Source organism: Zingiber officinale, chromosome 3A (genome assembly GCF_018446385.1).
Source record: "Zingiber officinale cultivar Zhangliang chromosome 3A, Zo_v1.1, whole genome shotgun sequence".
Classification (NCBI taxonomy): Eukaryota; Viridiplantae; Streptophyta; class Magnoliopsida; order Zingiberales; family Zingiberaceae; genus Zingiber; species Zingiber officinale.
In genome coordinates, this window is record NC_055990.1 from 143033015 (window position 1) to 143105103 (window position 72089).

At 37.0% G+C, this 72089-nt stretch overlaps 3 protein-coding genes across 5 annotated transcripts; all 3 read left to right on the forward strand.

The window, feature by feature from the left end:
* Positions 1-14559: 14559 nt before the first annotated feature.
* Positions 14560-17586, forward strand: LOC122052615 (probable histone acetyltransferase HAC-like 1). Of its 2 annotated transcripts, none has more exons than XM_042614228.1 (4): positions 14560-14958; positions 15158-15222; positions 17013-17118; positions 17327-17586. In XM_042614228.1, exons 2-4 carry the CDS (start codon positions 15176-15178, stop codon positions 17462-17464), a joined length of 291 nt encoding a protein of 96 aa, XP_042470162.1. In that variant the 5' UTR covers positions 14560-14958; positions 15158-15175; the 3' UTR covers positions 17465-17586. The 2 variants fall into 2 exon arrangements, with proteins under 2 accessions (XP_042470162.1, XP_042470161.1); XM_042614227.1 differs by having other exon boundaries at positions 14561-14958; positions 17296-17586.
* Positions 17587-18480: 894 nt separating this feature from the next.
* LOC122052614 (probable histone acetyltransferase HAC-like 1) lies at positions 18481-33884 on the forward strand. 2 transcript variants are annotated; one of them, XM_042614225.1, is made up of 18 exons: positions 18481-18858; positions 19402-19473; positions 19552-19691; positions 21747-21852; positions 22040-22343; positions 22432-22920; positions 23487-25399; positions 26000-26296; positions 26424-26702; positions 28792-28920; positions 29046-29246; positions 29367-29509; positions 29601-29913; positions 30718-30857; positions 32256-32334; positions 32448-32837; positions 32966-33183; positions 33280-33884. In XM_042614225.1, the coding sequence occupies exons 3-18, from the start codon at positions 19576-19578 to the stop codon at positions 33392-33394; spliced, it is 5232 nt and encodes a 1743-aa protein (XP_042470159.1). In that variant the 5' UTR covers positions 18481-18858; positions 19402-19473; positions 19552-19575; the 3' UTR covers positions 33395-33884. The 2 variants fall into 2 exon arrangements, with proteins under 2 accessions (XP_042470159.1, XP_042470158.1); XM_042614224.1 differs by having other exon boundaries at positions 19402-19691.
* Positions 33885-38214: 4330 nt separating this feature from the next.
* On the forward strand, positions 38215-43551 carry LOC122050730 (vacuolar cation/proton exchanger 3-like). The gene is made up of 12 exons (XM_042611614.1): positions 38215-38469; positions 38569-38636; positions 38721-38749; positions 38870-39066; positions 39152-39364; positions 39559-39699; positions 39881-39997; positions 40082-40135; positions 40279-40395; positions 40667-40766; positions 43033-43076; positions 43345-43551. The coding sequence occupies exons 1-12, from the start codon at positions 38215-38217 to the stop codon at positions 43549-43551; spliced, it is 1542 nt and encodes a 513-aa protein (XP_042467548.1).
* Positions 43552-72089: the final 28538 nt, after the last annotated feature.

Genomic DNA, 72089 nt, shown 5'->3' on the forward strand with positions numbered 1-72089 from the left:
GAGGAGAGATCTTCCACATCCTCAAGAGGAAGAAGTGGAAGAGTCCACATCCTCAAGTCAAGAGGAAGAAATAGAAGATGATGTCATCTCTACATTGCAAGAAAAATCAAATGGAGGATCAAGCATCAACCCTACAAGCAAAAGTATAGAAATTTCAATTGTAAATAACAAAAACCATATCATTTTCTTTGAGTGTAGGGAGCATGAGCACTACAAGAGTAAGTGTCCCAAATTGGCCAAGAAGAAGGGCCAAGTAGTACCCAAGGCCAAGGAGAAGCCCAAGGAGATTGGTCCCACGAAACGTAAGAGCAAGGAGCACATTATGTGCTTCTCATGCAATCAAAATATGCATTACCGGAGTCAATGCCCTAAGGGGAAGAAGTCAATCAAAGTTAAAGGAGGAAGCACAAATCAAGGGGGAGCTTCTAAGAGCAAACCCAAGGTAACCTTTAATAGTGCAATTCCTTTTAGTCATGATAAAATACATGTTAGAAATAACACTTATCATTTTAATGCAAATTATCATGAAAGTAGGAAGCATGATAGTGTTAAGGGAAAATATATTCCTCCTCATGCTAGAACTACCACACCTAAGGTTAGGAAGGTAGATAACTACTTAGGCAATAACTCTAAGGACTTTAGATATATGCCTAAGAATATAAATGCTCAAGGATTCAATGAAAAACCAAAATCTAGGGATTTATGGAGTGAAAATCAAGTCTTGAGGACAAGACTTGATAGTTTAGAAAGGACCTTAGCAAGAATGGAAAACATGCTTAGGGGTCAAAATGAGCATAACCTAGGAAAAGCTAGACAAGAGTCATCCAATGGCTATAGAGGTTTGGGATACAAACCTAAAGCCAAGAAGGATGTGACTTCATTTCATAGAGTTCCATATAGCTATAGAATCAAACCTAGGACTAGTGGTCAAGCTAAAAGTACAAGGGAAGTTGTCCCTAAGAGTACTTTTACAAAGACCAATGTGACTAAGACTTCTAAGAAGTCTAACAAAGTCACAAAGAAGGTCACAAGGAAGACCATCCCTAAAGTTGATCTAGTAAAGGTGACTAAGGCTCCAAAAAAGCCTAATAAAGTCACAAAGAATGTTACAAGGGAAGCAAGCCTTATAAGTGACCTAGTGGAAGTGACCAAGGCTTCTGAGAAGCCTAAAAAGGTCCTTAGGAAGGTATCTAGGGAAGTCATCCCTAGTGAGTACCTAGAGCACCCAAGGAGCACCAATAGGTTTTGAGTTCCTAGGAGCATATTCTCTACACCCTAGATGAGTTTAGAGAGTGTCAACTCTAATTGGAAAGGTAGTTAACCCAACCTTGGTAAAGTTGACACTTGAGAGCATTTTCAAGGTTATTGTTAACCTTTGAAAATGAAAACGTTTATTGGGTTACTCTTTGAAAGAGTGATATATGTGCCAAAATTTGAAGAGTTGAACTCAATCTAAATTGACATACTTAAGAAAAGTATAAGAAAAATTGAGTTAGAATTTTGATACTTTCTTAAGAAATTAAGAGAAAACTCATGCTTTAATCAAATGTGATTAAGCCTTGAAGGGAAAAAAGGTGCCAAGTGTGAGGATTTGAAATTAGGTTAAATTGACATACTTGAGAAAGCAAAAGAGATGTCAAATTAGGACTTAAATAACTTCCTTAAGAATTAAGAGCAAATCTAAGTTTTAAATCTAAGAGGTTTACTCTTTGGAAGAGTAAAATGTGTCAAACTTTGAGGACTTGAACTTAATTCAAGTTGACACAGTTAGATTAGGATAAGAAATGTCAAGTTGGGGTTTTGACATTTTCTTAGAAGGTTAAAGGCGAATCTAAGCCTTAATTTGATTTCATTTACTCTTTGAAAGAGTAAAATGTGCCATACCTTGAGGAATTTGTTTAATTTAAAAAAGGCACAAATTTATAAAGGGAAAAGAAATGTCAAAATTGGGTTTGACACTTTCTTGATGAAATTGGACAATCTAGGATTTAATTTTAAGGTGTAGCTAAGAATTAAGGATACTTAGATAGATTATCTAGGTATATTTTGTTTATGCTAAAATGCCATGATTGTTTGCCCATCATATGTCATGACATCATATTTATTTTTACATTCATGATTATTATGAAAAATACAAAAATACCATGTCATGTCATACATACATCATGTAGCTATAGGAAATTTTCTTTTGAAAAATGCTTATTTTGATGTATGTCATGTAACATCATGCATTATGTTAATTTCCTTGTAATTAAGGACAAAAGACATTCATTAAGAATGATAAATATCCCAACAAGTGAGATTATACCAAATGACATCCTAGGTGGATGATCATAAGTCTCTTAATGCCTAGATAGATATGCATGATCCCTTAATTTAGGGCAAAATCAAATATACATCTCACAAGAACTATAAAGTGACTTGAATGTGTTTTAATACACGTTAGATACAAGTGAGATGTTAGGATGGTGAACAAAACTCAAGATGTTTATTTAGTGCATTTTGTTGAGTTTTAGGTTCATCAAAACACATAGTTATGTCTCTTCTAATCATTGGAAAAGCTAATGTACAAGTCATGTGCATTGAGCCCAAAGAACATGGTTGGATATTGGTTTTGAAAATGATTTTAAAATGCTTTTGGAAAACTTTGGTGAAGACTATCTTTTGATAGTGATCATCATTGAATAGTTAGACACAAACTTGAAGAAAACACTAAAGTGTTTACAAGTTTTCAAATTTGTGTCAATCTTTGAAAATAAGAAGAATTTTCATAGAAAACTATTTTTCCTTGATAAAGTATACCCTAAATAATGTCTACATGAGTTTTCATGATTTTTAGATTTTTGTAGAATTTTTTGGGGGGTTTCTGAATTTCGCTGAAATTGAATTTCAGGAAATCAGAAACCCAATCGATCAAATCGATCAGCCGATCGATTGGGAAGTCAATCCCCACGAACAGAAGGATAGTGAATCGATCAGCCGATCGATTGACCCAGTCTGGATCGATCAGTCGATCGATTCAGAAGACATTTCTGCCAGCAGTAGCTTACGGAATCGATCAATGGATCGATTGAAGTGATTTTAATCGATTGAGTCCCAATATCAATCCATTGGGAAGTCTGATTTTGGCCTGAAAAGCCTGATTTCAGCACCTTAAATCACTTCGAGTCCCAATAATCATTCCAAACCCCTTGGAATACATTTGTAGACATTTAGGGGGAGTTTTCTTGATGAAAACAAGTATGGATTGGTTAAGAGAAACCAAAGTGAAGTTTAGGATAAGGTTTAGTTTCAATTCTGAATTTTGGAACCTTAAAATTTCAAGTTTTGGTTTTAAAGGGTCATTAATCATTCCTAACCTTTTGGAATACATTTGCATACACTTAGGGAGAGTTTTCATGATGAAAACCAGCATGGATTGGTTAAGGCAGACTTAGGTGAAGTTTAGGTTGATGTTTAGTTTCATTATTGAATTATGAACCTCAAAACTTTGAGTTTTGGTTTTCTTAATTATTTAGGAACCCCAAGTTATTGTTGGTGCAATGATAGAAGTTTGACCATGTTTTTAGGGGGAGTTACTCTTTGAAAACATAAAAATCTTTTCAAAGACCTTGGAAGGTGGGTTAAACCTTCGTGATGAATTAATACTCAGGGTCGAGTATTGGGGAGCAATGGAAGATTGGTTATCTTCATTGTTAGGATGATAAATGCTCTCGGATGAGCATTGTGGAGTAGATTACTTCTCAAGGGGGAGCATTGAATACAATGAATGAGAGTTTCATTGGGAAGTTGATGCATGCTCTAGGATGAGCATTGTGAAGTAAAGTAGAGCTCAAGGGGGAGCTTTGGCGGCAATAAAGAGTATGAGATCTTCATTGTGGGGTTGTTAACAACATGTGAGGTTGTAAACAACGAAGAGTTAACTCTTATGGAGAAGAGTTTGTTTTCAGTTTTTAATGTGTGACAAAGGGGGAGAATGGAAGGTTAAGTTGGTCCTTCATCCCAAGTAGGGGGAGTTTGCCCTCTAGGAAAGGGAGAGAATGAAAGAAACCTTCACTCATGCTTTGTCATGAGAGGATTAAGGCTATGAGATTTAGCCTTAGTATAAAGAAGATGTTAAGACTATGGGATTTAGCCTTGGTATAAAGAAGAGATAAAGGCTATGAGATTTAGCCTTGGTATAAAGAAGAGGTTAAGGATATGAGATTTAGCCTTGGTATAAAGAAGAGGTTAAAGCTATGGGATTTAGCCTAACTTAGAGGAATTATCAAACATCAAAAAAGGGGAGATTGTTGGGGCAATTTCCCTAGGTCAAGTTTGACCAGTTTGACTAAGCTTCAGTTGAGTCAAGCTTGAGTCAGGATTTGAGTTTTGATGTTTGACAATATAAGACATTTGACAATATATGGAGATTGCTGAAGCAATCGTCCGATTGTGGAGATGATCAAGGGATTGACCAGGTTAATGAGAAGATAAGTCAAGTGGGTCAGTGTTGACCGGAGACTTGACCGGGTAAGTCATAACTGGAGTTTAGGCAATGAGAAAGTCCTAACTGGAGTTTAGGCATTTGGGAAAGTCCTAACTGGAGGTTAGGCAAGAGAGAATTCAAGTAGGTCAAGGTTGACAGGAGACTTGACTGGGAAAGTCCTAATTGGAGATTAGGCAAAGGTAAGTCCAACAGGAAGGTTGACAAGAGTGAAAATCCAAGTAGGTCAGTGTTGACCAGACTTGGTGGTGAAAGTCCTAATAAGTGAGATCAGGCAATTAGAAAGTCCTAGTATAGCTTGGCAAAAGGAAAGTCCTGATGAGGAGCCAGGCAATTGGAAAATCCAAGTGTGATCTTGGCAACGGGAAAGTCCTGGTGAGGAGCCAGGTAATTGGAAAGTCCAAGTGTGATCTTGGCAAAGCAAGTCCTAGGGTGCTTTGGCTAGGAGAACCCGACAACTAAGATGAGGCCAATGGAAGCTCTTGAAGGCAAGGCGTGAAGGATGAGGAGATATCCAAGGGACGCAAGGCTAATGGAGGAGGCTAGAAGGCTAGTTCGAGGTTGGTCGAGTGTGGTGGTATAATCCGACAACTAGGATGAGGCCGAAGGAAGCTCCTGAAGGCAAGGGGTGAAGGATGGGAGATATCCGAGAGACGCAAGGCTGATGGAGGAGGCTAGAAGGCTAGTTCGAGGTTGGTCGGGTGTGGCCAAGTGCTAGCCATAGAGACCCAATAGGTCATGGTTGACCGGGAGTTGGGTTTGGGAATTTAGACTTGATCAGTTTAAGTCAAGTTCAGGCTGGTCAATCGATCAGGCTATCGATTGAGACAGGGTCCAATCGATCAGTGGATCAATTGGAGTGTGCTGGGATTATGGGAATGCCCAATCGATCGGTCGATCGATTGGGATGTAAAATCATGAGCATAGAAGCTTTCCCAATCGATCGGGTGATCGATTGAGAGCTGCCCAATCGATTGGTAGATCGATTGGGCAGGGAGTTCTCGCGCGATTGCGAGAATACATAACGCTTCTGAATCGATCCACCGATCGTTTCAGATGTTTCCAATCGATCGGTCGATCGATTGAGATTCGACCGTTGAGCAGGATGCAGGTGATGGATGACTGCGATGAAGTGGTGCTGGCATGACAATCGATTGAGGATGATTTGGATCGATTGGGAGCACTGTTTAAAGCCTTGGCGGAGCGTTTTCTTCGCAGAACTTTGCGTTCTTTCCTGCGATTCTTCTACGACTTTTACAGCGACTTCTCCACAGCTCTCCCCGCCAGTCTTGAAGGTTCTTGGAGGCATATCCAAGTCAAGAGGCGAATTACAACAAGAAGAAGAAGCTAGGATTAGGGTTTATTGTACAAATCTTGTAAGATTTCCCTTGTATTTGCTTCTCTTTATATTCTTGTTGTATTGTGAGCTTGTAAGGCTTCTCCGCCTTCGGTAATTACCGTAAAGAAGTGATTTTATAGTGGAGGGTGCATGAGTGTGTGGATTCTTGGACTAGTCACCTCTGCTTGAGGTGGATACCAAGTAAATCCCTAGAGTTAGCGTTGTTGGTGTTTGGTTCTTATATTTTCCGCTGCACATCATCAAGAAGAAGCAAACCAATACAAGCGCGATGAAACGCTATTCACCCCCACCCCCCCTCTAGAGGGCACAAAGGTCCTAACAGAGAAGATGAGTATATCTTAAGAGTGAAGATCATGAAAGATTGATCAAAAAGGTTTTTGGATTTATCCCAAAAGGTTTACATCACTAAGATGTTACAACATTTCAATATGTTAGATTATAATATTGTATCCCAATACTCCTAAATAAATAGTTGAAATAAAGAAAAAAAATCATATATCAGTGCTATTAGTAGTTTGATATATACTATATTATGTACTCGTCCTGATATAAGCTATATTATTGGCTTAGTTAGGAGTTTCCAATTAAACCCAGGATCGAGACACTAAAAATGTGGTAAAGAACGATATTAAAATACTTCAAAAGGACAACCAATAATTATATGTTTCCAAGGATCTAAGATGAGCCTAAAGGACCATACAGATGCAAATTGGGAGGGAGACCTTGATGACAGAAAATCTACATATGACTTCTTATTAAATGGTGATGTCATCTCATGGAATAACAATGATCCAATCTAGAAATTGAGAAGAGTGAACCATCAGTGATGTGATGCTTGTGTTGACTATGAGGAGACTTCGAGCTAGAAACCAGGAGGAGGGGGTGAGCTGTCCCCGTCACTAGAAGAATCTACAAATAGACAGGGCTTGCCCCGACCTTGCACTCCGACGCTCGAGGCAGGTCCCCAAAAATGTAGTAAGAAGTGGGCTAAATAGGACATTAAGGAAACACATGAGAAATGGACAAGGGACACATGCCCTGACCTATGGGTGCACCCTCAGATAGATCGGTGAGTTGGTCATAATCGCTCAAGTTTGTTTCTGGTGATCTCTTGTATCAAGAAGATGAATAGTTGGTCATACATTGATGAGCATGTTGGCAGGTTGAGATTGATCCACTCACATGGATAATCATCTTTATTTATTAAGTATAAATAAAGGTAAGACCGTTACTTATAAGTTAGTTTATGTAAGTATGAATAGAGATATACCCATAAGTTAAGGATGCCTAGATAATTATGTCAAGATGAGATCAGTTATATAAGAGTAAATGAACCCACCATTTACTGAATCTATTTAATACCAGATTAGAATTCATATGTTAATTCAGGATTAGATATTAGGTATGTCTAAATCGAAATCTGTACGATGTTAAATTTTAATAAAAACATGCACTCTTTTTAGTAAAGAGAAAAACATCGTAGCATGTGATTCATACCACGTGTGCTATGACGATAATAAGTGTAGTAGGAGAATGAATTCCTGCTTCTCTACTATGTGAGACTCTTGAGATTATAAGTTAATTTCAATCTTACCCTAAGTGACTATTTAGCGGTCTACTTTAAGTTCTGATTAGTGTTTGTTACTTTAGCATGTTTCCTATTGACTATGGGTGATTCAGTCTATGGAGCATAATTAGAAAAATGACTGATTAGAATGAATAGATTCGAGCTAAAAAGAAATATTATGATAGATTTACATCTTTGGTATTATTCACTATCGAGTCATTTTTGTTATGTATAGAAATGATTGTGAATATTGAATGTGGAACATGCTCTCGACATAATTGTCGTTATGAGGGATTAGAGATGTTTGTATTGATATAAATAATTTAATCCAAGGTAAAGATAAGTTATTGATGTATCTGATTCGTTCTATAGAATAACTATATAAGGTATAACAATCTTCTTAGCAATAATTGCTCAGTGTGCTTGTTGTCGTACGAACCATTTTCTCTAAAGTATGAATTGGATGTTCTTATTTGGTCTTTATGACTACTTAGTGTTTTGCTCTGATTTTTGTGACTCGATTATAATATAGTCTATGTGACTTACATGATCTTTGTGATAAGATGACCTTTATGGATTGCCCAGGACAAGTGGGAGATGTTGGACGTGTGCATTGACGACACATACTGATGGAAGAATGAATATTGATTGATTGCTCATTCCTCTTCCTCTTCCTCTTCCATCCATTATGTGCAATTATAACTTACATTACAAAGGAAGGTGAAAAGTTTACCTTCTCCTCCTATATAAGTCCATCCAAGGAATTCATAGAGATAAGAGTTCATCATAGGAGTGAAGGAAGAACACAAGAGAATACTTGAGATTTGGTTCATGGAATCTTGAAGAACTTTTCGATTCGTTCATCATCGTTCTTTCGATGAAAAACGATCAAGATCTACTATAGAAAATCAATATGAATTTTACCGTTTTCGTATTTCTATATTTCATACATTTAGATTAACAAATAATTCATCTATTTTTTTTGGCAAACCAATTAATCAATGTCTATGTCATAAAGAAATTTAAATACTTGCTTCTTCGCCCTTCGCCCAACCGTCGATGTATATATTTTTTATTTTATTGGAGGAAAATATCTTATATCATAATTGTGATTCAAAACCATGTGTTTTTGGATAGTAATACCTTGCGGGCCGGCAGGTGAATCAATGGGTGATGCCTGGTCGATTCTTGATTTTTTTCGGATGAACGACCAAAATTTGATATCATTTCCTCTTAATAATGTTTTATCAAATAAATAAATCATCACATCCTTCTTAGTTTTGTGATGATTGGACAAGATTTTTTTTTTCGATTCTCTTTTTATTTTTTTGATTTTTTTATTCTAAAAGAAAACAGACGATTTAATAATTTTGACCATTTAATTATGTAATTATATTGAATTGGCTGGTGGCTTCTTGTGCTATGTGATTTTTTATTTTTTAGAAATTTGATTTTGTAATTTTTCATAGTAATATTGTTGGGACACAATGAAGTTAGGAGATAAATAGCTCATCTCACTTCGTCGAAAATAATTTACAGCAAATAACCTCAAAGTGAACTCCTCTAATACTAATACAAAGATTTACTTGGTATCCACTCTAAGATGAGGTGACTAATTCAAAGATCCATACTTGAATATACTCTCCATTATCAAAAACACTCATTCTCGGAATAATCCGGAGGTGAAGAAATCTCGTACAAGCTCACATACAACAAGAAGAAAAGGAGAAGCTAATACAAATGAAATTTTACAAAATTTACAATAATAAACCCTAGATTGCTCTCTTTTTGTTTGGAAGCGCCTCTTGATGTTTGGAAATGCAATAACAATATGCTCCAAGAACACTTCAAGAACCGGCGGTGAGTGTCAGAGAAGAATCATGTGAAGAGTTGTTGCCTTTGAACTCTCCATTGCCTTTATATATGTGCTTTTAGGACTCCCAATCGATTGCGACTGCTCCCAATCTATTTCCACATTAGATTCCAGCGATCACAACTGTCTAAAGCTCACAACCTGTGCAATGGTCATATCCCAATCGATTGACCAATCGATTGGGGAGGTTTCAATCGATCAACTGATTGATTCAGAGTACCTCTGTACTCTCGTAGAAAATCCGGAATCGATTAACTAATCAATTCTGGCTGCCTCGTAATATTACGAGAAAACCTGCTCCAATCGATCGATTCGAGTGTCTCAATCGATCGGCTGATCGATTGGGAAGCCTTCTGTGCTCACACGATTTCCTCTCAATCAATCACCTGATCTATTGGGCTTCTCGCGTCAAAAAGCACTGCCCAATCGATCTACTGATTAATTAGGCTATGGTTCGATCGATCACTTGATCAATTGACCAACCCAAACTTGCCCAAACTCAAGTTTAAAGTTCTTACGTCCAACATCTGATCAACTGTGACATGTTAGAACTCCTCATGCCTAGCATCCGGTCAACCTTGACCTACTGGGACTTCATCACTAAGTGTTCGGTCAATCCTTTGACCCACTTGGACTTTTCTCCCTGTGCTAAGTGTCCGGTCAACCTTGACCCACTTGGACTTATCGTCTCATGCCAAGTGTCCGGTTCTCCATGACCCATTTAGACTTCCAAACACTTGGTGTCCGGTCAACCTTGATTCACTTGGATTTCTACTACCTGACTTCACTCACTAGAGGTTTTCACCACCTGACTTCACTCGCTAAGATTTCCCTCTACCTAATTTCACTCACTAGGGGTTTTCTCCTGACTTCACTCACCAGGATATCTTTCTGCCTAGCTTTACTCATTAGGGCTTTTCACCTTAGCTTTACTCATTAGGGCTTTTCACCTTATTTCTCTCATCAGGACTTTTCTTACTGCCTAACTTCACTCACTAGGGCTTTCCAACTACCGAACTTCATTTACCAGGACTTTCTGATCTGCCTGACTTTACTCACTAGGATTTCCACTATCTGACTTCACTCACTAAAACTTTCCATACCAAGTATCCGGTCAACACTGATCCACTTAGATTTTCATTCTACCAACCTTCCTATTGGACTTGTCTTTATTTAACCTCCAGTTAGGATTTCTCAGTTAAGTATTCAGTCAACCTTGATCTACTTAACTTTTCTGACCAACCTTGAGCATCAATGTCTATAATTGTACCGATAATATCTAAATATTATTAAATATCAAAATTCAAATATTAAGACTACGACTTAAATTTAATCAATCAGGTTAATCTTGATCCGAAAAAAATGCACCAACAATAATTTGTCTTATTTGTGTGAAGACCAAACATGTCTAAGTTGAAAAAAACCTTGCTAAATACTGCAATAAAAGAATAAGCAAACTGTGCCACATTATTGTTAGAGTGTATACTAAAAGCCTAGCTTTTGGTATAAACATTAATCTAGAAATAAGAATCGTATTGGTCAAATGTCTACATTTATGATAAATGTAGTTGCTCAATTAATTTATATTGTAGATAACATGGTGTGTGGTGTCACATACAGAAGATCATGTTATCGGTTCCTTATAAATTATAAACAGTAGCTCACGACCAAGATGGAAAGGAACAAACCATTGGAAGGTCGTAGTGTAATTAGGTATTAGTTTATCTTAACTATATGATTACACTAGTACACTTAGAGTGTATTGAGTAGGACCATTTGAGGTCGTTCCTTTTATACTGACTTTATAAAAGAATAAAGACCTCAGTTATTATGGAAGTGTGTGCTCTTAATCCTAATATAATAACAAGCACATATATTTGATATTTATTTCTTTAATTTATCAATGGGTGAGATTTAGTTCGATAAATCAATAAACCCGATAAGTTGGGAAATGGTATCACTTATAGTGTGTATTGTTGATTATAAAAGGAAACTGTGTCCTAGAGATACTAGGTTGATAATGTCCTCAAGAGGAGCTCATAAGGATTGTCATGTTAAACCCTGCAGGTGGACTTAGTCCGACATGATAATAAGGTTGAGTGGTACTACTCTTGGACTTAGATATTAATTAAATGAGTTGTCAGTAACTCACTTAATTAGTGGACATTCGATATCTTAAACACAGGGAGACTAACGCGCTCATAATAAGAAGGAGCCCAAAATGTAATTTGGGATTGGTGCGGTAGTTCAATAATAGTTCTTTAGTGGAATGAATTATTATTGATGAAATTAAGTTATGTGTTCGGGGCGAACACGGGATGCTTAATTTCATCGGGAAACCAAAATCAATTCCTCCTCTCGGTCCCTATCGTAGCCTCTAGTATATAGAGATTTATACCCACCGCATACCCACCTTCTTACCCATCCAATGGGGCCGGCCAAGCTAGCTTGGAACCCAAGCTAGGGCCGGCCAAGATCAAGTGGATGAGTCATGTAGGTGGTCGGCCAAAGCTTGGGTCCCAAGCTTAGGTGGCCGGCCACTAGAATATTAAAAGGATTTTTATTAAAATTATTTCTTATGTGGATATCATGATTTTAAAAGAGAGTTTAAAAAATTAAAAATTTCCTTTTATAACTTTCTACAAAAGATTAAGAGAAGAGATTAATCTCTTTCCTTATTTGTAGATTAAAAGGATTGTTTTAATTTTTGGTAAAAACTTTCCTTATTTGTAAATCATCTACATGTTTAAAAGAGAGTTTAAAATTTGAAATCTTTCCTTATTTGTTGATTAAAGGAGGATTTTAAATTTTAAGAAAACTTTCCTTTTAACCATGTTTATGATTTAAAAGAAAGTTTAAAAATTAATAATTCTCTTTTATTAGTTTCTACAAAAGATTGAGAAAAGATTTGATATCTTTCCTTATTTGTAGATTAAAAGAGATTTTAATTTTTAGAGATAACTTTATTTTTATCCACATGTTTAAAAGAAAGATTTTAATTGATTAAATTTCCTTTTTATAAACCAATCATGAAGGGATTAAATTATTGGAGAAATTTTATAAATTTCTGGAGACAAATTAGGAAGTTTTAATTAATTAAAACTCTACTTGTTTGTAGCTTTGGTGTGGACCATGTAAATTGAGAAAAGGAAAATTATTTTTAATTAAATAAATTTTTCCTTTTCATGGCAAAAAATTAAGGAAGTTTTAATTAAATTTCCTTATTTGCCAAGACCAAGGATTATAAAAGAGGGGTAGAAGGCTTCATGGTGAACAACCTCTATTATTTCTCTCCTCTTTTCCTTTGTGTTGTGGCCAACCTCTCTTCCTCTCTTCCTCTTGGTGGTGGCGAACCTTCTCTTTGCTTGGAGCTCTTGTGGTTGCGGATACTACTTGGAGAAGAAGAAGAAGAAGAGAGAAAGTTTGTATCCCTTGAAGCTTGGTTGGTGGAAAAGATCTTCATCTTTTGGAAGCTTTGTGTCGAAACTTGAAGAAAGGAGAAGAAGGTGCTTTGGTGGATTCTCATCTCGGAAGATCGTTGCCCACACAACGTCCGAGGTTAGAAGAGGAATACGGTAGAAGCTCAAGAGGTCTTTCTAAAAGGTATAACTGGTATTTTTTCTTTCCGCATCATACTAGTTATTTTTGGAAATAATACCAAATACAAGAGGCTTACGATTCTAGTATTTCGAATATGTTTTTCGAAGTTGTGTTCTTTTGTTTTATTTTTCCTTGTGATTTGATTGTTCTTTTCGGTTAACCTAAAGTTATTTTAGGAAATTAAATATTAGATTTCTATAAAAGGTTTTGTCTAGTCGGTGGTGGTTGCTCCCATATCCAAGAAGGCCATGTGCCTCGCCACGTTAGTACTGGGAACCAATTATGGAAATTAATATTTAATGGAATTAATAACTTAAGGTGATTTGGGTCGAACATGTTAAGTTCCGCAGGAGATCCAAGTCAAAACCTAAAAGAACAAATAGATTAAGTTTTGGATCAAACGTGTTAAGTTCCGCAGGCGATCCAAAATTTAATTTAAAAGAACACATGATAGCTAGGAAAAGGTTCAGACATTTATACAGTGCCACATTATCACATTTGGCTTGAATGTTTCTACTTTGACTAGAAACATGAGGTTTTAATTTTTTTTTATAGATTAATAACTCGACCTCTTCGCTTAAAATAACATTGTTTATAATTAATTGTTTAATTGTACTTAATTTATTTATCAACTAGCATAATTATATATAATAAAGATAATATTGAAAAAGCTAAATGATTTATTACTCTTCGTAAACAAAAGCACAAATGTGTTATAAATTAAAATCTGAGTTAGACATTAATTAAAACAAAATAGGTGTCAATTCTAAATGACAATAACTTATTTGATTAATCCTCTCGAAACATCAATGACATAATTCATTCTGATTTTTTTTCTTTAATGGTCATTAGAAATTATAATTATGAACATATTAATTTCCTTTACATTGTATTAAACATAATTAATTTATATTAAGCTGTATAGTATGGTTAATGATTAATATTAAGAAAAGTAAATACTAATCTATTGTAACTTCAATGCACATCAAATAAACATGTCATTTGTTTATTATATTAGTAACGCGATGGCAAGTAGTTTTTCATAATAAGATATAGATAGATAAATTATAATGAATATTTTATCTGTCTAGAATGACGTTTTGCATGAGTAAGTTAAATATCTAATGAGCTATTTTTATACTTGTTAAAAATTAATTTAAAAATTTATTAGAGTAAATATCTATACAAGTATCAATTACGTTAACCCCTAGTTGATTGGAGGGTGATATACTTATTACAATGACATAAGGGATCGATTCACAATAGATGCATGTCATCGAGAAAAAAAAATTCTTCTCACCTTTAGTCATGTATTTATCGGTTGACTATAAGTTGACCTCATAATTTAATTCTTTTCACATAATCAAAGAACGAATTGTATGAAACGTTTAGGACGAATGTAATTATTTTTTACTATAATCAACTATGCCAATTCATGATGACTTTTAAATGATACATAATTTGAGTAAAAGATATCATTCACCTCATATAATCCCTTGTTGAATGTAGTCTATAGACACATGAAAAATATATATTTTTAATACAACGACTCTCTGCATGAAAAATTCTGACATCTAATGAAATATTTTATATATGCTAAAAGTTAATATTAAAATCGATTGAAGTAATTAAATAACCGGCTTGGACTCGACCAAATTGGGCGAACCAAGTATTTTAATCGATTCGGCCCGCTTCAGAAAATCCGTAGCGCGTTACGTGTGATGATTCCGAGAACACTGTCGATAAAATCTAAATCGAAGAATCTGCACCTTCGGCGGCTCCCAAATCCATCGCGAGCGGTGTTTTCGGAGCAGCGGCAAGAGGAATCGCGAGGGCGAACGTTGAAATCAAAGCGCTTTCTCCAAATTTGTTCGACGGCCGGCGCGTTGCGCCAGCAATCGGCGATAGCTGGCGGGCAAGCGAGATCAAGGTGGGCAAGAAGGCTGACGGCGGTAAGGAGTAACTAGGGGTGGGGTTCGGTTCGGCTTTTTGTCTCTCCGATTGGACGACGGGTTTGGAACGCTGATAGCTGAGCTGGGTTTCGGGTTTGATCAATCGGGGTGACCTTCTAGGTTAGTTTGCCTGTTTGATTCTTTTTGATCGATGTCTCTTTTTATCGTTTGTGGATTTTGGCCCGCCCTCTGCTAATTAGGTTTTTTTTCCCCTTCTATTTATGCGTCTACTATTGTGCGAATGATATGATCTTGATTACTTTGATCGTATTGTTGTATGAATGAAATTTGTAATTATGAGCCACTTGTTCAAATGCAGAATCTTGATTCTCGAAAGATGGATCCTGAGTTTATGCAATTGCGTAGACAAATGCAACAGAAGATGTAAGTTGTTCTACATCTTGAAATACTTTATTATCCTTCCAGCTCGCACTACTATGATTTTAATAATTGGTTGACTGACCTGGCAACTGAATTAATGAATGTACTTACACATGTTCACCTTCAAATTGCTAGTAATTATAACTGCGCTGCCTGTATCTTATATTCAACAATCAAAATTGATAAGATACGGACTACAATGAACTTGAAGGATTTAACTTCAAACCATGGAGCATAATTAAAGGGATGGTAATGCATAGATAGTCCATGTTCAGCTCTTCCAGATAGTTTTTTATTTAATTATTGGAAAATTCAGTTTTAATGTGGGGAGTGGGACAATTACCCGCTACATTATTTAGCTGATACGGAAGTGGCACAAGTGCACTAGGTGCGGATGCCATGCGGTTGGACAATTAAAACAGGATTTTGGCACACTATCTCTAGCTTGACACTAAGCATTGATTGACTACTTAAAGTTTTACCTTGACTCACCTATCGCTTTCAGGATCTAATTTGGTCCATGCATCAACTTTTGAAATGGACAACTTGCCTTTTCAGATGTTGCTAGCGCTTTATTTGAGCTGTGGGCACTTTGAACAAATCAGGTCTTGTTCGACGACGGTTATCTCACGTCTTCTTCAGTGAAGAACTTACATTAGGTTTGTGCATGAGTTAGTGTGTGTAGGCCAATATTAGTACATGCAATCTAGGTGCTAAAAGCACACAAGCTGCCATTTGAAAGCCTTAAGGCTTGTTAAGGCCACTATAGTCCTTTGTCACTGACGTCGAGCACCATAGCGATTATCTTGTGAGCTGATGAGAAAGCGAAATTGAGTAGAAGACAAGAAGAGAAATCAACAAGAACAAAGAGAAATCCAAAAAAGGAAACTTTATTATTAGTAGAGGATAATTCCTCAAACATTTAAACAAGTATTTATATAGACTCTAAACCCTTTGACTCAAAAAAGGAAATAAGTCCTAATATATAGATCTCGATTCCTATTTTGTAAAAAAGGAAAAAAATCCTACTAGAAAAGGAAAAATTCATAACAAAAGGAAATATCAAAATGGGACGCTAACATAGACAACCCATAAAAACCAGAAATACCAAAAATATCCTAAATACCATAAAAACGAAAATTAGTAAAAAGATCTTTGGAAACGGTTGATTTCGGGCCCAAAACTTAGCTATTACGTCCATAACAAATGTAAATCTTCAAATTGTGCACGTGTGAGCGTTGGTAGAGCATGATTCCGAGTTTCAAGTCAAAAGTTATGCCCTCTGGAAGATTAGGTCCTCTTATGTTGGTCCTGCATTAGTCACCCACCCTATCAAGTGTCAGAGAAGAACTACTAAGTGAGGATTGTCAAGGTGCTCACAAACAAACCAAGCCATATGTTCCACCATACAATTATTTGGGTGTAGGTACATGAATTTATCCTGCCATTGAACTCTATTTAAGGTTATAGCCTTATACTGCTATTAATGTACAAGTCTGGCCTAGATGCTGATTTCCTAGCAAAATAAAATTAAAACTACCTCCACTGAATCTTCACTTTCAACTACCTCCCATGCCAGTTAAGTGACTATTTTTAGTGCTAGAACAGCGCCGAATCAGCCAATAAAATTTATGCATCTTTATTTCTTAAAAAATACCTGTTTTTTAGAATTTTGATGATGTAGAACATATCAAAATTTTGGGCAACATAATAGTCCTTTCCCTATCTTATATAAACAAATGCTTGCTATTGCCAACAGTTGTGACTAGTTAGAAACATTTCACTTGTTGCAGTTACAATATACTTCAAAGAAAAAACCAGTCGAATGACTGGCTGTGTAAGCTACCGGAAATAGTCAAGCGCTTGGAGGAAGGTGTGTTCAGAGACACTGCAACAAAGGTATTATTTACACTTTACTAAGATAATAATTTTTTTAAAGTTCTAAGTTATCTCAATATCCAAGTCCATGACATCTATTCTTAGTTCAGTAAGTTTATCACATGCCTCTTTTTTCACTTTATTACTTTTTTTTTTCCTGTGCAAATCCTTTTGCAATATCTATTGAACTATGACCAGGATGAGTATTTGACTTTGTATATGGAGTCAGATGAAAATCGCTTTTTCTCGATCATCAGAAGTTTTTTTAACAGCAAACAACGTGCACCACATCAAGTTAGACCTTCTACTCCCCCAAGTGTTGAATGTCCTCCCCGCATTTGCAACCAACTGGGAATGGTCTGACTGATGTATTTGACAGATGTATTTGCAACCAATGAAATTTATAATTATGAACGTATTAATTTCCTTTACATTGTATTAAACATAATTAATTTATGGTTGATGATTAATGATACGGTATAATTTGGATGCTGGTTGCCGTGTGCTCTTCACTGCCTCCAAGTCTGATCCAATGAATACTTTTTTTAAACTTCAGAGAATATTTAAGTGAGACTTGGAAGAGAAAATAGAGAGATTGTGGAATGAAACAAAGTGTTGGCCAGAAAAACATAAAACATTCCTTCGATTACCTGTACCATTTTATAGCCTTCATCGAGTAACGACGTCCCTTATGACATTATGATTTCCCTTCTGCAACAATTGGCTATCAACATTACCGTCCACCCATTTGGTAATAGCCTTCGTGATCGTCCTTTTTTGTAATAGCTAACGTTCGTCATCATTGGTAGCCTTCATTGCTCGCCACTCCTTAAAATGATTCATCTTCAGGTTAAACCCTTGTCCGTAAGATTCCGCGAATCACAGGCACTGAGCATCACGCACCCCCCAAATGCCTGGAATTCAAGTGCTGAACATCTCATGTTTCAAGCTCTCCTGCACCCGAGACCTAAGCACTGAATGTCTTATACTCCCAATCTCTCCTACACCTGAAGCCTGAGTACCGAACCCAATTTCCTCTCCCGTCCTTCTCCTTTCGGGCCTAATTGAGCCAAACCTGGATCAGTCTCGCCCACATGTCCCGACCTCTTAGCCTACCCTGACTCGATAAGAAAAGCAAATACAGATATATCATAACTACAATGCACATCAAATACACATGCCATTTATCTATTATACTAATAACAAAATTAATTGTTAAAGGTAAATATTGTTTAATCGCCTATAATCAAGTGTAAAGAATTTAATTATTTAAATGACACACCATTTAAGATTTTAATTAAAAACCAGACACAATATATTTAGCAATTTAATAATGGTGAATAACTGGCTCGGACTCGACCAAATCGTTCGATTCGGTCCGGTTCAGAAAATCCGTAGCACGTTACGTGATGGATTCCGAGAACACAATCGATCAAATCTAAATCGAAGGATCTGCACCTTCGGCGGCTCCCAAATCCATCGCGAGCGGCGTTTTTGCAGCAGCGGCAAGAGGAATCGCGAGGGCGAACCTTGAAATCGAAGCGTTTTCTCCAAATTTGCTCGACGGCCGGCGCGTTGCGCCAGCAATCGGCGATAGCGGCCGGGGAAGAGGGATCAAGGTGGGCAAGAAGGCTGACGGCGGCAAGGAGGAACTAGGGGTGGGATTCGTTTCGGCCTTTTGTCTCTGCGATTGGACAGCGGGTTTGGAACGCTGATAGCTGAACTGGGTTTCGGGATTGATCAATCGGGGTGCACTTCTAGGTTAGTTTCCCTGTCTGAATCTTTTTTGATCGATATCTCTTTATCGTTTTTGGATTTTGGCCTGCCTTCTTCTCATTGGGGGTTTTGTCTGTTCTTCTATTTTTGCGTCTACTATTGTCCGAATGATATGATCTTGATTACTTTGATCGTATTGTTGTATGAATGAAATTTGTAATTATGAGCCGCTTGTTCATTGGAAGACAGAATAACGGACCAATGTTATTCCATTTGAGATTATTTTTTCCTAAATTTTCACAGTATTTTATAACTTCTTGTAACTATATTCTTCTCACTTCGGTTGTCTTTGAGTGCGGATTTGGAGGAGTTCTGGTTGGTTCCCAAATTAAGTAACACGTTTTAAGTGGACTAACTACACTGTACTTTACGGTAAAGGTGAAATGCTAGGAGGTTTCTAATTTGCTTCTCTTTTATTATCATTATTATTTTGAATCCTTAGGCAGATTATGTTAATATCTTTTAGGAGACTTTAGTTATGTTTGCTGTTATTGGTGGTAAGTTATCATGCTTTTCAAAAATGTGCAGGAGGTTTTTACTGTTCCAGATAATCTAAACTTCATTTTCTGATTGGCATACTGTTTCCTACTGGACTTTCAAGTAATAAGTCTCAACGCCAGTTGTAAATTTGCATGAAGATAGAGGGCTATGAACTCCAATGCTCCTATATCTGGACAGGTGGCTTCTCAACCTAGCTCCCAAATGCCCGGTCTGCCCCAGCGGATCAACAATTCAATGGCATCTCAAATGCAGAATCTTGATTCTCGAAAGATGGATCCTGAGTTTATGCAATTGCGTAGAAAAATGCAACAGAAGATGTAAGTTAGTTGTCCTACATCTTGAAATACTTTGTTATCCTTCCAGCTCGCACTACTAAGATTTTAATAATTGGTTGACTGACCTGGCAACTGAATGTACTTACACATGTTCACCTTCAAATTGCAAGTAATTATAACAGTACTGCCTGTATCTTATATTCAACAATCAAAATTGATAAGATAAGGACTACAATGAACCTGAATGATTTAAATTCAAACCATGGAGCATAACTAAAGGGATGGTAATGCATAGATAGTCCATGTTCAACCCGTCCAGATAGTTTTTTTTTTAAATTATTGGAAAAGTCAGTTTTAATGCGGGGATAATTACCTGCTACATTATTTAGCCAATATGGAAGTGGCACAAGTGCACTAGGCGCGGATGCCATGCAGTTGGACAATTAAATCAGGATTTGAACACACTATCTCTAGCTTGATACTAAGCATTGATTGAATACTTCAAGTTTTATCTCGACTCACCTATCTCTTTCACGATCTAATTTGGTCCATGCATCAACTTTTGAAATGGACAACTTGACTTTCCGATGTTGCTAGCGCTTTATTTGAGCTGTGGGCACTTTGAACAAATCAGGTCTTGTTCGACAACCGTCATCTCATGTATTCTTCAGTGAAGGACTTACATTAGGTTTGTGCATGAGTTAGTATGTGTAGGCCAATCTATACGATTGCAGCTTGATCACGTCAAGTTTCATTCAATGTTATAAAAAAGCGTTAGTACATGCAATCTAGGTGCTAAAAGCATACAAGTTGCCATTTGCATGCCTTAAGGCTTGTTAAGACCACTACAGTCCTTTGTCATCCACCCTATCAAGCGTCTGATAAGAACTATTAGGTGAGGATTGTCAAGGCTCTCACAAACAAACCAAGCCATATGTTCCACCATACAATTATTTGGGTGTAGGTACATGAATTTATCCCGCCATTGAACTCTATTTAAGGCTATAGTGTTATGCTGCTATTAATGTACAAGTCTTGCCTAGATGCTCATTTTGTAGCAAAATAAAATTAAAACTGCCTCTGTTGAATCTTCACTTTCAACTACCTCCCATGCCAGTTGAGTGACTATTTTTAGTACTATAACAATGCCAAATCAGCCAATAACTTTTATGGTTCTTTATTTCCTAAGAAATACCTGTTTTTTTAGAATTGATGATGTAGAACATAGCCACAATTTTGAGCAACATAATAGTCCTTTCCCTATCTTGTTTATCTCTCTTTTGTTCTTTCTTCTTTAACACCCCTTTTTGTCAATTGTTTTTTGCACTCTTTAGCATCCTTGAATTTCCTTCCCTTGACTTAGGAAGCTGTACTGCAACTCTAGCATTTCTTTTTCTATTTTTTTCCTTTCTTAATTAAGATAAGCTGCGGTAATACATATAAAATAAACTCACATGCCGAAGTAATGGTTTAACATATCTAATGTTTATTTTTCACTGTTGTTTGTTGATTTTGGTAGTCAAAAATTCATGATATGCCTATGTCAATCAATTTTCTCTCGGATTCTTTATCATTAACCTTTGAAGGGGAGCCTTGGCGCAATGGTAAAGTTGTTGCTTTGTGACCAAAAGGTCACGGGTTCGAATCCTGGAACAGCCTCTTGCAAAAAGCAAGGTAGGGTTGCGTACAATGGATCCTTCCTCGGGACCTCGCATAGCAGGAGCTTCGTGCACCAGGCTGTCCTTTTTTTTTTTTTTCTTCCTTATCATTAACCTTTGGAACTTAGGGTTGCATTATATTCTCTTAATCTAAAAGAGAAAGATTGCCATGACTAGCGCACAACACGTTAGGCATTATAATACCTAATCATCTTGAAATGGTCAGCACTTATACAGCATTGACTTGCTAAATGTCATGTATCTATGTAAGTATTTGGGCATCCTTTAAAATTGAAAAAGCGATATATAGTTTATGCAGGATGCATGTCCATGAATTGCATAATATATTCAGGAATATTTGTGCATTTTTCATTTATGTAAACAAACACTTGCTATTGCCAAAAGTTGTGACTAGTTAGAAACATTTCACTTGTTGCAGTTATAATACACTTCAAAAAAAAAATCAGTCTAATGACTGGCTGCGTAAGCTACCAGAAATAGTCAGGCACTTGGAGGAATGTATGTTCAGAGACAATGCAACAAAGGTATTATTTCTCCTTTACTAAGACAATCATTTTTTTTAAAGATTTAAGTTATCTCAATATCCAAGTACATGACATCTTTTCTTAGTTCAGTAAGTTTATTGCATGCCTCTTTTTTCACTTTAATGCTAATTTTTTTCTTCTATGCTAATCCTTACAAACTTTGCAATATTTATTGAATTATGACCAGGATGAGTATTTGACTTTGTATATGGAGTCAAATGAAAATCACTTTTTCTCCATCATCAAAAGTATTATTAGCAGCAAACACCGTGCACCACATCAAGTTAGAGCTTCCTCTACTCCCAGTATGATGATTCCAACACCTGGGATGCAACAAGATAGAAGCACACAATCGATAGTATCTGGTTCAGTTGAGAACCCCAAAATGGGTGGTCCAAGTGTTGAATGTCTTCCCTCAACAAACATGGGAAATTTGCAACCCACTGGGAATGGCCTGACTGATGTCAATACCCCATTTAATTTGGCTAATGGTAATTCTGTCTGTCTTTCATTTTTTTTATTATCTTTGTTTGCTACTTTTTGGTCATGTACACAGATGAGATGTATTCTTCTGTGTAGTTTCCAATGGTCAACAGAGACAAGGTACAAACTTTCCTCTTGGTTCCGTTGTAAGAAATGTAATGCATTCTAACTCTGCTGGCGTACCAAGACAATCTAGTCAGATGATTCCAACACCTGGATATATAGATCCACAGGCAGTATCCTTAGCCTCAGGATCTTCCAATGCAACAAATCTTTCTAGTGATGAGTCTACAGTACCCTTGGAGTTACAACAGAAAAGGAATATTGGAAACCCAAGCAACCACTTATTACATAGTTTAGGAGGGCAGATTGATAGTGGTATCAGGCCAAGCACTCTGCAGAAAGCTTTACTGCATAGCATGTCAAATGGAGTTGTGAATGGTGGTCTGGATTCAGTTGGGAGCAACATGCAATTTAAAAGGTCTACAAATTTAGAGGGGTTACTAAAGACTGGGCCTCCCAATGTTCCTCCTAAGCCTCTACAACAGCACTTTGATCAGCAAATACACCAACCTAGAATGCCAGGTAATGCTATCAGTATGAGAATCTGTTATCCTGAGTTTCCCACTTTCCAGATATCTTTTGCTTTTTCATGCTGTCTTCATACAAGTAATCAGATTGTACATATCCAGGATCAAATCTTTTATGTGATTTTTTTTATCTATGGATCAAGTGATGGAATTACTGAACAACATGGTGAATTTTAGACTCTTAATTTATGCGTGTGTTTAATGGAAATCAAGGGCCTAGTTTTTTAATGCAATTAAATTACCTATGAATAGTGGAAAAAGTAAACATCATTGTAAAATTCACTCTTAATTTCCTGATATATAATGTATGGGAAAATGAATTTTAATGCAATTATTAATTACCTTGGAGGTACAATAAGGAGGAGGTGCTATGTACCAACTTGGCAAATGTTATTATGTACCATGTTAAACTGAATCTACAACATGTATCTAAGCCAACAGTTTGACTATTATTTTAGTTTTGTATCCTTATCTAACAAGCTTCATACTAATTTTCTGCACTTATTTTATTTCTGGAAGTGCACTCTTATAAATTTATAATATTGCTGTAATGTTATGCAGTGTCATTGTCTGAGCAAATGTTGTCTAATGGACTTGATGCTTATTCTATGAAAGGAGCTGATGTATCAGGATCTAATATTATTCATGGCCCTGGTTCATCTGCATTATCTGCACTGAATAACCTTAACAATGGAAGCTTGCAAATGAGATTGCGAACAAATCCAGGCATGCTTTACCATCAAACAAGTTTAAATCCTCAGCACATACAAATAAGGCCCCACACAATTGATCCTTCACACAAATTGAATGTTCATGGATCACAATCAACAAATGAGGTATTGCAATCACATTCAGAGGTGCAACAATCTCAGCAACAAGCTAGCCCATCTTATACTCAGTTCTTGCAAAACCAAAATAAGCTGTTATTGCAGCAGCAGCAGCAGCAGCAGCAGCAAGGTCAACAAAACCAAAAAACAATACCATCTGACCCGCTGAGACAGACTTCAGGAATTTCTTTAGATGAACAAATGCCAGGGCATGGACTTATGAACCATTCTGAGGCTGTACATCCACAAGTTTCCCAGCAGACCCTACCATCAGAATCACAATCTCAGTGTCCTGAAGTCCATCCTAAAGCACAATTTGCCAATCAACTATCTGGTTCTCAAGATTTTCATGTTCAGATTCTACAGGGTCCTCACAAGTCATTGCAGCCAAATGATTTGGCTGATAACTCTCAAAGGGATATCAACAACCTGTCTAGTGGATCACTAACAAGGGACCAATTTCAACTTCAGCCTTCACAAGGGGTACAATTGTTGGATAAACTTTCAATTGAAGAACCTTCAGAATTTCGTCAGAAAATCACAGTGAAGGATGAAGTTCAGCAACCTCACATCTCCCTTCAGAGATCTAATGCCCTTTCTGCTACAACTATGCCCCATTTTTCTGGGGGACTTGCTCCTGGCCTGGAAGGATCTATAGGCAAATCAAATTATCTGAAGCAAATTAGGTGGTTGTTGTTTTTGCACCATGCTCGGCGTTGTCCTTCTCCAAAAGGACAATGCCCAGAAGTTTATTGCTTAAGAGTTCAAGAATTAATAACTCACATACGTAGCTGCAATAGTGACTCATGCGAGTATGCCCGCTGTAAGCCTAGTAGAGGGCTTCTTCAACATTTCCATTATTGCCGAGCAGCTGACTGTCTTGTTTGTGTGCCAGTTCGTAGGTTTATGGCTTCTTGTAGAAGGCCTGTCCGTGCTTTATCTGATGCTGGTTCAGAGAGTCAGGCTGATGCTGCCAATACTACAAGCAAGGGGAGAGATGCTATTGAAATCACTGGTGATATGGAGTCTAAGCCCTCAAAGATTCAACTTACTGGTGCTTTATCTGAGGCTGCCTCAGTAAGCCAGATAGATGCTGACAATAATAGGATCAAAAGAGATGCAGTGATTGCTGAACTGTCTGATGATAAGCAGGCTAAGTGCAGAAAAATTCAACGTGTATCTCTTCTTGTTACTGACAATGGATCATCTGCGGCATTGCATTCTTCTAAGGATCCTTCGCATGGCTTCCAGGAGGCACAGCTTCGGAACTGCAAACAAACTGATGTGGTCATGCCCACTAAATGTGAAATCCCTGATACAAAGACTGAACGATACATTAGCACTGGACATGAAAAATTACCAATCTATGAAAGTAACATTGATCGAAACCAGACTAAAATGATTGATATGAAATCTAATACTTCCAATCATGTTAAGTGTAATGTTAAGCAAGAAACCTTGATGGTTGAAGAGGAGATTGATCAGGCAAAAAATTATATGAAGCAGGAAAGTTTTGACAAGCCCATTGATCAAGCAACTGCAAGTAAATCAGGGAAGCCTAAGATAAAAGGTGTCTCCTTAACTGAGCTTTTCACTCCAGAACAAATCAGGGACCATATTCATAGTCTCAGGCGATGGGATGGCCAGGTTAGCTGTTGGACTATCAAAATCTATTGCTATCATTATAAGGTTTTAGCTGTGGTTCAAGTTGTTACTTAACATTATGATAGCCAAATGAACTATGTTTCTTTCAACTCCAGAAACTATAATCTTTCTGTTTTCCCAGTCATGTATATTTGCCATATTTTACATAGCACCAATATTCTTGAATCAGTTGATTTCTAGAAGGAAAGCAAAAAAAGCAAAACAAATTTGTACAAATTAGTAAAATAATCTCTGGTTATTTTGTGCTTATTTTTCTGCACTTTTAGAATTTCTTTCGGAGAAGAATTAGTACTTTATGAACTGTATTTTCTCATGGTCATTATTGGATATTCACATTGCTCCTGTGTTATAGAAATCACCTTGTCGAAATAAGCACTAGGGTTGTCTTTCCATTTGACATTTCTAATTCTCCTTGGTGGTACCATATTGCTTGAAAGCATTTTTTAGCTGCTAAATTTCTTGGATTCCTTACCTACTATGTGATAGATATTGTCATAGCATTGAAGCCATAAGACCATTTGTACTGTATTTTTTTTTTTTTTTTGCAATTTTCTCTCATATCCTCTAAATTGGTTGTTGCAGAGTAAAGCTAAAGCTGAAAAGAACCAGGCAATGGAACACACAATGAATGAGAACTCATGTCAACTTTGTGCAGTGGAAAAGCTTACATTTGATCCACCTCCAATATACTGTTCAACATGTGGTGCAAGGATAAAGCGAAATGCTATGTACTACACGGTTGGAAGTGGTGAAACGCGTCACTACTTTTGCATCCCATGCTATAACGAGGCTCGTGGTGATACTATAGCAGTTGAAGGTTCTACATTTCTTAAGGCAAAGCTTGAAAAGAAAAAAAATGATGAGGAAACAGAAGAATGGGTAATAATCTTGTGATCGATCTTGGCTTTTTATATCTTCTTTCAAAATATCTTTTTTTAAGATTATGCTAGGCTTGGTTAATGGTTCTGAATGTCTCATTATTCTTATCTCTTGATGTTTCATGCAGTGGGTTCAATGTGATAAATGTGAAGCTTGGCAACATCAAATATGTGCTCTCTTTAATGGCCGAAGAAATGAGAGAGGCCAGGCTGAATATACTTGCCCAAATTGTAATGTAAAGGAGATAGAAAATGGTGAACGCAAGCCTCTACCCCAGAGTGCTGTTCTTGGTGCAAAAGATCTTCCAACAACAATCCTGAGTGATCACATAGAACAACGACTCTTCAGGAGGCTCAAGCAAGAAAGAATGGATAGAGCTAGACTACTTGGCAAAAACACAGAGGAGGTTATTTTGATGATTAATTCCTTATTCTTATCATCTTTATTTGTTTACTAAACTTTTTTTGATACTTAGAATGTACGCTTTTGGGTCTTATGCATGACCTTTACAACTCGGAATACAGTCATATGTTGAATCTTATATATATATATATATATTCATGTGGTTTTTGGTATATATTTCTTTAGACTCCATTCATTAAACTGATTTTATTTAGGAAGATGGGTTACTTTTTTTCTTTTGGTTAGTGGTAGGACCGTAGGAGAAATGTTTTACTAAATAGAAGTTAGGATCATTTTCATCCTAGATCCACTATTCATTGTTAGTAATTTTCAAATTGAAGCTTAAACCTTGTGGTAATTTGTTTTTTTTTTAATTTCACTTGGTGCAATCAATGCAATTACTCGCTAAAGTTAGTGACAACATCATTATAATCATACCAATAGTTTATTATCACAAGGTAAAATCCAATGAGAATAATAATATACCTCATTAAGTTGTGTGTCCCAATTACACCTTCCATTTTAATTGATTAAGTTCTATCCATCCATACCATCTAAACCTATTCTCTTATTTTATCATCTATTAGAGTTGAGTCTAATTGTTATTGTTTATTAGTTTTTTATTTTATTGTTTCTAGTTAAATCTACTTATTTATCTTGGCCATATCATTTTTACAATATTAACTTTTTGTGCATATTGACTCCTAATAGTATGTTTTCATCCATAAAATATAATGGGGTGTATCACAATCTTTTAACTTGTAGCCTAGGGGTCACTTGACTATCACATAATACCCCAAAAGCTCTTGTCAACTTTGACTATTCATTCTTATGCTATTAATGATATCATTGTAAATAATAGATCCAAAATATGCAAAGCTCTTGTGGCGATTTCATGTGTTTAATGTATGAATACCCACAAATTTGGTTGGTCTTGCAATTTCTAATAACCTATAAAATGCTACCCATTGCAGTCCCTTCATAATAGATAGTACTTGATGCAGGATAAGAAATATTCACTGGCATCATTTGCCAATCTCACAGGATTTCTAGCCTAAATCACCGATCTTACAAGATTGAAGAGAAAATATGAATGGGAACTCTGATATAGTTGAATGAATGAATTTTGGGATTCAGTGGTGGATTTAGAAGATTTTTGAAATGGTGGCAAAATAATTCATAAATCTTTTACTGGTATCATATACGTGTGGAAATGGATATGCAACTTATTATTTTAATTGCTTTATCATCTATTGTATTGTAAAAAAACTGGCGGGGTCAAGTGACACCATGTCACATTGTTTGGCTCCTCTGATGGGATGGTCTTTGTATGGACCGTCCTACAATACACAATAACTTGTTCTTACTTAAAGTCAAGACTAACTAACTAGGCTAGATGTACTGGAAATAGTTAAAGTAAAATAAAATAAAATTGTATTTTAGGCCAAAATAAAAAATAATTGGTTCTATAATTAATTGTTCTTATTAAAAGCATCCGAACAAGGATAGGAGCACCGGAAACAGTAAATTTAAATAACATAGTTTTGAATTTTAGGCCAAAGTAAAATAAAAATATTAGACCTTCAATCATTTTAATTTTATTGGGCTAATTTTTATTTGCATCAACAATTTTAACATTTTAATCTCTACTCCATTATACCTGCAGAAAGAGGGAATCAGTAACTTGCTGTACATTTTGTGCTTTTGCTCACCTGAAGTAATAACTTTCTGTACATTTGGTGTTTTTGCTCACCTGAAGTAATGATCATGCTATAATCTTATGGAATTATTACTACATTGATCCTTTGTTGGGATGATTCTGTTTCAGTGTTGACTTGTGCTGACATGTACAAATTGACACAAGTTGACCTATTTTGATATGCTCAGTTATAATTTGGTATTCCTAGGTTAATTTGATGATCTGTTTAATACCATGATTGAGTTGGGGGAACAACCAGTCTGTAGACCTCTTAATAGGCATGATCTCAACATTCTCTAAATTTCTTTACCTTTTTTATTTAATTCTATTTTTCATTAATTCTGATTTTTTAATCCTTTGTCTGGAAATTAATAGAAACTTGTGGTTGATTCAGGTCCCAGGGGCAGAAGGACTTGTAGTTAGAGTTGTATCATCAGTTGACAAAAATCTGGAAGTGAAGCAACGATTTCTAGAGATATTTCAAGAGGAAAATTACCCAACGGAATTTCCTTATAAATCCAAGGTAAAAGAAGATATGCATTGATTAACAGTTCAACATCTGATAATCTAAATGATCTTTACATTCATCATGAGCATAAGCTCAGTTATCATGACTCGTAGAGTTGTACTCACATAGATATCGTACAGGCTGTCCTATTATTCCAGAAGATTGAAGGTGTTGAAGTTTGCCTCTTTGCCATGTACGTTCAAGAGTTTGGTTCAGAATGTTCCTATCCCAACCAACGAAGAGTATATCTTTCATATCTAGACTCAGTGAAGTATTTTAGGCCTGACACCAAATCAGTGACAGGAGAAGCTTTGCGTACTGTTGTTTATCATGAAATTTTGGTAATATATTCTGATAATTTGTTTTGATGCTTTCTTTACAATTTTTTGTTAGAAAGTTTGGTTTATATTTAAATGTATTTGATTATGCAATTATTGAAACCTCTTCTTTTCTTGCATCAGATAGGATATCTTGAGTATTGCAAGAAACGTGGTTTCACTAGTTGCTATATTTGGGCTTGCCCTCCTCTTAAGGGCGAAGACTATATACTTTATTGCCACCCTGAGATTCAGAAGACTCCAAAATCTGATAAACTGCGTGAATGGTAAGGTTTAAGGCTTTTTAATGAAAAGTTACACTTTCAGTATCATATTATTTAACATAATTTAAAGGCATCATTCACTATGTTTTACCAGGTATCTAGCTATGCTTCGGAAAGCTACAAAGGAAAATGTGGTTGTTGATGTCACAAATTTATATGATCATTTCTTTATGAGTACTGGGGACTGCAAGGCTAAGGTTACAGCTGCTCGTCTACCATATTTTGATGGAGACTACTGGCCTGGTGCAGCAGAGGATATGATTAGTCAACTTTGCCTAGAAGATGATGGTAAGAAGCAACAAAAGAGAGGGAAAACTAAAAATACTATCTCTAAAAGGGCTTTGAAAGCTGCTGGTCATACTGATCTTTCAGGCAATGTCTCCAAAGATGCTTTGCTAATGCAAAAGGTAAAACTATTTTGCTACTCTTGTCGGTAGTTGCCATCATTTGATGTAGTGGTACTCGTTTCTCCAAAGCTAGGCTTTTTAAATGTCTTATACAATCAACCATCAAGAAAACTTGCATTGTAGGCCAATTACAAAATAGCTAAGATACCAATGCTGACTAATTGTTGAATCTTAGTGAATCTCTTAACAGTGGCTATCAATATAGGTAAGTATGTGCTGTATGATAAAAGAATATAAATAAAAGATCACCCTACTAGTGTGCTTTATACATTGACACACTGATGCTAACCAACCTGACTATAATCCAAATATACCGACTTTAAGCTTCCCAGTTGGCCTTTTAATCATTTTACTGTCCGTTATATTTGTTTATTTGGTCAGAAGATGTACTTATATGTCAAATGCTTCGATCAGATTTCTAGAAGAGTATGTCTTGAAAAAAGCCATAATCTCTATCTCCTCATCATTCATGGAGTTTCTATTTTGTTTCTTCCTTGCATGTCCACCTTTAGTTTCAATTCCTTTGCCTTTCTTTCATTGCTATCTGCACTTGATGTTGATACTGATGTTTTATTGTGATGGTTTGCAACAGAGTCTGGGACAGTTTGGTGGTAGGGATTTTACTACAGAAAATTGCCTTATATGTCACTCAATTTGACTTTTGTTTATCAGACATGTTATATACCCATGTCAATATTTTATTCTGTGTTTTGTTGACTTCCCATCTCCATTATTACTAACTCGCATTGTTTTGGAAAACTATATATTGTTGTTGATATCCTACTATTCATTTTTCTTACTCAGCTTGGTGAAACCATATATCCTATGAAGGAAGATTTTATCATGGTCCATTTGCAGCATGCTTGTACACATTGCTGTGTGCTAATGGTGTCTGGGGTACGATGGGTTTGCAATCAATGTAAAAATTTCCAACTATGTGATAAGTAAGTGATGCCTTTAAAGCATCTTTTACTTTTTTTCTTTAATGTACTAATCCAAGAGTACTCATTATATTATTTTGACTGTACATGCATTGTGTCCTTATGTGATGAACTAATAGAATTTCAATTTCTATCAATGAGTGGCCAATTTAATCTTCATGTACGACCTGGCGTAACCAATTTATATGTGCTATTGAAAGACTAGAGGCTTCTAGAGGCTTTTGTGCTACATTTTGTTGCTAATGTTATAGTACTAAAAGTGGCATCATGAGATTAACTCCTGCAGTCAAACAAGTACATGAGAGATTGCATGCAATGTAAAATCAGAAGTTTTATGTCTCAAGATGTTCTTATTAGAAACAAAAACAAATTCTTATGAGAGTCACCTAAAGCTCTTCAAATTATTGTTTTAGAAAGCAGTATGCTGCTGATGCAGCTATAGGCATGTCCCTACATATACATTCCACAGTTGCTGTTTTATGATAGAGCTTAATGAATCACAGCTTGGTCAAAATGAAGCAATAGAGAGGCGTCATGTGATTATTGTAAAGAAATTCAATGATGGCAATCCTTCATTACTACACTTACTGCTATTTACTTCTCTTGGATCTATTTGCACAAGCAATTCAGTTTTCATATGGGCAACTGTTATGCGCTCACATTTTATTTGTGTTTATTATTCCATATGCATTGGGTCAGGTGTAAAATATTTAATAATGAATCATTTAAAAATATTTAAAATATACCAATATAGATAGTAAAAGTCTAATACATTTGTTTAAATATGGTTGCATCGCCTATGAAACTGCATACATCATCTGTACTATGCAGTGTCTCTACACATGCCACTTGCAAAGACTTTTTAGTCTTTGCTTTAATTATTATCTAATAGTTAAACATGTTGCAAACCAAATAAAACCTTTTTGTTCCAAATTGTCTCAAAATATTTTTTTGTGAAATTAGTTACTAAGCAAATTCACGACATTGATCTGAAAGTTACAAAAAACATCTATCCATTATCTTTATCATAATTGCTATAATTTCTGTAGATGCTTGAGGAATTTATCTGTCTTGAAACTTCAATTATTTCATGATAGTTATGAGCAATCTCAAAATTGAGCCAACAGATGCTGTAATGGCTCTTGGTTTCTTGAATAATGCTGAATCAGGGCAGTCTAATTAAGGTGGTCTTTCCTCTATCAAGACTGTCTGATATAGTCTCAATGGGAATGCATTAAACTTTTCTAATCCAAATCTATCCTGAAGTTTATGTTTAGTGTTTCAGGGTAATAACTTGTAAATGATTTAGTTTTCTTTTTTTCTGAATTTGTTAAATTGTATAAAAAAATAAGATGTTTCTGTAGATCCTTCAATTGACCAATTAGATGTCCTATGATTCAGGTGCCATGAAGTGGAAATGAGACTTGATGAAAGGGAAAAACATCCAGTATCTTCTAGAGACAAGCATGTGCTTCATCCTGTGAGTTATTCTCGCTGTGCTATCTTTACTGCATCTGATAGCATGCTGACTTGGAGGTTTTGTTTGCTTATGCCTTTTTTCCATAGTACTTAATATTGCTAACATGATATCAGATTGAAATAAATGATGTGGCCATGGATACAAAGGATGAAGATGAGATCCTGGAGAGTGAGTTTTTTGACACCAGACAGGCATTTTTAAGCCTTTGTCAAGGGAACCATTATCAATATGATACTCTTCGCCGTGCTAAGCATTCCTCAATGATGGTCTTGTATCACCTCCATAATCCAACTGCCCCAGCCTTTGTAACAACTTGTAATGTCTGTCAACATGACATTGAAACTGGGCAAGGCTGGCGTTGTGAAACCTGTCCAGAGTTTGATGTGTGCAATGGATGTTATCAGAAGGGTGGCATCAATCATCCCCATAAGTTAACCAATCATCCATCAACAGCTGAGCGTGATGCACAAAACAAAGAAGCTCGACAAAACCGAGTTTTACAGGTAAGTTTTTTTCCCCCCTCATGTATGTACTCTTATTTGAGCTCAGAAAGAGCTTGCTTTACTTTCTGTTGCCTAATATATCAAATTGTTTGCTTTACTGAAATCATTCAATTCTTTTATCTATGCAGCTAAGGAAAATGTTAGATCTCTTGGTCCATGCTTCACAGTGTCGGTTTCCCCAGTGCCAATATCCCAACTGCCGTAAAGTTAAGAGCCTATTCCGCCATGGAATACAATGCAAAATACGCGCTTCAGGAGGTTGTCCCTTATGTAAAAGGATGTGGTATCTCCTTCAGCTCCATGCCCGAGCATGTAACAAATCGGAATGCAGCGTGCCGCGGTGCAGGTATCAACACTTCTTTTATTGTTACCACATTCAAAGATTCTCTTTGCTATTACTTCCTAGATTAACTACTGTTATTTCTTTTCTAAACTTTTCCAGAGATCTGAGGGAGCACTTGAGAAGACTGCAGCAACAGTCTGAATCAAGACGAAGGGCTGCTGTCATGGAGATGATGAGACAGCGGGCTGCAGAAGTTGCCCGAAACTCCAGTTGATTGTAAATAAGCATTTCCACTTAGGAAGAACAGCAACAAAACCTGTCTTTCTTGCACCACCAACCCATGATGGGTTCAAAGAAGCAGTCGATAGCATGGTGATGGTCTCAAAGAAGCAGCCGATAGGATGGTGTCGTATCATCAACTAAGTTATTCAACCTAAACCCATCTGGAAGCGAAGCACTATGTTTCTCCTTCATAATTACATTGCTTGGGTTGTAGGTGTAAGATAGGGGTCCGTGATTCATCCATTCTTATTAATTTTTCTATCTTTTATTTTATGTCTTTTAGGCTTAGTGGGGTTAGGGAGGAAGCAGGGTGAACAGCCCTATCATTTTTTTGCTCATATCTCTAGTAGTTCTTGTCTCAATTGAATATGAGAAAAAGGCAAAAAAAAAGGAAAATGCCATTTTTCCACTGAAAAATTCTTTCAACCTGTTTATAATAGTTGCTTGATACTTGTAAATTATCTTTGGCTTTGCTTTCTGCATGTTGGCTAGGAGTTGGATAAAAGTTCTTGGTTGGATTGTGGATAGCCTCTATAGTTACATGGTTAACTGCCTTATATTTAAGTCAGGTTCAGGCATCCAATTATGTTGAATCATGGGATTTAGATTAAGTTTGAGTTTGTTTAAAGTTGTAAGCTCTTCTGGTCGCATTTATGTATTTGTTACATTAAGTTAGGTATCTATTGTAGATTTTGTGGCTCGACTTTCATCATACTTGCTTGGAGTTGGATAATTTTGCAAGTGGCTTCTACACTAAAAAAAAAAAGAAAAAAATGATGACCAAGGTAACAGTGAACTTGGAATGATTGGTCCGGCCCTATGAAAGTGGCTTCTGCACTAGGTACTTTATAACAAGGTGTTTATGGGTAATCTCAATAATCAAATATTTATGGGTATTGATATGTTTGAGACCGGTTTAGACATTGAACTACATCAATTATCCATGTTTGAGTTTGCTTAAAATTGTTTATATCATGGGTATTCTCTCTATTTAACTTGGTTTAGGATACCTTATGTTTAATAATAGGGTTCAGGTTTGTGCAAAATTAAGAGTTCTTATATGTATATGTAAGTTGACCTACTCGTTTATTGTTCAAAGTGAATTTTTAAATGAGTTCAGGTATCTTGCCACTTAAAAGAAGCTTTAGTAATGCTTTGTTGCGATGAGTTATTGTTATAGTGAACAAATAGATAATAAATACAGAATTAATGCTTCACTATCAGTGTTCCAGTGAAATTAATAACATTTGCACAAGTTCATAGAAACTCGTTTGTCCAGTGTAGAAGCACTACTATCCAATTCCTTGTGTTTTACAATCACAAACTGTTAAGCATGCCGCATGTGTGAATTCCTCTGTTTTAATTTATTTTGATAATTATATAAATATTACATAAGGGCCTTCCAAATTACTAAATACAATGATACTGAATACTTTTTAAGTAAATTTTAAAGAACATTTTTTAAAGGTGATTTTAAAATTTTAGGATGCAATATTTTATAAAATTGCAAATCTAAAATATGACCCTTTTTTTTTGAAAAACTAATAATATGTATTGATTAAAAATTATCGTACTTGTATTAATTTTTTAATGATAAATTATTGAATCATGTCGTCAAACTTGTCGAATATTTAAATCACATAAGTTATAAAATTATCAAATTACATATCCAATTCTGTTTTTGCCCATCCGCATTCATTTGTGTCTATCCTAATCGATTCTTGTAATATAGAAATCGATTAAAAAATTTGATTAATGAGATAGGATTTGATTCCAAGTCATTCTTAGTACTCTAGGTTCATTAGTTTCGATCAAAATCGGCTAATGGATTTAAAGAGTTCGGAATGATACGAAATGATATCTTATATTCGTCTAATTCTTTAATTATATTCATACCTTCAAACATCATTTCCATGTTATATTGAGAGCAATGTTTTTTTTAAACACGAATCAGATTATTTAATCGATTGATACATTATAGCAACTGACTCAGACATATTCGTGTTAAAAAATTATTACTCTCAATATGATGTATGAAGATAATATTTGAGGGCATGGATAAAATTAGGAGAATGAACACGACCTGATTCCATATCATTCAGAGCTCTCTAGATTTATTAGTCGAGAATCAAGTCCTATGTGTTCGTCTAGTTCTCCTAATTATATCCATGCTCTTAAACATCGTTTCCATACATCATATTAAGAGTAATAAATTTTTGTATATGAATAAGATTTTTTAATTGATTGCTATCATGTAATAATTGATTTGGGACATTACTATATTGATGAACAGTGTCTGAACTGATTGTTATGTTGTAACAATCGATTGAGGTAAGTACGAGCGAATACAAAGGTACAAAAATAGAATTAGATATGTGATTTGATAATTTTAAAATTTATCTATATAATTTAGGTATGGGATAATTTTAATTATGTGGGTGAGTAATTTGCTTATTTTTTAATATAATAAATTTCAATTTAATTGAGCATTCCAATTCAAAGTTTTCATTTGATTTGGTAAACCAAATTTCAAATAATTAAATTTAGGTAAAACAAATTGAAATCCATAACTATATTTTAATTTAGTCTAATTAATTAATGTGAAGTAAAATTTTAAATAAATATAACTAAATTATAATGATTATACACAATACTTTGAAAATAAAATAAAAAGGAAACTGCAGAAGCATAAAATTATAAAAAATAGAAAAAAAATTAGTAACCTTAGAGGTCCCCACGATTGTCAATACTATTTTAAGAAAATTCATTACTAGTGTTTGTATTAAATGTGAATACTTGACCGCTTTTAGTTTTTTTAAAAATAAAATAAAAATAATACGAGCAATTTAGCAGAGTAATACAGTGTTTTTCCTTATGGAAAGTTTTTAAAAAATATTTTGAGAATCAGGATGCAAAAATTTTAAAATGTAAGAATTTTATTGAAAGAAACATTCTTAAATTCTTAACTATCATTCTCAAAGAAGTGAGGACCATGAGAACACAACTAAGAAATTTATTAATCATCAAACTTCTTAGGAAAAATGTTAATAATAGATATCCCGAAAAATTATCTTTAGAAGTAAACCAAGGACTTCAATTTAAAATAAATTTTAATATTAATCTTTTGAAAATTTAAATTATGGTATAACTATATTGTTGAATCATGCATTTTAAATTTGTTGTATGCCTTTATCTTATATGTAGAATACAATTCTTCAATGAAGTTTCCAATAATAATCAATTATTACAACTGAGATATCACAATCTTCAAATGAATATAGTATTTTCAACTCATTTTAAAAATACAAGCTAAGTGTCAATGCACTAATAATAGCCAATATAAATAGCCGGTCTTATAGGCATGTTATATATGAAAAATATATTCAGCTAAAATATAAACATATAGCGAACAACCAAAAAAAAAAAAAAGGAAATATAAACATATTGTCGGTCATAAATTAAAACACATGCAAGATCAAATTTTGATGTCCGTAGGCCTTATTTTTTTGCCATCGCAATGCTCAGGCTATTGTTGGTATGCACGAAAAAAGCGTAACACAATGAGGTCTCTAATGGCTGTTGGCCATCCATCTAAAATATGAACATATGACTTTCTAAAGAAAGCAATTGCATTGAATCTTCTCTTTCTCTTTCTCCTCCTCCTCTTCATTTTCTTATTCTCATTCCTATGCCTTCGCAGATGATGATCGACTAATAAATCTTTGCTTCAATTTGTTTCAAATGCTTCTCGGCTAATAAATGATGATCGACTATTTCTTCTCCTTTTTAATTTGATGATTGCTTCATCAATAGCTTGGATGCTTGGGTTAGCGAAAATTGACTAGAGGGGCATTTTCCATCTGCTAGAGAAATGAGTGGAAGTAAGATGCCATTCAACTCTAATCCTCAATCATTTCCAGAGGTATTTTCTTTTTTATTGATTTTTTTCTCCCTTAATTCACTAAGCAAAAACTTACTTTCGATGTGCGGAGAAAAATCAGTGATAAACTGTCTTTCCAATTTCAATATTGTTGAAATAAAATCTTGATTTTGTGAATTGATTATGCAATTCACCTTTCATTTCATATTCACTCTGTGATGATGTACGAGTGAAATCTTGAAGACCATTTTGTAATAGTTAATTAAGACTAATATCGAAACATGATCAAATTGGTTCATTGAAATTCTTTCAAAGATTTTGAATAATGTATTTTTTTTGAAATAATATATGAAATCATTGCTTAATTCTAGCTGTATTTTTTTTATTTAGGATGTGACGATATTCATCACTTTTTAAACAAGTTGTATATTTGATTAGCAAAGCTGTAAATGAATTCTTAGTCAGGATATTACAATTTTTTATAGTATTTTATATGAAAAATAATATTTTATACTTATTGTGTATTTGTTTGGATTCATAATATTTGAATTCATTATAAGAAAATTATACATTCAATACTATTTCATCATAAAAAAGTGTATTTGACTCTATTTTATGATCAAGATAAAATATATTATGAGATTTTTTTGAGTATAAAATATATTTTACTCTCTAAATTTAAAGTGCTTGGTCTAATGCTTATCATGTCTCTTAGTGTCTTATTATTAATATTTTGTAAAACTCAGTTGATAATGATAAATTTTTTAAGCAATATTTCTCTGCAGATGCACCAAATCGAAAAAAATACTCAGCTTGCTATAGTTCCTACCTCTTTTGAAGTGAGTTATCCTTTATATTTTGTGTTTTTTATCGAGAAAAATACTTCTTGTTGTTGATTACAATTTTTTTTTGTCTGTGTATCGGCCATAAAGATGGTTCCTCCGGATGGTAGATTAGAACATGATTTTGAGGATGAAAGCCTTGCCGGTCCTATGGATGTGCCGATAAAGTCTATCGGTCTGAATGGAATTCAACATGATTCTATTTCTGCTATCGAACGAACAGATTGTATAATGAAAACTAACTTCTGGAGGAGCTTGAAAATAATATTATTCACAGCCAAGATAAACATATTGGTGCCTTTTGGACCTCTAGCAGTCTTGATCAGCTATACTACGGATGATAAAGTTAGTCAATTCATTTACAAAGCTTTCTTTTAGCCAATATTTTCATCGGGAGCAATTTCTGAATTTTCATGTGGTTCTGTTGTTGGGCATCATGTGTAGGGCTTGGTGTTCCTTTTCAGCTTGTTGGGCATCATTCCCTTAGCTGAGCGTTTGGGTTTCACAACCGAGTAAGAAAACTTAGTGTTCGATTCTCGATTCTACATTTTCAATTATAATATATCTGATACAATTACTTTTGTTCTTCATTGCAGGCAGTTAGTATTTTTCACAGGAGCAACAGGTGAACAATTTTATCTTAACTTTAAGTAAATAATAGAAATAGATAAATTTAAAGCATAATCAAGAATCAATTGTTTTAAAGGTTGAACGTCTAATTTGATACTTTGAATTCCAAATGTAGCGGGGGGCCTCTTGAATGCTACTTTTGGAAATGCAACCGAGTTGATAATATCAGTCCATGCACTACAAAGTGGGATGATACGAGTAGTGCAACAATCACTATTAGGATCTATTTTGTCAAACATGTTGCTTGTTCTCGGGTGTGCCTTCTTCTGTGGAGGGATTGTTTTCATGAACAAGGATCAAGTTTTCGATAAGGTACATTGTTATGTGGAACTATTGGCCTTGAAAGTTTTTTTTTTATCCAGTGAAGATCAAAGTTTTGTTGTCTTGTTTATGGCAGGCAAATGCTATAGTGAACTCTGGGCTGCTTCTAATGGCAGTAATGGGTTTATTGTTCCCTGCTGTTCTTCATTATACACATACCGAAGTACATTACGGCAAGTCAGAAATTGCACTCTCGAGATTTAGCAGCTGCATAATGCTTGTGGCTTATGCTTGTTACATCGCTTTCCAGTTAAAAAGCAGTAATGATTCCTACGATCCCATAAACGAGGTTAGTTTACTTGTAGATTTGTAAATGCATTCCAATCATTGTTGCTCATTAAATCTCCCCAAAGTATAAGCTATCGGTCTGGAATTATATGCGAACGCGAGACTTTAGGCTTCTTATCATATTCAGATAGAAATATTTCATAAAACTAGATTTGAAAGTGATGAACAATGTTCTTTGATTCATGTTTTCTGAAGGAAGGATGTGAAAATGGGGGGATCCTGGAAGATGAAGAAGGCGAAGCTCCTGAGATATCGAAATGGGAAGCCATCATATGGCTTGCAATTTTGACAATTTGGATCTCAGTGCTATCTGACTACTTGGTGGATGCAATTGAGGTATCTATTCGTCCTTTAATACCCTTTTTGTTTTCCTCCAAGGACTTTAGATGAGAGTTAGTTTTGCTTGGTGTTCTAAAATCCTGGAAGATCGTTTAATCATCGAAGTTCATTTAGTCTATACAAGATCCTTCATTGTTTGTTGCATCCACCATAAATGGATTTCACTTTCACTTCACAGGGTGCTTCAATTGCATGGAACATTCCTATTTCTTTCATCAGTGTCATTTTGCTCCCTATTGTTGGCAATGCTGCCGAGCATGCAAGTGCTATTATGTTTGCCATGAAAGACAAACTTGTATGATGACTCTTCTCTATTCCTTCATAGTCTACTTTCCTAGTTAAATTAAATCACTATATTCATATACTATTTCATTTTCAGGACATTTCTCTTGGAGTTGCTATTGGATCCTCTACTCAAATTTCTATGTTTGGGGTAGGCCAAATTCACACTTGCATATGTTCTTGGCTCGTAGTACTATTCTTTCTGCCCGTCAATCGATACACGAAACAATAGTACTTTTTACGAATTCATCATCCATTTTAATGTTTCGATTCGGTGCTTCATTTGTCATGCAGATTCCTTTTTGTGTGGTGGTGGGATGGATCATGGGACAACCCATGGACTTGAACTTTCAACTTTTTGAGACAGCAACTTTGTTTATAACTGTATTGGTTGTTGCCTTCATGCTTCAGGTATCAAGACACCACATCTACTGCTAAGTTTTTGGACACGATATGAGTGAACACTACACTAGTCCATGATTCTAATTCTAATGGTTCTTTTCTTTCTCATGAATTATATTGTTGAAAAATAGTTTGTTGCTAATCTTCACAACTGTGAATATCTATCACAACCCCCCAAACTTCTTTGTTGAGGCTATTATTTTGTTTACGAGGATGTCGCTTAATTTTTGAAAGTGATTTGTATAGACATCCTAAGCTTAAGCTTATGTTTTTGCTGCAGGAGGGAACTTCTAACTATTTCAAAGGTTTAATGTTGATTCTTTGCTATCTGATTGTATCTGCCAGCTTTTTTGTACATGTTGATCCTTCTCCTGTTAATGGTGGGTTTCTGTCAATATATTTTCATAATTATATTCAGTCATTTTAATTTCTCTACTTATGCAGAAGGTAAAAAAGAGCCATGAGGTGAAAGCAGAGTCTTTCACAACTGCAGGATGAAAACGATTTCAAGTCATTGAAATTTCATAACAAAGTTTTGAATTAGCACACAAAGCAGTAATTAATTCTTTTGAGTGGTAGAGGGGCTCCTTTTTTGGGGTTGACATGAGGGTTGAGAGAGGGTTTTTAGGCTCATTATATTTATTACATGTAAATGGATAAAGTGAAGGGAAAGAAAAACCTCAGATGAGAGTTTATGCTGTAATTCTCTTGTAATTGACTAATTAATTCTGTATCTTTGTCTAATTTTTTTTACTGGTTTAAATCAATATGAAAACAAATCATACATGTTGGCCAAAGGCAACTAGATCATGTAGCCATCTTCAGTTCAATGTACTTATATATTTTTTTAGAAAATATAGAAAGATTCGGTGTAGACTCAACTTTATTCACTAGGAATGAATAAGCAAATTATTTATTATTTATTTTTTTAAAAAATATTTTTGAACAAGTTACGTTGAACATAACTTCACCCACATAAGTTCACTTGGATTACCTTGTTCAATCTTCTTGCTTCTACTGGCCTGTCCAGCGTGACTAACTTGCCCTAACCAATTGGAACGAACATTGACCAACTCAACTAGATCGCATGTAGGTTTAATCTGACCAACCTAATTCGTTGGGTCAGTAAAATTTATTATTTGAAGGAGAAATAAATAAGATAAATGACAAAGAATAAATATTTTAAGACCATTTTGTTATTTAATATAGAAAAAAAATTCTACAAGAATTCATGAATCATGGGGAGTACAATAATTATTATAACAGAACCGCAACCACGTTGTAAGACAAAAATGAGCAACATGGCAGATCAGCTGACTCGGGGAGTATGCCATTGGGCAGTCAGCTAGTGAAGGTAAATCTGAGGCCATGCTCGGCGTGGTCCTTCTCCAAAGGGTCAATGCCCAGAAATTTATTGCTAAGAGTTCGAGAGCTAATAACTCGCCCACGTAGCTGCCGACGCACACCGGCAGAGCCAGAAATTATATTCTAAGTTAAAAGGGCCCCGGATTGATAGTAGACTGATAGTGAAATTTGACACCTAAGTTAATAGCTGAATTTGATTTTATTAACTGAATTTGATTTTAATACGGGATATTATAAGCGGATTCTAATGTAATGTGATGGTCCATCAAGATGATATAATATTCAAAGTAAAGGAAGGATGACAACCAGCGTATTACTCTTGACAGGACCTGTGCTTCTCACCCAATGCTAAGGTCGTCAATGCAAGGATGATTGACCTTAGAGCCGGACAGGACCAAAGGACTTAGTGCTTCGCTCCTATGCCAAGACATTTAGTGTATATCCGATTATTTCTGAGCTGCTCGGGTTTAAGAGAAGATCGGTCGATCACAAGGCCGACCAAGAATATATTCGGTCAGGTCCTAGGGACTTGACCTTCCCATTTTAGGGTTTAGGGTTTAGTATATCACTGGTCGATCCAATAGCCAGACGAGCTTATAAGCCTTCACTATTCATGCACCGTCCTCCTTCATATAGACGGCCAATTATGAGGTTGATCAGATTTACAGGGCTCAGTATCCTTAATGGAGATATAAGGCAAATCTCCAAAGGAACCCAATCGGACTTCCAGAGCTCAGGTTATCACTACAAGGACAAGGCTCCAAGTACAAAAGCTAATCGGCATAAAGTATCGATCGAGTCTTGCGGGGCTCTATTTCCCAGTCTTTAGAAGCAATTAACCTAGCATATGATCGGTCGGTCATAGAACATATTCCTTCAATCACCTCATTAATCGACACATTATGACAACATATTCTTTTAACAACCTTATTAATGACATAAGTTATGAAAAGGGTGTACACGGGTAACGAAAAATTCTTTGGACGGTGACTATACGCCTCCCATGCTGTACATATTCCCTTATTCAATAGCTTTTGACACCAGACATTCTCTGTCACCTCATGATTGCAGAGATTATGAGAAATGATATATAAAGGAGAGTCTTTTCCATTGGCAAGGTACACTTTTATAGAAGTCTCATCTATGCGCGAGCTTTTACTATTCGCCTCTCCATTTTTTGCTCGGCCACTATACTGACTTGAGCATCGAAGGACCTTCATTAGTGACTCATTCCCTGGTTTTTGGCACTGACATTTTGTTTACCCGTTTGAGTGTGCGCAGAGAGGATTTTTGCTCTTGTTCACAGTCTCTTCCCTGATAAAAAAGTTCATCTTCCAATCAACATCCGAATCATCTGTCCAGCGTGCCATCTTTTTAGCTTTCAGACATGATCAAATTTGACACCATTCGTGGGAATCTTCGCCTGAATCTGAAACCTATGGATGGAAGAAGTTGGATGACTCACCACTGATACCTTGACGCCAGAGGAGTTGGAAATACTAATAAACGCCCAAGCGTAGAAGCCAATGCAACAACAACAACAAGCATCAACTAATGGTACTTTGCCTTACAATCTTGCCGCATCAACAACAGGCCCTCACGCTGAACGGAGGGCTCGAGTGGGAATCAACCAATCCCTTCAGCGGTTGGCCTCGTGCTGCACTATATACCACCAGTCAATCTGTTGTTCGTGTCACACTCATCAATTGCACATCACAGGCGCTATTCCGTACGCCATTCGAGGGTATGGACCAGGAGGAAAGACCCCAATTATCATCTTCTGGAGATGCTCCCACCTAAGATGCACGCAAGGGGGAAGCCCTAATGACTAGCAGATCCCCCAAATGGGTTAGCAAGCCTTTCTCCCAGGAGGTACTAGAGAATAAACTACCAAAATACTACCGTCCCTGGCGATCGGGGAGTATGCTGGAGCCATTGATCTAGAGGATCACCTCCTCAAGTTCGAGAACACCGCCCTCTTTCACCAATACACAAATGGCGTGAAGTGCTCAGTGTTTCTCACAACACTCTCTGGCTCGACACAAAGGTGGTTCAAATGACTACATGCAGAATCCATCTATTATTTTAAGGATTTTCGCAGGGCTTTTCTTCATCATTTCACTAGCAGCCGTCGGTGCTAGAAAACCGCCTTAAGCCTCTTTTCGCTCAAGGAGGGGCTCAAAAAGACGCTCAGGGCCTACATCAAGAAGTTCAATCAAGTAGCCATGGATGTCCCTTCGACTATCCCAGAAATTCTGGTAAGCATCTTTTCTCAAGGGCTTACCAATAGTGATTTCTTTCACTCCCTGATCAGGAAACCTCCCAGAAACTTCGATCATCTACTCAGCCAAGTGAGAGAGTATATTAATATGGAAGAAGCATAGTCTGCCCGGAAGAAGGAGGCTATTGCACCCACCCTGGCGCTAGCTCTTGAGTGTCGAGCGTCACCTCCACCTCTTCCGCATAAAGGACCCCGAGTGGGTCCTCAGCCTTACCATTAGGAGCAATGACCTCACAATGTACAACATGTGGGGGTCGAGTGGGTGGAATGCTCTGAGCCTCTTAGATGGGCTCCACCCAGATTCTGTACATATCACCGCTTGATGACACATGACACTCAAGATTGTTGCCATTACAATCTTGAGCAATGCCGAGCGGCTAATCAAGGGTTTTGCTGGCATTTGCCATCTCCCCCTTGCAAACACTATCAAAGACTGAACAACCTACCTTAAAGAGATTACCAAGGCATCGATCGATGCCCCAGACACCTCAATAGCAGGGAGACCGGGCCTAGGCCCCTACCCGCGCTTAGCAAGAACAACCCCTAACTTGGTAAGAAGAAAACTGCAATAATACCACTTAGGGTGACATTGGTATGATCTCAGGAGGCCCAATCGACGAAGACTCCAACCGTTAAGGAAGTTGCAAGTCTGCCGACTGGAGATCCATGCGGTCGGTTGTTATCACACCCCGAAGGTATACTTATTTGCCAAACCGGACAGTACCCCCTAATGACAATATAGAAAATACGATATCAAACAAATTTAAGCCAACATAAAACACCAATGAAATATAATAACACTAAGTCACAAATAGCAATAATGATAATGCGTGTATGTACACATGCATATGTGAACATATTAAATTAACCAAAAGCATAACCAATGACATAAACATTCGATACAAAGAGGAAACCCAAACTATAAGCAGCGGAAAGTAAAGTAGCAACTCATATAGAAATCTAAACTCGGAAATCTGAACTCAAGTGGGACTAATAGCCAGGACCTCTAAGCGACACACATTCTTTATCTGCTGACCTGGAGGATCAAAGAAAAATAACGGGTAGTGAGTATAAAAAAATACTCAATGGATAGAAGAAAATAGTATATAGATAATATATTAACAGGAGATCAAAAGATGCAATCTCAGGTAAAATACTTACTAACCAATGTAGGTGTCCCAACATAATCACCAGCTAACTAAAAGTATAATCAATAACCAATCGGGAGTACATACAGTACATCCAAACCTGCATAAACAAATATATAACCGATATATAGCAAGTATATAACAAATACTAACTACAAGAGAACGCTCTACCACGGATGGCCCCGTGGGCAGTAAGGGTAAATGACTAGTCACTATCCATGAGTGAACGTTCTACCACGGATGGTCAGGTGGGCGGATAGGGTAAATAACTAGTCACTGTCTGTGAGAGAACACTTTACCATGGATGGTCCTGTGAGCTGACAGGGTATATACCAATGGTCACTAACGATTCTCTAACCCACGCATGGGAGACAGAATATACTAACGGTCGCTGATGACTCTGTCAATCATGAATGGGAGACAATGGTCGATAGGATATACCAATGATTGCTGACAACTCTCTCAACCATGAATGGAAGCCAATGGTTGACGAGATATACCAACGGTTGCTGACGACTCTCTCAACCACGAATGAGAGACAATGGTCGATAAGGTATATTAACCAAGGGTCTAGTAGGATCCTCAAAATCCTACACTATGGTATAATTCTACTAATATATAAGCATGGACCTATGTAACCAGTAGGGGTCTACTAGGATACTCGGTACCCTTTATTATAATATAATTCTACTAATATATATGCAAAAAGTAGACAATCACGCCCCTAAGTTACTAGTCACCTAGCATTAATATCTCGACTAATTCCATAGAATCATCTCAGATATAATAAACAACGGGATCAAGATCAAGAAATCCTAGGAGTTGATTCAAAGGGAAAAGCCGAGTGGAATACACTACCCTTCTGCTAGGGAGTCATTTTCATCAAGTATATGTCAGTATAATCTCACTAACATATATGCATTCATGCCAGTATACAACTATACTACCTATAATATCAGTGACCCATAGGCATGAGCCTAAGTATATAACCATGCTATAAGACAAATTCATGAATATAAGCTATACGCTTAAATAACAATAAGGGTCCATTAGGATACTCAATATCCTAGACCATAGTATGAAATAACAAACAAAGGTTTAGCCAGATGATCAATATCCTATACTACGGTATGATCATCCTATACTAGGTTCTGGTAATATCATGCATATATATTGATATGGGTTATGATGAGTGGATCCTTTGTAATAATCTGAAGAAGGATAAAAGGATAAAGGAAGTATGATAAACATGATTAGCCGGTAGAGAGCACGATTGCTCATATACGCTCGGCAGGCTAAGACCGGCCGAGCGTAAAGGATTGACCGAGTGCGATTGCTCAGATACACTCGGCAGGCGAAGACCGACTGAGCATAAAGGGTCGATCGAGCATAAACGTTCGAACACGCTCGGCAGGCACAGACCAGCCAAGCGTAAAGGACCCGCCGAGCATAAAGGCATTTAGTCTTATGAAACTTCTAGCATATGATCGATCGAGTGAAGGTCGACTGACTGAGAATATTCGTACACGCTTGGCAGGCAAAGCCCAACCGAGCGTGAAGGACCGACGGAGAATAAAGGCATTTAGTCTTATGCAGCTTCTAGCATATGATTGATCAAGTGAAGGCTGACCGAGTTAGAGTGTTCGTACACGCTCGGCAGGAAAAGCTCGGTCGTAAGTGAAGGACCGGCCGAGCATAAAGGGATTTAATATTATGCAACTTCTAGCATATGATCAACCGAGCGAAGGTCGATTGAGCAAGAGTGTTCATACACACTCGGCAGGCAAATCCCGACCGAGCGTGAAGGACCAGCCGAGTATAAAAGCATTTAGTCTTATGTAACTTCTAGTATATGATTTACCGAGCGTAAAGGGACCAAGCATAAAGGATTGACCGAATATAAAGGTATTTAGCCTTACAATGTTTCTTATACATATCTGGCTAAGAATAGTTTAATAGAAGATATCCCAAAATCACATAGGATTGGCTTAAATAGTTAACCAAATACATGTGATACATTAATAATATGTGAATAATTGTTAGAATGTATACTAAAAGCCTAGCTTTTTATAAACATTTATTATGAAATAAGAATCACATTGGTCAAATATTTACATTTATATGCTAAATGTAGTTGTTCATTTAATTTATATTGTAGATAACATGGTGTGTGGTGTCACACTGAAGATCATGTTATCAGTTCCTTATAAATTATAAATTATAGCTCATAACCAAGATGAAATAGAATAAACCATTGGAATGATTGTAGTGTAGTTAGGTATTAGTATATCTTGACTATATAATTACACTAGTACACTATGTGTGTATTGAGCAGGACCATTTGAGGTAGTTTCTTTTATACTGACTACATAAAAGAACATGACCTATGTTATTATGGAAGTGCATACTCTTAATCATGATATAATAACAAACACATACACTTAGTATTTGTTTCTTTAATTTATCAATGGATGAGATTTAGTTCATTAAATCAATAGGCCCGATAAGTTGGGAAATGATATTATTTATATGATGTGTTGTTGATTATAGAAGGAAACTGTGTCATAGTAATTTAGGTTGATGATGTCCCCTTGAGAAACTCATAAGGATTGTCATGTAAACCCTGCAGGTGGACTTAGTTCAACATGACGATAATGTTGAGTGGTACTACTCTTGGAGCTAGATTAATTAAGTGAGTTGTCAGTAATTCATTTAATTAATAGACATTCGATATCTTAAATACAGGGAGATTAGCGCACTCATGATAAGAAGGAGCCCATATTATAATATGGGATTGGTGTGGTAGTTCAATAATAACTCTTTAGTGGTGTGAGCTATTATTGATGAACTTGAGTTGGGTGTTCGGGGCGAACATGGGAAGATCAAGCTCATCGGGAGACCAAAACCAATTCCTCCTCTTGGTCCCTGTCGTAGCCTCTTATTTATAAAGTCTTATATCCACCTAAAATCCAACTTCTTACCCATCCCAATGTAGCCGGCTAAGCTAAGCTTGGAGTTCAAGCTAGGGCCGACCAAGCCATTGAATGGGGCTAAGTTGGCTGGCCAAGCTTGGAGCCCAAGCTAGGTGGCTGACCATAATTAATTAAAAAAGGTGTTTTAGTTTTTAAAATCTTTCCTTTTGTGGAAGCCATGATTTAAAAAAAAGAGTTTTTAAAATTTTAAAAATCTTTCCTTTTATAGATTTCTACAAAGGATTAAAAAAAAGATTTGATATCTTTCCTTATTTGTAGTTATCTATAATGTTTAAAAGAAAAATTTTAATTTTTGGATAAAACTTTCCTTTTTTGTAATCATCCACATGTTTTAAAAGAGAGATTTTAATTTTAAAAGTTTTCTTTTATAACCAACCATGAAGGAAATTAAAAGAGAAATTTTTATTAAAATTTCTTACCGGAAACAAATAAGGATGTTTTAATTTTATGTTTAAAACTTTCCTTATTTGTGGTGTTAGAGGTGGCTGGCCATGACAAGGTTTAAAAGGAAGTTTTAATTAAACTTTCCTTCTTAGTCATTGGCAAGGAAAATAATGAAGTTTTAATTATGTTTAAAACTTTCCTTTTTTGCCATGACCAAGGATTATAAAAGAGAGGGAGGGGTTACCCCATGAGAGAACACATCTTTTATTCTTCCTCTTTTATTTCTTGTGGTCGGCTCTTGCTTTTCTTTCCCTTCTCTTTGTGGCCGGTGGCATCTACTCTTGGAGATTAATTGGTGGCTAGATTTTTACTTGGAGAAGAAGGAAAGAAAGGAGACATTGTTTCCTAGCATCTCTTGGAGATTGGTTGGTTGCCGAAAGCTTGAAAGGAAGAAAAAGGCTTGGGTGGTTCTCATCTTGGTAGATCATCGCCCACACGATGTCCAAGATAAAAAGAGGAATACGACAGAAGATCAAGAGGTCTATAAGCTACAAAAAGGTATAACTAGTTATTTATTTTCGCATCATAACTAGTTCATCTTTTTGTATAAATCTTGAAATACCAAACACAAGAGGCTATTGGTTTTATGTTATCATTTTGTTATCGTTTTTTGATTTCATGTTTCGATATTGTGCTTCTATTGAGGTCTCTATAGTTAAACTTAGTTTACTGTAAGAAATTAAATATCCATTTTCTTTGAAAGGCTTTGTCTAGGTAGTGGTGGATGATCCCATACCCAATAAGGCCTAGTGCATCGCCACGTTTGACCTGGAAGCCGATCTTTGAAATAGATATTTAATTAGCTTCTGTAATATGGTTTACTTTGTGAAGAACACATCGGTTAAATTAAGAGTAAGAATGTTAAACATCGTTCCCAATCCAAATTTAACTTCTGACGGACAACTTAGATTAATAATGTAAAGGATCGTTTGCAATCCAAGTTTGGACTTTAGTAGAGCACAAGGGTAGCTAGGAAAGTTCTATGCTTGTACAAAATTATTATATAGGGGAATAGAACGGTATCCAGGTGTAGCAACCAACAATAATATGTGATTATATGACAGCTTGGCCAATTTGGTTGGAAATGGTTTTTGGAAACTTCTGCAGGTATGCTAAACGACAAAGAAGGTACATCTGGGGTATAAAAAAGATTCCTTAAACTATTATCACAGGTTACGTCATCTCCTAACAAACTCTAACAAACCGAGGTCCACCTCATGGCTGCGGAGGTTATATAAGGTGGTATAAAAATGGGAATTATCTCTGTTGAAAAGGTACATGCAATATCATCACTCAAACCCTAACTACACTACAGTTTCACTTTAGTTTACTGTTCTTCTTCTTTCTTCCAACGAGGGAACTGACTTGAGCATCGGAGAGCCTAGCTAGGGATTCCCAACCTGGTCTTAGATTACTGACGCTTTATTGGTTGATCTCGTGGTGTGCAGGCGAGGCCGTTGTCTTCAGATCTACTGCATCGGAGGCTTCATCGACATTCATTTGCATCTCTTCCGATCCATCAGAGTTCTTATCATCTCCCACCAGAGTTCCTTCATATCTTCTAGCATTCATCTTCTTCGGAGTCACCATCCACCCTAGCTAGTGCTTTATCCCGCAGCTTTCAGACATGATCAAATTTGGCATCGTGTGTGGGAACTTCTATTTGAATATGAAGTTATGTGATGGAGGAAGCTAGAAAACTTAACACTATTACCTTAACTCAAGAAGATCTGGAGTTTCTCATTAGTGCGAGGGTGCAGAAGGTGTTACAACAACAATAGCAAGCTAATACAGGTGGTACGTTGCCGGTAGTAGCAAATCCAACGATTTCAGTCACTGATCATCAAAGAGAAAGAGGTATGGAAGAAGATAATCATACTTATTTATCTCCTGCTCTTGTTTCTCCTACCCAACATCCACGAGACTTTTTAATACTCCTTTGAAATAAGGAGGATGAAGGGTTATGCTTCAAGAGTCCTCTGGTGAAGCACTGGTAAGAGAAAGATGTAAAGGAAAAATGGTGGCCAGTGATAGTTCTCCTAAGAGAATTGTCACTCCTTTCTCTCAGAGAGTGTTAGATGATCCGCTGCTAAAACACTATCAGAACTTAAATATTAGGGAATACTTTGGAATAATAGATCCAGAGGATCATATTCTTAAATTTGAGAATGCAGCTCTACTTCAACAATTTATCGGCGGTGTTAAATGTCAGATGTTTCTTACTATATTTGGAGGTGTGGCTCAGAGATGGTTCAAGAGGTTGTCGGATAATTCTATCAGGCGTTTCAAGGATTTTCGCAAAGTATTTCTTCATCATTTCTCTAGCAACCAAAGGTATCATAAAACTTTTTGGAGTCTTTTTTCTATAAGGACCTAAGGAAAGTATTAGAGCTTATATTAAAAGATTTAATCAAGTGGCTATAGATGTTCCTACAACCACTACAAAAATATTGGTGAGTGCTTTTTCTCAGGGACTCAATGATAATGATTTCTTCAAGGATCTGGTGTAGAATCCTCCAGCTAATTTTGATTTGTTAATTGAATGAGCTACTGAATTTATTAATGTTGAGGAAATACAAGCTGCTCGTAAAAGGGAAAACGTTCCTTCTATCCCGGCTCCAATCAATGAACGCCCTATAGTTCCTGTTCAACCTTCCAGAGGACCTCGTGCGGGTCCTCCACATCATCATCCTGAGCCACGACCACAAGCAGTTCAACATGTGGAAATGCCACAAGAGATTCCGAGAAGGTGGTGCACGTATAATCTTTCAGGCACCCATAATATAGAAAACTGCTTCGCTTTGAAGAACTAGTGAGTAAACAATGCTCGCTATCGTCGGTGATCTCCTAACCAGCGACCGTATCCAAGGCAAAACAACTGCTGAAGATGGAATACCAGGTGGTTGAACCACAACTGGGAGTGTTACAACTGCCGGTTGGGCAAGCTCAGGTGACTAAGCGAACGTAATAGGGTGTATTTTGTGGATGGTACAGTGAGAGTACGCTACATGTATATGGGCTTACCTTAGGTTCATACCTCTGATCTCCTCCGAATATGATATTTCATCAGAAACGGAGGCTTATCTTAGGACATGTATGTTGTACATCTTTTCTTGATGATATATATTTACCTTTCATCAAAAAAAAAAAAAAATGATAACAGGAGGACCTATTGATTGTGATTCAATCTGGGTAAGAAAATCACATGCTCGACGACTGAAGATTCATGTAGTTGGATGCATCCTAGAGAGGACGACTTGACCTGAAATCAGTTTCGGGCCCAGAGATCTGGAAGGGGTAGAAGTACCATATGATGATGCTTTAATAATTAAGGTTATTATAGCTAATTATAATATTTCTCGTACTTTCATTGATATAGGGAGTTTTGTCAATATCATCTTCAAAAAAGCTTTTGATCAATTGCAGATAGATCCGAGTGAGATTCAGCCCATGGTGACTCCTTTATATGATTTCACGGGCAATGAAGTACAACTACTCGACCAAATAAGGCTGGCCATATCTTTAGGGGAGGAGCCCCTAATGAGGACCAGAAGATCTTACTTCATGGTGGTTGATGCACCTTCTGCTTATAATGTTATATTGGGTCGGCCAACCTTGAATGAATTTCGGACAATCATTTCTACTTTTTGTCAAAAGATAAAATTTTCTATGGATGATCAAGTGGGAGGGGGGGGGGAGGTGTGAGGAGATCAATTGATGGCACCCAAGTGCTATGTGGAGATAATTAAGACAGAAGCAATACTGCCCGCAAAACTCAAAGAATGAAAGTTAATGCCATTCAAGAAAAATTGCCTGTCCTGGTATATGAAGAAAAGGAAGAAATACAAATCCAAGTTGGTCGGCTAGAGGCTGTTACTTATATAGTCACCGAACTGGATCCTCCATTCAAGATTGAGTTGATACAGTGCTTGATACAGAATAATGATGTATTTATTTGGACACCTAAGGAAGTTACGGGTGTCTCCCCTCTTGTAATGGAACACACATTACATGTATATCCGGATGCTCAACTGGTTAAGTAAAGGAAGAGAGATTTTGGAGCTGACCAAAATAAAATCATCAAGAAGGAGGTGGGCAAACTGATGGATGAAGGTTATATTCAAGAGGTTCAATTTCCCAGTTGGTTAGCAAATGTTGTCCTGATTTCTAAACCTGGAAACAAGTGACGAGTATGCATTGATTTTCGGGATCTCAACAAAGCCTGCCTGAAATATTATTATCCACTGCCTCGCATCGATCAAGTGGTGGATTCTACAGTCGGTTGTGAATTTATTTATATGATGGATGCCTACCAAGGCTATCATCAAGTCCCTCTCACCAAGGACGATCAAGAAAAGGTTAGTTTTATAACAGCCGAGGGTACTTATTGTTATAATGTTATGCCCTTTGGATTAAAGAATGCAGGAGCTACCTACCAGAGGCTCATGAATAAGGTCTTCCGAAAGCAAATTGGGAGGAACATGGAAATATATGTGGATGACATACTGATTAAATCTCTTCAAGCTACTGATTTATGCAAGGATGTAGAAGAGACGTGTAGAACTCTATGACAATATGGGCTCAAGCTCAATCCTTGTAAATGCTTATTTGGAGCTAAGAGTGGCAAGTTTCTTAGCTATATGGTGACAGAGCGGGGGATAGAAGCTAACCCCAGCAAGATCCGGGCGCTCCACAACATGGACCCTCCACGTAATATGAAGGAAGCACAGAGGTTGACCGGTTGGATCACTGCTTTATATCGCTTCATCTCTAGATCGGCCAACTGAAGCTTCCATTTCTTCAAAATATTCTAGAAGGCTACTAAGTTCCAGTGGGATGAGAAGTGTGACAAGGCGTTCCAAGAATTAAAAGACTATTTGTCAACCCTACTTGTCTTAGCTAAGCCTGTAGTAGGAGAAACTTTGTGGGTTTATCTTTCAACAAATGAGTATGTTGTGGGCTCAATATTAGTGAGGTAGGAGGAGAAGGAACAATAACCAGTGTATTTCCTAAGTTATTTATTAAAAGGAGCCGAGTGTCAATATACTACACTCTAGATATTAGCTTATGCATTGGTGTTGGCAGCTAGAAGATTGCGTCCTTATTTCTTATCACATACAATTATAGTATTAACTAATAGTACCCTCGGCCGAGTACTCCTCAATCCAGAAGCATCCGGGTGGATAATTAAGTGGACAATTGAACTTAGTGAATATGATATACAATATCAACCTCAGTCGACGATCAAGGCACAAGCTTTGGCTGACTTTATAACAGAAATACAAGGTCCAGAAGAGGAAGGAACTTGGAAAATATATGTAGATGGGTCTTCTACTCGATAAGACAGTGGAATTGGAATTCTTCTTATATCCCCAAGGGAGGATCAGGTGCAACTTTCCATCCGATTGAATTACAGGGCCACTAACAATAAGGCAGAATATGAAGCATTGATAGCAGGCTTACAAGCCGCTCGATATGTAGGGGCCGCTTGGGTTTGGATCTATTCTGATTCTCAATTGGCAGCACAACAGTTAACAGGTAATTTTGAAATCAGTAATGATCTACTCAAGTTATATGCATATGCATTTGATAAATTGAAAGCTGAGTTTCAGGAAGTGAATATACAGAAAATTTCTCGATCAAAAAATTAGGTGGATGATGAATTAACTAAATTAGCTTCAACCATAGTACCCTGGAGCTTAGACTGGCCTGTAGAACAAATAGTATTGGTGTCTTGTATTGAGAGACAGGCCAATATAGAAATATAAGGTGATTGGAGAACACCAATTATATTATTCTTGCAACAAGGCATTCTACCAGCTGATGAGAAGCAAACGAGGGTGTTCAAGAAAAGGGCCACTCGGTACACTATGGTGGGTAATCATCTTTATAAAAGAGCTTTCTCCAGTCCTCTACTTAAATATATTAGAATAGAAGACATACAGTATATTGTATAAGAAGTTCATCAAGGTTCATGTGGTAGCCACATGGGAGGGAGATCTCTAACTCATAAAATATTATTGATAGGATATTTTTGGCCTACTTTGTAAGAAGATACAGCTCGGCTAGTAAGAACATGTATGTCTTGTCAGAAACATCAAAATATTTCACATCATCCTACTCAGTTATTGAAAACTTCTATAGTATCCTGTCCTTTTGATCAATGGGTTATGGATATAGTAGGCCTGTTTCCTATGGTGACTGCATAGAGGAAATTTCTATTGGTGGCTGTAGATTATTTCTCAAAATGGGTGGAAGCTGAACCATTGGCTAGAATTTCTGAACACACGGTTATTAAATTCTTATGGTAGCATATTATCTATAGATTTGACATTCCACACAAGTTAGATTCTGATAATGGAAGGCAATTCCAGGGAGTAAGAATTAGAGAATGGTGTGCTGATTATGACATTACACAGGCATTCACCTTCTATGACCTATCTACAGAGTAATGGGCAAGCAGAGGTAACTAATAGAGAAATTATTAAAGGGCTCAAAAATTAAATTAGATCATGTTGGTGGTAGCTGGGTAGATTAGTTGCCTGGTGTATTATGGGCACATCGTACTACTCCTCGAGAAGCTACAGGAATAACACCATTCCACTTAGTATACGGTGGTGAAGCAGTAATCCCTATTAACATGATAGCAGGAGTAATGCAACCCGAGGTAATATTAACATGATAGCAATAGTACCAACTGACGGTGACTCTAACCGGGTGAGAAAGTCACATGCTCGGTGGTTGGAGATTCATCCGGTCGGATGTAGCTTGGAAAGGGCGACCGGGCCTGAAATTAGCTTCAGGTCCAGAGATCTGGAAGGGTAGAAGTGCCCCATGATGATGCACTAATAATTAAGGCAGTCATAGCCAATTATAATATTTCTCATACTTTTATTGATATGGGGAGTTCTGTTAATAATATTTTCAAAAAAGCCTTTGATCAGTTGTAGATAGATCTGAGTGAGCTTCATCTTATGGTGACTCCTCTGTATGGTTTCACGGGAAATGAGGTTCAACCGCTCTGATCCTATCTAAGATCGGCGGGATGAAGCGCTGGGATGGTGGATGACTGATAACTTTGATGAAGATGACTAATAACCTTGGGACGACGTCAACGAACAACCATAGATCTGAGAAAATCAAAGCAGATCTAGAAGAAATCTCGATGAAGAAGACTCACTCCAAGAGATCGATCACCAGAATCCCAATAAAAGATCCCTGCGCACCACGAGACCAACCAACAAAGCGTTAGTGACCTAATACCAGGGTGGGAATCCCTAGCTAGGCCCTCCGACGCTTAAATCAGTCTCCGGCGAGAAGAAGAAGAAACCAAATCGTGGAATTAGGGTTTGATGCGTATGTTTGTGTAAGTTCGCATACCTGGCCAATGGAGAAGAATTTCCTTTTTATACCACCTCATTTAACCTCCACAGTCATGAGGTGGACCCCGGTTTGTTAAAGTTTGTTAGGAGATGATGCCAGTTCAACCTGTGAAAATAGTTTAAGGATTTTTTTTTGTACCCCAGATGTACCTTCTTTGTCGTTTAGCACACCTGCAGAAACTTCGAGAAACCATTTTTTGCCTGATTAGTTGAGCTGTCATATGGTCACATATTATTTTCATATTGTTTATACATCACATGCGTTTGATTAATTACCTAATCTTGTTATAAGGATACCTTCTGTTACGATAATCTTGATCGATAATTTATACTCGGCCAGCTACTCATACTCGGCCAGTTTCTCATACTCGACCGGGTTTTGCATGTTGGATTTATATGTTCCATCTATTCTTTATGTTCGGCCGATCCCTTGTGTGTTATACGTCCTATTCCGCATAGAGCTACATGCTTTTATGCTCGGTCAGCCTTTTAGTAATACATACTCAGTCGACCTTTCCTACTCGATCGCCCTTCATTTGCCGAGCGTACTCCGACACTCTAGATCATATAAGGTTAAGTGCCTTTATGTTCGGTTGGTACCTTAGGCACAACCAGTCATACATGCTTGGTCAATCTCTCCCCCTAGGTCGGTCTTTGTCTGTCGAACTCATATGCCCGGCCGATCCATTACACTCGACTGGCCTTTGCCTGCTGCGCATAGTGTATTTATTCTATTATAAGACTAATACTTTTATACTCGGCCTATTGGGACTTTCGAGTCATAAAAATCGCTTTTTGTATTACGGAAACCCCGAAGTCCCATGCCACCGGATCTGTGCAAAGATAAAATTTTCATGTACATGTTTTCTAACCTAGATCTACTCTAAATCTACATGGTAGAGGTTTATACCTTTGATGCAAAGCCCTTCGCTTATCCCGCTCGTCCAAGAAGATGCCGGATCTCAAGGGTGTCAAGTGAACACCCCTCTATGTGTATCCACACGAACAATTAGGTAGAGAAAAACCTCTTAAGTGTGCTAGCACTCAAGGAGGTTTCGGCCAAGGAGGATGAGAGGGAGAGCAAGAAGAGAGGAGGAAGAAGATGAAGTTCCACAAAACAAAATGTAACTCACACCATCAATTAAGTGGTTGGCCACTTCAAAAGAAGGGGTTTTAAACCTCCATGGGATATCAAGAGTCACAACTCTTGATCTCCCTCATGATGTGGCACCCATATAAGCCAACCTTGATGATGTGGAACATCATCATTGGCCCACTCTATGCCAACTCACAAATGAGGTGGCATTGGTCAAGTCAAACTTGACCTTTCATCTTCCCTTCTCAAGTCAAGTCAAACTTGACCTCTTCTCTCCCATTGTTGATCAAATCTAACCATTTGATTCAAGTCAACTTAATTTAATGAATCTATATTCATTAAATTAAATTAATTCAATGAGTCCAAGTCTAAATTAGACTCATTTAACATATGAATCAAATTAAGTCCAACTCAATTAGTTTAATTTGGATTACTCTTAATCCAATTTAGTTCATCACATGAACCTAATCCTCTTGGTTCATCAAATGAACCTAATCTTAATCTAATTGCCCTTTGTGTGTGATCCTATAGGTTCTTGTAACGTTGACAATGCTCCTAAACCCATTTAGAAGCATAAGTAATGAGCGGTATCTAGCAACACATCATTACTACCCAAATTACAAGAATGTTGAGATCCAACATCACCTTGTGACTACTAATTGTGACCCTTCACAATATATGATAATGTCCTTCTATCCTTGACATCTAGATTGATCAATCTGAGGCATAGACGGTGTCATCCTCTGATCAATCTAAATCTTGAACTCCAAGTAGACTCACTATAATCAAATGAGCTCAATATCTCATATTGACTCATTTGGGCATGACCATGCACTTAGTGGTCTCACTCTATCAAGAATAACGATGTCTCTCCCATTATATAGGAGGGATAGATCCCATCTACATCACTCACATCCCTCCGCATAATTTGTTACATACCTAGTAATCGCCTTTATAGTCCACCTAGTTACGGGTGACGTTTGATGAAGCCAAAGTATGTAACTCCTTATGTAGGGAACCATGGTGACTTCAGGTCCAAGGACTAATTGTCATACTAATAGCCACATGAGAAAGTATATGATACTCATATAACGATCCATGATACTTTCTCATGGCGAGTCATTCAATATACATTCTCCAATGCATACCCATGTGTCAACTTGATATCTCTATATCCATGACTTGTGAGATCAAGTCATCGAGTTGACCTACATGCTAGTCTCGTCGCATTAACATTGTCCCTGAATGTTAATACTTGACTAGGAATGATTAAGAGTGATGTTCTCTATATCATCTCACTATTGATTCAATCAATCGATTGATATAGATAAGAACCTTCTACTCAAGGACGCTATTATACTTAGTTATTTGGCACCAATACAAGTACATATAATAACCATAAAGAAATACCTTTATTTATATACAAGAATATGATACAATGAGTCCATACAACAATCATCAAATGATTGGCTCTAGGGCTCTAACTAACAATCTCCCACTAGCACTAGTGCCAATCAGTGTAGGCTCAAAGCCCCAAGGACCTAGTGTGACCATCATATTTTCTCTGTGCCAAAGCCTTGGTCAAGGGATCTGCAATGTTAGTCTCAGTGGGTACTCTGCAAATCTTCACATCTCCTCTATCGATGATCTCTTGAATGAGATGGAAGCGCCGTAGTATGTGTTTGGTCTGCCGGTGTGAGCGAGGTTCCTTAGCCTGTGTAATTGCTCCATTGTTGTCACAATAGAGCTCAATGGGATCAGCTATACTAGGAACCATCCCAAGCTCAGTAATGAACTTGTAGATCCAAACTGCCTCTTTTGCTACTTCTGATGCAGCAATATACTCGGCCTCTATTGTAGAATCAGCAACTGTGTCCTATTTCGAACTCTTCCAGCTCATAGCATCACCATTCAAGCAAAACACGAACCCAGACTGCAATCTATAATCATCCTAGTCAGTTTGGAAGCTGACATCACTGTAACCCTTTACAGCTAGCTCGTCATCGCCTCCATATATCAAGAAATATTCTTTAGTTCTTCTCAAGTACTTAAGAATATTCTTGACCGCTATCCAGTGACTTTCACCTGGATCTGACTGGTATTTGCTCGTCATGCTCAAAGCATACGAGACATCAGGATGAGTACATAGCATGGCGTACATGATAGATCCTATGGCTGAAGTATAAGGGATCTTATCCATGCGGTCTCTCTCCTCTCTAGAAGAGGGACATTGAGTCTTCGAAAGACTCACACCAATGGACATCGACAGAAATCCTTTCTTGGAATTCTGCATGGCAAACCATAGTAATACCTTGTCAATGTATGTACTCTGACTTAGGCCAAGCAATATCTTAGATCTATCTCTATAGATCTATATGCCTAGAATACAGGCTGCTTCACCTAAGTCCTTCATTGAGAAACAATTCCCTAACCAAGTCTTTACAGACTGCAGCAAAGGGATGTCGTTCCCAATGAGTAGTATGTCATCCACATACAATACAAGGAAGACAACTGTGTTCTCAACAACCATCTTGTAGACATAGGGTTCATCTTCATTCTTGATGAAACCAAACTATTTGATTGCATCATCGAATCGAAGATTCCAGCTCCGAGAAGCTTGCTTTAATCCATAAATGGACTTACGCAGCTTGCATACTTTGCCAGTATGCTGTGGATCTACAAAACCCTCAGGTTGTGTCATGTACACATCCTCGAGTAAGTTTCCATTCAGAAACATGATTTTGACATCCATATGCTAGATCTCATAATCGTGGTATGCTGCAATAGCAAGCATGATCCGAATGGACTTAAACATCGCTACTGGAGAAAAGGTTTCATCATAGTCAATACCATGAATATGCTTCAAATCTTTTGCTACCAAACGACCTTTATAAATAAGTCCATCCATGCCAGTCTTTCTCTTAAAGACCCACTTACACCCAATAAGTTTTACCCCTTCAGGTGGATCAACCAAAGTCCATACTTAGTTGGTGTACATGGATTCCATTTCGGATCTCATGGCCTCTAGCCATTTCTTAGAATTTGGTCTCATCACAGCTTCTTGATAGGAGGTAGGCTCATTCTCAATGAGCATAGCGTCATTATGGTCAGACAAGAGAAATGAGTATCTCTAAGGCTGACGACGTACCCTATCAGACCTACGAAGAGGTATGTCTACATGAACTGGTTGTTGTTCCTCAACTCCTTGTGGAACAATCTCATCATCCACAACACTTTATGGTTCCAGTTCAACTTCCATTAAGGCTTCAGTGCTATGGTCCATATCCTGAACTTCTTTAAGATTAAACGTACTCCCGCTAGTTTTTCTAGAAACAAGGTCCCTTTCTATAAAAACTCCAGTCTTAGCCACAACTAATTTGTGTTGACTAGGAATGTAGAAGTAATATCCCTTCGTTTCCTTAGGATATACAATAAAATAGCACTTATCAGATTTGGGTCCTAGTTTGTCTGAGACTTAATGTTGAACGTAAGCCTCACAACTCCAAATCCTCATAAAAGACACCTGGGCATCTCTCCCAATACATATCTTATATGGTGTCTTTATCACAGCCTTGCATGGAACACGGTTAAGTATGAAGGCTGCTGTGTCCAGAGCATAGCCCCAAAGAGATATAGGAAGATCTGTGTGACTCATCATAAACCGTACCATATCTAATAGGGTACGATTCCTCCTTTCGGATACACCATTCCACTGTGGTGTTCCAGGAGTAGTGAGTTGGGATAGAATCCCACATTCAGCTAGATAGTCACGAAACTCATGGCTAAGGTATTCACCACCTCGATCTGATCGAAGTATCTTAATACTCTTACCAAGCTGGTTTTGCACTTCATTCTTGAATTCTTTGAACTTTTCAAAGCTGATTTATGTGTCATCAAATACACATAAGCATATCTACTAAAGTCATCAGTAAATGTAATGAAGTATCTATAACTACCCCTGGCAGCAATATTGAAAGGGCCACATACATCACTATGTATACGTCCTAACAAGTCAGTCACTCTCTCGCTGTGTCCACTAAAGGGAGTCTTGGTCATCTTGCCCAGTAGGCATGACTCGCATGTCTTATATGATTCAAAATCAAATGAGTCCAGCAAACCATCTTTATGGAGCTGGGATAAGCATTTGTCATTTATATGACCTAAGCGACAGTGCCAGAGATAAGTTTGATTCATTTCATTTGATTTGAACCTTTTAGTATTTATGTTATAGATGAGGTTCTCTAAGTCTAGAATATAGAGTTCGTTCATCAGAGGTGTACTACAATAGAACATATCATTTAAATAAACTGAACAACATTTGTTCTTTATTATAAATGAAAAACCTTTCTTGTCTAAACAAGAAACTGAAATTATGTTCTTAGTAAGAGAAGACACATAACAACATTCATCTAATTCTAGTACAAGCCCAGAGGGTAGAGATAGACAGTAAGTTCCTACAACAACAGCAGCAACCCGTACTCTATTGCTTACTCATAGGTCCACCTCGCCCTTCGTCAATGCCCTGCTATTTCTCAACGTCTGCACATTAGTATAAATGTGAGAAGCACATCCGGTATCTAATACCCATGATTAAGAAATAGAGAGATTAACTTCTACAACATATATACCTGAAGTAGAAGTCTCACTTCTCTTCTTCTTAAGATCTTCCAAGTACACTTTGCAGTTCCTCTTCCAGTGCCCGGTCTGACCGCAGTGGAAGCAGGTAGCATCCTTGACAACCCCTCCTTTGGGTTTCAGTGCCTTGCCTTTGCCCTTGGCTTGGGACTTTCCCTTACCTTTAGGCTTGCCCTTGCCTTTGTGCCTTTGCACCATCAAAATGGAGTTGGTCTTAACCTTCATAAGGTTGAACTCAGCAGTTCTTAACATGCTTAGCATCTCGGGCAGGGGTTTATCAATTTCGTTCATGTTGTAATTTAGAATAAATTGGTTGTAACTATCTGGCAAGGATTGCAAGATCAAGTCAGTGGATAGCTCTTGGCCAAGTGGGAATCCCAACCTCTGTAGGTTTTCTATGTACCCAATCATCTTGAGTATATATGAACATACGGGAGTCCCGTCTTGCATCTTGCACTGAAACAGTGCCTTAGAGATCTCGAATCTCTCGTGCCTAGCTTGTCCTTGATATAGTTGACGAAGATGTTCAACCATATCATAAGCACCCATCAACTCGTGTTGCTTCTGAAGCTCAGAGTTCATGGTCGTGAGCATGAGACAAGACACATCTAATGCGTCATCTTGATGCTTTTTATAAGAATCACTGTCAACTCGCGTGGCAGTGGCAGGAGGTGCCTCGGGAATGGGCGTCTCTAGGACGTACAGTTTCCTTTCCTGAGTGAGAACAATTCTCAGGTTCTTGTACCAGTCTAGGAAGTTAGCTCCATTGAGCTTGTCCTTATCAAGGACAGAACGCAAGGAGAAGGTGTTCGTGTTTGACGACATGGCAATCTACAACAGAAAATGCAGAAAATAAATATCATATTCCACTTAATCATTTAATTAGACCTTTAGCTAAATGATGCTCCCACTGAATTCTATAATTCATGTGGGACAAGATCCACATCATACTACGCCTTGAGTTAGCTTTGGCTAAATCGCCCAAGACTTAGTATGATCGGTAGGTAACTAATTACCAATTACATCTCCATGCAACTCTTGTTTATAGGATCAATATCCGCATTTATATTAAAACTTGAGTTAGCTTTGGTTAATACGCCCAAGAGTTAATATAAATGTGATTTTGTCCTATCTTCCAACCATTGGAAAATACCTATAGTTATACCCAATCCAATTGAGTTAACTAGTTATACTCAATCTGATTGAGTATGTACTCACCCAGGCATTGATAGGCGGGACCAAGATTGTCCCTCTGCACCCTACCAAGATAATATGCGTTGCTTTGCTTTGGCAGATTCAACAACAACATGTGATCGAGGTAGTGATGGGTATCACGGCATGGTAGGCATTTCGAGTTGACACGATTTAGATCTAATCTAATCGTTAATGTGTATCATATACGTGATTTAGATCTAATCTAATCGTGGTGCATCATATACGCGATTTAGATCTAATCTAATAGTTAAGGCACTAATTAATTACTCTACTCTAGCATGCATCACATACACACACACAAGTAATTAATTAAATTGTGGTTTGTCATGGCCCTACTATGATCTTCTCAAGACAATGAGAAGATCGGATGGTCAACCTAGGGTCAACAGCTTCTCCAAGCTCCCTTTGACCGCCATGCGTTGCTCGCACCCTCCTCGTAACTCCTCCTCGAGTGGACCTTCCACCGCTCCAATTTTTTTATACATTACAAATTTGAAACTCGAGTTACATTCGAGTCTAAAACTATTCTACAACAGGAATATTAAAATAGAGAAAGGCACGACGCGCAAGTCGCATAGCAAATACAACATGCACATCACACAAAATGGCGCAGAGGCTATAATATGAATTACAACACATTTTGTCCAATCTTATTGGGTATTTGAGCCATGACCATCACAAAAATTATACATAATTCTAAATTATATAATTTCCATAAATTTCTATAATTTTTCTACTATTTTTACAATTTTATGAATTACAACTTCCTGGCGGTCCCGTTTAGAGGTTTTCAGGTGCGATCGCAGGACAATGCCCCTTGCGGGGTTAGGGGCAGCACCCTTTCTCGTGAAATGAGTCTCACGAGTGTCCCACGACGATCATACAGTGCCCTAAGCCGCTGTCCCAAAACATTTGGGCGAGACCTTACCATTTCGGAAGGTGTTTCTCGGTAGTCGAAGCCTACAAGTGTCCAAACACTTGTTGCTTCGCTTCTACGAGAAAAATACCCATAAAATACATAAAAATAGTAAATATACAGAAACTTACAGATCTATAGTTTTTCATAAAAACCAAAATAAAACACGTACACGCTTCGCACGTGGCTCTGATACCACTGTTGGGACTTTCGAGCCACAAAAATCGCTTTTTGCGTTGCAGAAACCCCGAAGTCCCATGCCACCGGATCCGTGTGAAGATAAAATTTTCGTGTACATGTTTTCTAACCTAGATCTACTCTAGATCTACATGATAGAGGTTTATACCTTTGATGAGAAGCCCTTCGCTTATCCCGATCGTCCAAGAAGATGCCGGATCTCAAGGGTGTCAAGTGAACACCCCTCTATGTGTATCCACACGAACAATTAGGTGGAGAAAAACCTCTTAAGTGTGCTAGCACTCAAGGAGGTTTCGGCCAAGGAGGATGAGAGGGAGAGCAAGAAGAGAGGAGGAAGAAGATGAAGTTACACAAAACAAAATGTAACTCACACCATCAATTAAGTGGCCGTCCACTTCAAAAGAAGGGGTTTTAAACCTCCATGGGATATCAAGAGTCACAACTCTTGATCTCCCTCATGATGTGGCACACACATAAGCCAACCTTGATGATGTGGAACATCATCATTGGCCCACTCTATGCCAACTCACAAATGAGGTGGCATTGGTCAAGTCAAACTTGACCTTTCATCTTCCCTTCTCAAGTCAAGTCAAACTTGACCTCTTCTCTCCCATGGTTGATCAAATCTAACCATTTGATTCAAGCCAACTTAATTTAATGAATCTATATTCATTGAATTAAATTGATTCAATGAGTCCAAGTCTAAATTAGACTCATTTAACACATGAATCAAATTGAGTCCAACTCAATTAGTTTAATTTGGATTACTCTTAATCCAATTTGGTTCATCACATGAACCTAATCCTCTTGGTTCATCAAATGAACCTAATCTCCATCTAATTATCCTTTGTGTATGACCCTATAGGTTCTTGTAACGTTGGCAATGCTCCTAAACCCATTTAAAAGCATAAGTAATGAGCGGTATCTAGCAACACATCATTACTACCCAAGTTACAAGAATGTTTAGATCCAACATCACCTTGTGACTACTAATTGTGACCCTTCACAATATATGATAATGTCCTTCTATCCTTGACATCTAGATTGATCAATCTGAGACATAGATGGTGTCATCCTCTGATCAATCTAAATCTTGAACTCCAAGTAGACTCACTATAATCAAATGAGCTCAATATCTCATATTGACTCATTTGGGCATGGCCATGCACTTAGTGGTCTCACTCTATCAAGAATAACGATGTCTCTCCCGTTATATAGGAGGGATAGATCCCATCTACATCACTCACATCCTTCTGCATAATTTGTTACATACCCAGTAATCGCCTTTTTAGTCCACCCAGTTACGGGTGACGTTTGACGAAGCCAAAGTATGTAACTCCTTATGTAGGGAGCCATGGTGACTTCAGGTCCAAGGACTAATAGTTATACTAATAGCCACATGAGAAAGTATTTGACACTCATATAATGTTCCATGATACTTTCTTATGGCGGGTCATTCAGTATACATTCTCCAATACATACCCATGTGTCAACTTGATATCTCTATATCTATGACTTGTGAGATCAAGTCATCGAGTTGACCTACATGCTAGTCTCGTCACATTAACATTGTCCCTGAATGTTAATACTTGATTAGGAATTTATTAAGAGTAATGTTCTCTATATCATCTCACTATCGATTCAACCAATCGATTGATATAGATAAGAACCTTCTACTCAAGGACACTATTATACTTAGTTATTTGGCACCAATACAAGTAAGTATAATAACCATAAAGAAATGCCTTTATTTATATACAAGAATATGATACAACGAGTCCATACTACAATCATCAAATGATTGGCTCTAGGGCTCTAACTAACACGGCCAGCTATTTATACTCCACCAGCTGTTCATACTCGGCCAACTGTTCATACTCGACCTATCTTGGCCTGCCAAACTTATGTGCCTAGCCGATCCTTTACACTAGACCGGCATTTGCCTGTCGCGCGTAATGTATTCTTTCTACTGTAAGACTAAGTACTTTTATACTCGACCAGTTGTTTATGCTCGGCCTATCTTGGTCAGCCAAACTTATGTGCCCAGCCGATCCTTAACACTCGATCGACATTTGCCTACCGTGCATAATGTATTCTTTCTTCTGTAAGACTAAGTACTTTTATACTCGACCGGCTGTTCATGCTCGACCTATCTTGGCCTACCAAACTCATGTACTCGGCCGATCCCTTACACTCGACCAGCATTTGCCTGCCGTGCATAAGGTGTTCCTTCTATTATAAGACTAAGTGCTTTCATACTTGGCCGGCTATTCTTGCTCGACCTATCTTGGCCTGTCGAACTTATGTGCTTGGCCGATCTTTGCCAGCCGCGCGCAGGACAATACTCTTGCCTAATCGGTCCTCTTTCGAGCGACCTATCATACCCGGTCGGTCCTTATTCCCTGAGTGCACCGCTATACCTTCCTTGTCTTATCCTCCTATTTCCTCTTTGCTACCAAGGGTCCACATATCATAGCCCATATCACTAGCCTCCCTTTCAAGTCTAGTCGAAGGAGGTGTGACCGACTGACTAGACTTGAGTCTATTTCTGCCCCTTTTGATATTTCTGGTAGACACAGTGTGACAACCCCTTCTACAGTGATCCCGTGACCCCTTCTACAGTAATCTCATGATCCCTTTTAACAAGTTAAATAGGGGTGTGATCCTGTTGGTCGCTACATGGAATTCCGTTCTGTTTCCCTATTCAAAAATTTGTATAAGAATTGAACTTTTCTTAAAAACCCATGTGCTCTACTGAAGTTAAACTTAGATTGCAAACAGAACTTAACATTATTAATCCAAGTTGTCCTTCAGAAGTTAAACTTGGATTGAAAACGAAACTTAACATTTTTACTCCAAGTTCAACCGATGTCTTCTTCATAAGTTAAACCATATTACAGAAGTTGATTAAATATCTATTTCAAGGATTGGCTTCCAGGTTAAACATGGCGAGGCACTAGGCCTTCTTGGGGTATGAGATCATCCACCACTTCCTAGACAAAGCCATTCAAAGAAATTGGATTTAAACTTCTTACAGTAACATTAGGTTTAACTACAGAGACCTCAATAGAAGCACAAGATCGAAACACAAAATTGAAACACAATCGATAGCACAAAATCGAAACATAAAATCGCTAGCCTCTTGTGTTGGTATTTCAGGATCCATTCAAATAAAACTAACTAATTAATTCGAAGCGAAAACAATTAATTAGTTATACCTTTCTTTGTAGCTAAAGACCTCTTGATCTTTTGTTGTATTCCTCTCCTTCTCTTGTACGTTGTGTGGGCGACGATCTACCAAGATGAAATCCACCCGAACCACTTCTACTTCTCCAAGAAAATCCGACCACCAAAGGATCCCAAAATAGAAAACTTTCTACTCTTCTTCTTCTCCTCCAAGTAGCCGACCACCAAGGAGATGGAGCTTCTTTTGTTGGAGTGTATACTGAAAGCCTAAGCTTTTGTAAACATTTATTTTGAATAAGGAGTCACATTTGGTCAAATTATCTACATTTATTTATAGTTGTTCAATTAATTTATATTGTAGATAACATAGTATGTAGTGTCACATACAGAAGATGATGTTATCAGTACCTTATAAATTATAAACAGTAGCTCACGACCAAAATGCAAAGGAACAAACCATTGGAGGGTCGTAGTGTAATTAGGAATTAGTTTATCTTGACAATATAATTACACTAGTACACTTAGAGTGTATTGAGTAGGACCATTAGAGGTCGTTTCTTTTATGCTGACTTTATAAAGAAACAAAGACCTCAGTTATTATGGAAGTGTGTGCTCTTAATCCTAATATAATAACAAGCACATATATTTGATATTTATTTCTTTAATTTATCAATGGGTGAGATTTAGTTCGATAAATCAATAAGACCGATAAGTTGGGAAATGATATCACTTATAGTGTGTGTTGTTGATTATAGAAGGAAACTGTGTCCTAGTGATCTAGGTTGATAATGTCCCCAAGATGAGCTCATAAGGATTGTCATGTTAAACCCTACAGGTGGACTTAGTCCGACATGATAATAAGGTTGAGTGGTACTATTCTTGGATTAAGATATTAATTAAATGAGTTTCCAGTAACTCACTTAATTAGTGGACATTTGACATCTTAAACACATGAAGATTAACACACTCATAATAAGGAGCCCAAAAATGTAATTTGGGATTGGTGCGGTAGTTCAATAATAGTTCTCTAGTGGAATGAATTATTATTGATAAAATTAAGTTGTGTGTTCGAAACGGCATAATTTTATCGGGAGACCAAAACCAATTCCTCCTCTCGGTCCCTATCGTAGCCTCTTAATTATAGAGTACTATACCCACCTATACCCACCTTCTATACCCACCTAAAAGGGGCCGACCAAGCTAGCTTGGGGATCAAGCTAGGGCCGGCCTAAGCATGGTTTATGGGTGGCCGACCCCAGCTTGAACCCAAGCTAAAGGGGGCCGGCCCTAATGAAATTAAAAAGAATTTTAATTTTAATTTTTTCAACATGTGGAAGATATAATTTAAAAGAGAGATTAAAAATTAAAATATCTCTTTTATATGTCTCTACAAAAGATTAAGAAGAGATTAAATCTCTTTCCTTATTTGTAGATTAAAAGGATGTTTTATTTTCTTCTTTGTAAATTATCCACATGTTAAAAAAAAAAAATTATAGAAATATCTTTTTATCAACCATGAAGGGATTTTTGAAGAGAAATTTTATTTTTAAAATTTCCGGAAACAAATTAGGAAGTTTTAATTTGTTGATTGAAACTCTCCTAATTTGTCTTTTTGATTGTGGCCGACCATTGTATGGATAAAGAGGAAGTTTTATTTAATTCTTCCCAATTAATTCATGTCAAGGAAAGTTAAGGAAATTTTATTATAATTAAATTTCCTTATTTGCCAAAGCTAAGGAATATAAAAGAGGGGGTTGGGGTGCCTTCATGACAGACAACTTCTATTATTCTTCTCCCTCTTTTCTTCCTTGGTGTGGCCGGCCCCTTCAAGCTTTCTCTTCTCCTTGTTGTGGCCGAACCTCTTCTTCCTTTTGGAGATCTTGTTGTGGCCGGATACATGCTTGGAGAAGAAGGAGAGAAAGCTTATATCCCTTGGAGCATTGGTGGTGTTTTCTCTTCATCCTTGGAGGTGCACTTGAGTTGGCCGAATCTTACAAGGAGGAGAAGAAGGTGCATTGGTGGTTTCTCATCTCGGAAGATCGTTGCCCACACAACGTCCGAGGTTAGAAGAGGAATACGGTAGAAAATCAAGAGATCTTCCTAAAAGGTATAACTAGTATTTTTTCTTTCCGCATCATACTAGTTATTTTTGGAAATAATACCAAATACAAGAGGTTTACGATTCTAGTATTTCGAATTTGTTTTCGATGTAGTGTTCTTATGTTTTTCTTTTCCTTGTGATTTGATTGTTCTTTTCGGTTGACCTAAAGTTATTTAAGGAAATTAAATATTAACTTTCCTTAAAATGCTTTGTCTAGTCGGTGGTGGTTGCTCCCATATCCAAGAAGGCCATGTGCCTCGCCACGTCAGTACTGGAAGCCAATTTTGGAAATTAATATTTAATAGAATTAATAACCTAGGTGATTTGGATCAAAAGTGTTAAGTTTCGCAGGAGATCTAAGTCTAAACCTAAAAGAACAAATAAATTAAACTTTGGATCAAACGTGTTAAGTTCCGCAGGCGATCCAAGTTTAATTTAAAAGAACACATGGTAGCTAGGAAAAGGTTCAGATCTCTATACAAAATTTTTGTACAGTGGAACCATTAGGTTTTCTGAGTAGCAACCAACAATTAGCTAAAGGGGGCCGGCCCTAATGAAATTAAAAAGAATTTTAATTTTAATTTTTTCAACATGAGGAAGATATAATTTAAAAGAGAGATTAAAAATTAAAATATCTCTTTTATATGTTTCTACAAAAGATTAAGAAGAGATTAAATCTCTTTCCTTATTTGTAGATTAAAAGGATGTTTTATTTTATTTTTTGTAAATTATCTACATGTTAAAAAAATAAAATTATAGAAATTTCTTTTTATCAACCATGAAGGGATTTTAGAAGAGAAATTTTATTTTTAAAATTTCCGGAAACAAATTAGGAAGTTTTAATTTGTTGATTGAAACTCTCCTAATTTGTCTTTTTGATTGTGGCCGGCCATTGTATGGATAAAGAGGAAGTTTTATTTAATTCTTCCCAATTAATTCATGTCAAGGAAAGTTAAGGAAATTTTATTATAATTAAATTTCCTTATTTGCCAAGGTTAAGGAATATAAAAGAGGGGGTTGGGGTGCCTTCATGACACACAACTTCTATTATTCTTCTCCCTCTTTTCTTCCTTGGTGTGGCCGGCCCTTTCAAGCTTTCTCTTCTCCTTGTTGTGGCCGAACCTCTTCTTCCTTTTGGAGATCTTGTTGTGGCCGGATACATGCTTGGAGAAGAAGGAGAGAAAGCTTATATCCCTTGGAGCATTGGTGGTGTTTTCTCTTCATCCTTGGAGGTGCACTTGAGTTTACCAAGTAGAAGATTTGTTCCCTGTGGGTTACACGGATTTTGATTTCCAATCAGATAGGGACAACAGTAAGTCTACATCAGGCTATGTGTTTACTTTAGGAGGTGGAGCCATTTCATGGAGGAGTGTTAAGCAGAAATGCGTTTCGGACTCAACCATGGAAGCTGAGTATGTAGCAGCCTCTGAGGCAGCTAAAGAAGCAGTATGACTCAGGAACTTTCTAATGGACTTAGATGTGATTCCTGGTTTGCCCAAAATCATCACAATTTATTGTGATAATAGCGGTGCAGTTGCAAACTCGAAGGAACCACGAGCCCATAAGGCAAGTAAACATATAGAGCGCAAGTACCACCTGATACGAGATATCGTGAAGCGAGGAGAAGTTGTCATCGCCAAGATTGCATTAGCAGATAACCTGGCAGATCCTTTCACTAAGGCCCTTCCGGCGAAAGCTTTCGATCGGCATGTGGAGGGAATGGGAATCAGATGTATGGCAGAAGATATGGCAGCTTAGTCATTAGTATAAGTGGGAGATTGTTGGAGTGTATACTGAAAGCTTAAGCTTTTGTAAACATTTATTTTGAATAAGGAATCACATTTGGTCAAATTATCTACATTTGTTTGTAGTTGTTGAATTAATTTATATTGTAGATAACATAGTATGTGGTGTCACATACTGAAGATGATGTTATCAGTACCTTATAAATTATAAACAGTAGCTCACGACCAAAATGAAAAGGAACAAACCATTGGAGGGTCATAGTGTAATTAGGAATTAGTTTATCTTGACTATATAATTACACTAGTACACTTAGAGTGTATTGAGTAGGACCATGAGAGGTCATTTTTTTATACTGACTTTATAAAGGAACAAAGACCTCAGTTATTATGGAAGTGTGTGCTCTTAATCCTAATATAATAACAAGCACATATATTTGATATTTATTTCTTTAATTTATCAATGGGTGAGATTTAGTTCGATAAATCAATAAGCCCGATAAGTTGGGAAATGATATCACTTATAGTGTGTGTTGTTGATTATAGAAGGAAACTGTGTCCTAGTGATCTAGGTTGATAATGTCCCCAAGATGAGCTCGTAAGGATTGTCATGTTAAACCCTGCAGGTGGACTTAGTCCGACATGATAATAAGGTTGAGTGGTACTATTCTTGGATTAAGATATTAATTAAATGAGTTGTCAGTAACTCACTTAATTAGTGGACATTTGACATCTTAAACACAGGGAGATTAACACACTCATAATAAGAAGGAGCCCAAAAATCTAATTTGGGATTGGTGCGGTAGTTTAATAATAGTTCTCTAGTGGAATGAATTATTATTGATAAAATTAAGTTGTGTGTTCGGGGCGAACACGGGATACTTGATTTTATCGGGAGACCAAAACCAATTCCTCCTCTCGGTCCCTATCGTAGCCTCTTAATTATAGAGTACTATACCCACCTATACCCACCTTCTATATCCACCTAAAGGGGGCCGACC

Coding starts and splice junctions, on each gene's coding strand:
- LOC122052615 (XM_042614227.1), top strand. CDS start 15,176: ATGGATCCTGAGTTTATGCAATTGCGTAGACAAATGCAACAGAAGAT. Junction 15,223..17,012: donor AGACAAATGCAACAGAAGAT/GTAAGTTGTTCT, acceptor CACTTGTTGCAG/TTACAATATACTTCAAAGAA. Junction 17,119..17,295: donor TCAGAGACACTGCAACAAAG/GTATTATTTACA, acceptor AACTATGACCAG/GATGAGTATTTGACTTTGTA.
- LOC122052614 (XM_042614224.1), top strand. CDS start 19,522: ATGAACTCCAATGCTCCTATATCTGGACAGGTGGCTTCTCAACCTAGC. Junction 19,692..21,746: donor AGAAAAATGCAACAGAAGAT/GTAAGTTAGTTG, acceptor CACTTGTTGCAG/TTATAATACACTTCAAAAAA. Junction 21,853..22,039: donor TCAGAGACAATGCAACAAAG/GTATTATTTCTC, acceptor AATTATGACCAG/GATGAGTATTTGACTTTGTA.
- LOC122050730 (XM_042611614.1), top strand. CDS start 38,215: ATGGTTCCTCCGGATGGTAGATTAGAACATGATTTTGAGGATGAAAGC. Junction 38,470..38,568: donor GCTATACTACGGATGATAAA/GTTAGTCAATTC, acceptor CATCATGTGTAG/GGCTTGGTGTTCCTTTTCAG. Junction 39,365..39,558: donor CCTACGATCCCATAAACGAG/GTTAGTTTACTT, acceptor TGTTTTCTGAAG/GAAGGATGTGAAAATGGGGG.